The following is a 72,089-nucleotide window of genomic DNA, read 5'->3' as shown; positions in this document are numbered from 1 at the left end:
CTGTTTTATGAATATCTGTGTCATGCATTCTTACTTGATAAAAAGCAGATCCCAAATCAAGCTTTGTAAAATATTTAGCACCGTGTAATTCATCGAGCAATTCATCAATAATTGGAATGGGAAACTTATCTTTGATGGTGATGTTGTTAAGCTTCCGGTAATCCACTCACATTCGCCATGTACCATCAGATTTCCGAACTAGAAGGACCGGTGAGGAGAATGGACTAGTGCTTGGACGAATAAGGCCAGAACCACCAAGCTCATTGATAATTCACTCAATTTCTGATTTTTGAAATTGTGGATAATGATAAGGACGAATGTTAGGTGGTTCGCTGTTGGAAAGGAGAGGAATTCGATGGTCATGACTTCGAGGTGGAGGTAGATATGATGGTTCCTTGAAGATATCTGCATACTCCTCAAGGAGATGAGTAAGTGGAAGTGGAGAATTGTGAGCATACTGTTTTGGAGAATCATTGACATGGAATAAGATACCATGATCACCACTGTGAAGAATCTTCCGAATAGAGTTCAGGGAAACAACTGAAATGGGTTTTGTAGACATTCCTTGAAGTTCATAGTCTTGGCCTTGAACGTTAAACCGTAACCAAAGTTTCTCAAAGTCAAATGTTACAGGACCAAGAGTTCGCAACCATTGTGCGCCCAAAACTACATCACATCCTCCTAGTGGAAGAACAAAGAGATTAATGTCCGTCGGAAAACACCCTATCTTTATAAAGACATTGGGACATTTGCCATTACAAGAGCGCTGCCCACCATCCGCCACCATTACTTTGAATGATTCTTCATTCATTTGTAATCCTCCAACTTTATCCACAACACGAGGATCAATGAAATTATGTGTACTTCCGGAGTCTATAAGAATTGACACTGGTTGCTGTTTAAGGACTCCCCTAACCCGAATTGTCTGTGGTGTTGGTGTACCTCCTAAGGTGTGAAGAGATATCGCTGGATGAACTTCTGGTTCTAGAACCTCTGTTTCAACTTGAACAGTTGTGTGATCACCAGTTTTTGTCTCTTCTTCCTCTGGCCAGTCCCTTTCCATAAGAAATAATTGTTTGGACTTGCATAGATGGCCTGGACGAAATTGTTCATCACAATTAAAGCAGAGCCCTCGGCTTTTTCGATCAGCCATCTCTATCGGAGTAAGTCGCTTTATCGGAAGAGATGATGTCGGAACTCTACTGTTTGGGGAGGAACTGTTAAACGGAATAGAAGATGTCTGAACTCTACTATTTTGAGAGGAACTATTAAAACGTCCAGTGGTTGTTCTCCATTGTTTCCTTAAACCAAGAACCTTCTCTTCTGCTTTTTGCGCAATGTCAATAGCTTGCATCAAAGAGCATGGACTTAACATTTTTACCTCGGCTTTGATATCGTCACGCAACCCTCTAATAAAACAATCGATCATGAACGACTCAGGAAGTTTTACTGTGAGGTTCGAAAGTCGCTCAAATTCATCTAAATACTCATGGACAGAAGTTTTTTGTTCTAACCGAGCTAAAAGTTCTCCTGGTTTACTAAATTGCGCACCACAAAAATGAATGAAAAGTGCCGATCGAAACTCTTCCCATGACCAACTCTGGATTAAATCTTCTACCCAGTGAAACCATTGTATCGCCTTCCCTTCCAAATGAAAAGAAGCCATAGAAATTTTTCATGTTCTGGAGTATGATAATGCTTGAAAAACAGTTGAACGCGATATACCCAACTGAGGGCGTCTTCCCCATTGAAACGTGGGAAATCAACTTTTGTTAAACGGGTTTGTAATGAAGAAGTAGTGATTGATGATGGCAAAATTCCAGGGTTATTGCATATATATGTTAACAGGTGAAGGCAAAATTCCAGGTTGATTTGATGAGTTTCTAAATGGGGTTGTTTCAGTGGCTTTACCTGTATTCTGCCGGAGTAGTTGTTGCATTGAGTCTTTCAAATCCAGAAAATGCCCTTCTGCTTTGTTTCGAAAATCTTGGAATTGGAGGTGTTGTTCATGTAGATTAAGTAGGGATTGTCTTGTTTCTTTTTGTTGCTCAGACATTCCTTCCATGTGACCAACAACTGAAGCTAATTCAGACTCCAGTCTAACAACAGGGTCTTTTAGTGCAGCAGCCATGGATAAGGCTCTGATACCAAATGATAAGAACTTAGATATGAAAAACAGGAGATTGGAAGAGAAATGGAAAATACAGACAGAAAAGAGAGTAAAAGGGAAGAAACAAAGCAAGTAATATTATTTTTCTGCCCTAACTCATAGTTTAAGTCACACTTATATAGTGTGCACACATTACAACAGGCCTAGGCCCATAACTAATATACTGAAAGAAATACTAAGTTACTGATCCTATCAGAAATTAATAACCGAAGGGATTAGGTCAATTCCAGACTATGGTTACAACTTACAAGGAGAGAGATTTGGCTAAATTGTGACAATTCCTCAGTAATCCTCATCTTCATCAGAGCAACTTTCTCAATTTTAAATGAGCAAATCATAATCATTTTCTCAAGGACATAGGCATTCTGAAGTAGATGTTGGGCTTTACCCCTCACCATTAAGAGAGTGTGAGGAAGAAGATGAGGAGCTTGATTTTTTGTTGATATTTTGGCAAAATATAAATTTCGACTATGAAACTTTGTATACTATATAAACAACAATGTTTAAGGTTGAAAGAACAAGAGAGAGAAACACACAAGAGAGAAACCCTATTTTGAGAGGCAAGCCAAAATTGACAGTAAACCTTTACAAAGAGACATATCTTGTAAAGAGAAATAGAGATCTAGTAAGAGTGAGAGACTTGAGGAGTGATTATCTTCCTTCCTCATACTTATTAAAGGATTGATTCTTTGTGGATGTAGGCACAAATTAAGCCTAACCACGTATTTCTTGTGTTGTGGTTTGTTTTGTTAGTTTGCATTGTTTATTGCTTGATAATAGTGGTTGTTGTCTCCATAGACTTAGGTTGTGGTTGTTGTTATCCATAGACTAGTCTTGTGGTTTTGGTTGGTTGTAGAGTTGGGTTGGATTTGTGAATTGGAGTAGGAGAGGATTCGTCTACAATCTATTCTTGAGGGGATTCATTGGTATCATATCCCCAACAAGTGGTATCGGAACAAGGTTGTTATTCCAAGTCTCGCTCGAAAGGTGTTTGATAAAATTTCTAAGAGGAGATTTGAGGTTAAATAGTTGTTGTAGATGGATCATTCTATCAACACTCGCATGACGAGTCTAAACCGAGAAAACTACACCATTTGGAAAGCCAAAATGGAGGATTTGCTCTATTGCAAGGATTTGGCACTACCTATCGAGAATGGAGGAGCAAAGCCGGAAGCTATAGCTGTAGCCGAGTGGAACAAGCTTGACAAAAAAGCGATTGGGTATATTTGACAGTGGATTGACGATAATATATTCCATCATGTATCTAAAGAGACTATCGCTTTTAGGTTGTGGAAAAAACTCGAGGACCTCTATGAAAGGAAGTCGGCTAGAAACAAGGTACTGCTTATTAAGAAGTTTGCTAACATGAAGTACAAAGAAGGTTCTTCAATGTCTGAGCATCTTAATGAAGTACAAAATACCATCAATTAGCTTCATTTGATGAAGATTGATCTGGGTGACGAAGTCGAGGTTTTGTTACTATTGAATTATCTACTCGATAGTTGGGAGACTTTAGCAATTTCTCTTGGCGGAGCCGCTAAAGATGGAATCATTACCATGGGGATGGTTACCGGGACATTGTTGAATGAGGAGACAAGAAGCGGTTCATGGGGTAGCTCCTTTCACTCAGAGATCTATTTCACCGAGAGAGAGCTAAAGTTTTAGATAGTGGTAGTAACTTCAAAATAGTTTGTTTTTAGAAGTGAGGTTTATCCTAAATTGTTTAGAGTTTGAGTGAGGGAGATGTGAAGAAGAAAGGTAGATTCTTGTATGGATTAAAATGGTTCTAAGCTAATGAAAACTTGAAAGATTTAATTGTTTGTAGTGAAATGACTTGAAAACATTGAAAGGAAGATTGAAACAAACTTGAAATAAGAACAACAAGATGAAAGAAAGATTGAAATAAGAACAAGTAAATAACAAGTTTGATTGAAATAAGAATAAGTAAATAACAAGTTGATTGAAAGGAAATAAAACAACAAGAAAGTAAAAACATGAATTGAAAAACTAGACAAGAAATTAAACAAACTAAATGGTTTGGATCCTAAGATAATGGATGGTTTCTCTCTCCCTTGCTTTTAGCTTATATACCCCTACTTTTGCCTTTTACATATTTACCTTTCTCAATTACAAATTAGACACCTCACAATTTACTTTTGCTTTTGCTTTTGCTTTTTGGTTTCTTCTTGACTAAGGTAGGTTTAGGGAGAAAGTCGTCATATTTTGAGATAAGGGCCTTCATCTTTGGTCTTCTGATTTGAGGGCTTTGACTTTTTCAGCACTTTTCCATAGCAGCTCTTGGTCTTCATAATAAGTGCGATTAAGGCTTCTTTTGGTGCTAAGACGTAGCTTTTATGATAAGTGGTATGAAATACTCCTTAATCTGAAAAAGGCAATAAAAGCTATGAGTTGTCTTTTCGTTAAGCGTAAGAGGGATTGTAATGCAGCAATATATGGGTAATAAAATGCATATTTGGGAGCTGATCACCACCCCAAATAGCATCTTCCTTGTCCTCAAGCAAGGATGAGAGAAAAAAACTAAGATCACAAATGAGTGATTTATTATAAGTTATACTAATCTCGTTTCGCAAAGTGCGATTGCATTGATCATATACAACAAGGTCTTAAACCATTAGGAATTCCCTAGTGGACGAGCTTTAAGCCTCGTGCGAGTTTTCCAATGAAGGTACTCACAAACTTCTTCTATTTAGTACAAAGGGCCTTGTTTCCTTATTTATTCTCAGAAGTTCATACATCTCATTAGCGGTGAATAAGGACAAACTCCTTTGAACTTAGAATAACATATGTACAGTAATTAAATCATCTAAAGAGAAATGTACAAAATATGAGCAATGAAATGCAAAAGCAGAGTTGTTTCCTAGTCTTTTAGATACCTTTCTTAAGGTGGGTTCTCACAGGGGTGTGTTGCAATCACAACTCTCTGATAGATTCACTCAAGGTTCATTCTCTCAAGTGCAGTGGACACTTATATTCCTCACATACTCAAATGACGTCCAAAGAAAATGGGGTCGATTGATCATGCTTGTCACTTTCTATCATACCATCCTATTCCTAATCGAGCTAGAAGTCTTTTATTAGGAGTTATGGGGGCTAAGGTGATGGTTTAGAAAGAAAAAGGAAGGAAAAACAAAATATGATAAGTCAAGAAAATGGGTCTTCAAGATACTTGTAACCAGGGAAGAACCTCGTTTTGTTTTTTTGCTTCCAAATTGTGATACATTCTTTTAGTCCTTTGGCTTTGTGACTCCATATGATTTTGAATGTTTGGGAGTTTTAACTTTGCTTTTGTTTCTTTTTGTTTTTGATATTGTCTCCTTTTAATTTTGAACTTTTGGGAGATTCAATTTTTTTTTACTCCTTTGATTTTTTTGGAGTTTTGGTTTTTGATGGGTCTTTCTTTTCTTATCTTTTTGAAGCAAATAACTGTTCTGTTTTTGTACAAGGTCTTCTCTTCTCTTTTTCTGCTATCGATCTAGTTGTCAACTTGTTAGCTGGGTAAGCTATTTATTGTGTGTTGTAACGGGTTATGATTTTTTGGTGAATAATAAAAAGGGTTTTAGAAAGGGTGAAGGCTCAAGAGGGGTAACTAGAGAAAAACTATATTTTTTTTTAACATTTATTTGGCTATATCAATCCAAAAAAGGCTTAAGTTCTCTCTTAGGATATGGTGTGGTGATCAAGAAAGTGGACTTGTGGTCTTTCTATCTGGACATCCTTTGTGTCATCACTCAATAATCATTCAGATGAGGCTTTTGGCTAGATTCTCATAGGATATGGAACTAAATTGTTCTAATCTTGGTTTCGAAAACTCACTGCTATATATAAACAAATGCTGATGCATGCCATTCATGAAAAAAGGCAGAAACTATTGTACGTATATTAGTCTAAGTACGAAGAACAAGTCTTTACTCTATTTATAATGAGACTTCTAAACCTTTTATTCATCATAGAAAAAGGAAACAAGACTTTTTAATACTAAACAGAAAAATATTTTTGGTCTTTTTCAAAAAAAATTTAGAAAGGAAGAAATATACTATTATATCTAATATATAGAAAATGCTTAGTTTTTGCAAAATGTTACTATACCACCCCCAAATAGAACTATGCTTTGTCCTCAACGTATGAAGAGATAAGGAAAGATATTACCATAGAAACATGAGCAAAAAACGGCGATACACATGTATTCTATTCTGCATGATGAAAATACGCCACCCCCAAACAAGTTTGGGGCATGGGTTGTGATCAGCTCCCAAATGTGTGTTTTATTACCCGTATATTGCTACATTACAGTCCCTCTTACGCTTAACGAAAAAACAACTCATAGCTTTTACTGCCTTTTTCAGGTTAAGGAGTATTTCAGACCACTTATCATAAAAGCTCCGTCTTAACACCAAAGATGGAGTCCCTTATTTCAAATTATGAAGACTTATCCCTAAACCTATCTTGGTCAAGAAAGCACCAAAAAGCAAAAGCAAAAGCAAAAGTGAAAAGGGTGAGGTGTCTAGTTTATAATGGATGAGGGAAAATCTGTAAATGACAAAAGTAGGGGTTTATAAACAAAAAGCGAAGGAGAGAGAACTCATCCATTGTCTTAGGATCCAAACTATTTGGTTTGTTTATTTTATTGTCTTGTTTTTCAATTCATGTCTTTATTTCTTGTTGTTTTATTTTATTTCATTCAACTTGTTATTTCCTTTTATTTATTTATTTCAATCAAACTTGTTATTTATTCTTTGTTTTAATCATCAATCTTGTTTGTTGCTTTCATTTCAATGTTTTAATCAATATTCCTTTCATGTTTTCAAGTCATTTCAATCAAACAATTAAAGCTTTCAAGTTCATTAGCTTAGAACCATTATAATATTCAAGAGTCTACCTTTCTTCTTCATATCTCCCTCACTCAAACTATAAACAATTTAGGATGAAACTCAACTCTTAATCTAAACTCTTTTGAAGTATACTCACTACAATATTAAAGCTTCAGGTTGTTTGATATAGAACGAGAAATACATTATTTATTATACTAGGGATATTTATTCTACTATGAAATTTTTTTTGGGTTTTTATATTTTTTTGAAAACATGCATGAAAGAAAAATGGAAAATTTTGGCATGATGTATCTGTTTTACCTTCTACTCATATACCAAATTCCACAAGAAAAAACAAAAATAAAACAAGCAATTAATATTAAGCATAAAGTTAAATTTATACTATGTTATACACGTAAGAAAGAAACAGAAAAATAAATAAAACCAACTATACGCATTACTAGGAATCCTAGTCGAATCATGTATCATTGACTCGTCTCGACGTCTAGAAGATCCTTCTCCTTGCTGACGTCAGGACCTGGCATGTCTATCATTACGCGGGAGCGCGCCTCTGATGCTTTGCAGTGTTCTAGTGACACTGTTATGAAAACATTGCTGCTCCTGCTGGAAGTACCGCTGCTCCTCTCTAAGGGTATGTTGTTCTGCTCTGATAGTTTGCTATTCCGCTATGACATTCCCTTGAGTTTCCTTGAGCTGGTGGAGATACGAATGTAGAATCCTGTGGCCTCCATGGAGGAAGTGAATTCCGTCCATGGGTTGAGTGAACTGTCGATTGGCATCTTCAGTGAAGTAATCCACCTTCTTGGTTGGGCGTGTTTGCTCAGTGGCTCTGGCGGCAGGTGGAAGCCATAACTTCTAGATACAGTGGGCATAGATAGGACCTATGGTAGCATTTTTGACCTTCACTAGGGCGTCTGTGGCTTGGAACCCCTAGTGCTGCATGATTTTGGTGACCAGCACTAGGAGAGTGGTGGTTGACTTCTTCGGTTTATAGAGTTGCTCAAAGATAAAGGAGACGATGCAGAAGCTATTCTTCTGCTCTTGAAGAATCCATAAAAGATGAAGCATCTCCTTACCTATATCCGAAGGCTTGGCTGAGCTTAGCAGGTTGTAGGCTATCCACTGAGATACTGCTAGCTGGTTCCTTCATAGCGAACTCTGAAAAGCGTAGTGAGACTTGAGGTTTTTAACCCCCTTGAGAGGTGTCTCTACCATCATCACGTCGATGGTCTTTCCGTCTGGGGACTGTTCTGTCTGAACATAAGCCTTTAGAGGAATCCCCAGAACTCCACGCACCACCTCCTTGGTGAGCTCTAGTGAGCGACCATCCTTGACAACCGTGATGTGGTCATCTTCCCCTCTAAGCATGCAGTTATAAAATGAAAAAGTAAGAGAGGGAGAATAAGTCGCACCTTCTAACAAAACCAAAGGTTCCCATTCTCTTTTTCTAATCTTAGCTCTGAAGTGCACTTCAAATATATCAGAATAGAAGAGGTCTTGAAAGTTTTGCTCCGGTACGATTTTAAGAACTCAAGCAATTTGGAGTAGGAATTGATGGAATTGGGTTTCTTGTTGGAATGGGGGTTGAAAATGGAGCAGGCTGTAAAACAATTGGGTGGAGGTGTGTTGAGGTGGACGGGCGGTTGCGAGTTGGATGGGGGCAGGCACGAGTCGAATTGGGCGACTAGGGTTTGGGATTTTGCGAGGAGGAAGAAGGGAAGGTGGGCGGTTGCACTGGCTAAATAGGGTTGATGGCACGTGCCTCTTTAAAGAATTTGAAATTTTGGCCAAGCCCAAATGAAATCAGAAAATTTCAATCTTGTCCTCAGTGCCTTGCCAACTTCAAAAGCTGATCCGTGCTTTGTTACTTGTCTGATCTTGACAAAAGTACTAAAATGATCAGCATCGAAAATGTAACACAACGGTATAGGGTATACTCACATCCAACGGTGGATGAAAAATAGATGATAGAAAGAGTTGTACAGGAACTGTAGGGAAATATGTACAGATAACAGAAAGAATATTTTTGGGTTTTGAATAACTTTGACTGAAATTTTAAAAAGGTGGGCCGTTTTAAGTCAGATCCCCAAGACTTGGACGTTTTTGAAAACTCGAGTCAATCCCAACCAGATGGCTGGATTACTTTGTTAGACCGAGCGTAATATACTGGGGGATAATACATGTAGACTTTATAAATAGAATTATTATGAGGTTGAAGACCGGGGCAAGTTGGTGTTTCACAATTCAAACACTAACCTTCTCTCATAGCTCGTCTTTTATGTGTGTATGAACTCTTACCCAAACCAGGAATGATTTTTGGTATATGTGTCCACATCTTAAGTTGCAATTATCTAGGAAGTGCTTACACATGATCATTTAAACTGATCCATCTAGTCATGTTAGGTGGAGGGTTTTTGTTTGCTACAGAAGACATTTTTGAAAAGTTTTTCAGAAACGAGAGAGATTTAGAAGGGGAAAAGATTTAGAGGGGAAAGATTTTTAAGGAAGGAAAATTTTGAAATTTTGAAATTTTTTGAGTATTTTAATGTCAGATTCTCGAGACAAAATAGAGAGGTGGAGGCAAAATATATAATTAAACAGAGAAAAATATCACTTTGGGTTACTCTATTTGTTTAATTCTCATTTGGAGACGATTTATATATATATATATATTTTTTTTGAAATAGAAGTGTAAAATAAAGAAAAGAAAAATTGTATACTCGCTCCACAGGTTCATACTTACTCCAACGACGAGTAAAAATTGTTTTACAAAGAATATACGAGATATACTGTGGACTAAGGCTATGACACTTACAACTACACCCTCCAAGTGGAGAGGTCCGGTTACCTTATTGATGTATCCCCTTAAAGAAAAAGATGGAATGGGAAAGGAATACATCGGGAAAAGAGAAGTCAATCCTCGTAGATGGGATCTTGGAGAAGGATTTCTTCAACATTCGTAGACCGTAACTCATGAAAATGCTTGAGGCGTTAACTATTGACTTTAAAGGTATTGTTGTCTTTATGGTTCTTTAAAGTAATTGTCCCATAAGGGGCGACTTCAGTTATATTAAAAGGACCAGTCTATCGAGTGTTCAACTTTCCTACAAAAAGATGCAATCTAGAGTTATAAAGCAATACTTTTTGATCAACTTCGAAATGTTTTTGTAAAATATGCTTGTCATGAATCCTTTTCATGTTGGTTTTGTAATCTTTTGAAAGGTCATAAGCATTATTTCGAAACTCTTCGAGCTAGTTTATTTGTAGTTTATGATTTTCACCTGCCGCATCCAGATTATAATTAAGGGTTTTTATTGTCCATTGGGCATGATGCTCTAGTTCAACTGGCAAATGACAAGGTTTTCCAAAGACAAGCCTATAGGGGGACATCCCTATAGGTGTTTTAAAAGCGGTTATGTTTGCCCATAGTGCATCGTTCAGACAGAGAGACCAACCTTTCCTATTTGGATTAACTGTTTTCTCTAAGATACGTTTAATCTCTCGATTAGAGACTTCTACTTGACCACTTGTTTGAGGATGGTATGGAGTTGCAACCTTGTTGGTTACTCTATATTTTATATTCAAAAACTCGATTGCAAAAATGTGATCCACCATCACTGATGATAGCTTTTGGAACACCAAACCTTGGAAAAATATTTTCTTTAATGAAACCGATGACTGTTTTGTTATCATTGTTACGACATGGTATGACCTCAATCCATTTAGATACATAGTCTACGGCTACTAGGATGTAGATGAAACCATTAGAAGTTAGGAAAGTGTAGGAACTGTTATTTCAGAATGAATATTTCTACAAACCGTGAAAACCACGCGCAGCGGAATTAGTGGTTCTCACGATTTTGGATAGGAAATCATACCTGTAAATCCGGTTGAGATAACTCTGAGAATCCAATAGCTATGAATCCGAATCAACAAATCAACCCCTTGATCTTCTGCTGTATTCCTTTCAATAGATTGGACGTTGTGTGGGCAACGATCTACCAATCCCCTTTTCTCTCACAAAGCTAGATCCAATTTTGGATCTATCTTTCCTTGCCTCTCTTTTCAATCCAGAAAAATGAATAGAGAATTGTTAATTTTGGCCAGGAGAGAAGGGATCTATTTATAAGCTACAATAGGAACCATGAGGAGAAATTAGGGTTGGACCTCCCATGTTCGCCCAGAACACACAGCCTAAGTCCGTCAACAAATGGCTTATTCCACTAAAGGCCATTATTGTTGCACTACCGCCCTAATCCCAAATTACGTATCAGCGTTTATGGGCTCCATATTATATGCTCGTTGATCTCCCCGTGTTTAAGATATCGAATGCCCGTTGATTAAGTCAAGTTATTGACAACTACATCAATCAACTTCTTTATGTCCTTGAGTAGTACCACTCAACCTCATTGTCATGTCGGAATAAATCCACCTGCACGGTTTACATGATAATCTTTTTGAGCTCCTCAAGGGGGCATCATCAACTCGACTTCCTGCGGGTCACAGATTTCTTCTATAATCAATAGCACACCTTACATACAATGTCATTACCATATCCATCGAGTTTGTTGATTCACAAATGAATCTCACTCATTGATGATTTAAAGTAATATACAATGCACGTAAGTGCCCGTTATTATATCCGGATTAAGAGGACAAACATCCATAATAACATAGACGTTTGTTCTCTTATATAGTCAGTATAAAGAGAAACAACCTCACTTGGTCCTGTTCAATACACACAAAGTGTACTAGTGTAATCGTATAGTCAAGATAGACTAATACCAGATTATACTACAACCGTACCAATGGTATGTCCAAATCCATCTAGGTTGTGAACGATTACTTATACTTTATAAGGTACTGATGATATGATCTTCTGTGTGTCCACACCATATCATCTACAACATAAAGTATTAGATACATGCATATAACTAATAACTTATATAATATGCATAACATTTGCCCATATGATTCTCATTCAAAATATAAAGAATTAGAGTTATTACAAAAGTAATGTTTTTAGTGTATAACCCTATCAATCTCCCACTTATACTTAAAGCATTGCTTTTTAGTATACTACTAACAAATCTCCCACTTATATTTAAAGCTATGCTGCCAAGCATCTGATTCCCATCTCCTCAACATGCTTGTCAAAAGACTTAGCCGGTAAGCTCTTTGTAAAGGGGTCAGCCAGGTTATCTTCTGATGCTATCTTGGTAACAGTGACATCTCCTCTCTTTACGATTGATCGTATCAGGTCGTACTTGTGCTCAATGTGTTTACTTGCTTTATGGGCTTGTGGTTCCTTCGAGTTAGATACCGTACCAATGTTATTACAATAAAGTGTGATACTCTTAGGTAAACCAGGTACCACTGTCAAGTCCAATAAGAAGTTCCGGAGCCAAACTGCCTCTTTGGCTGCCTCAGTGGTTGCCACATATTCAGCTTCCATTGTGGAGTCATACATGTATATCTGCTTGACACTCCTCCATACTATGGCTCCACCTCCCAAGGTAAACACACAACCTGAGGTAGACTTACTCTTGTCCCTATCTGACTGAAAATCATAATCTGTATACCCTAATGGAACTGAACTATCTGCTCGGTATACTAACATATAATCCTTAGTCCTTTTCAGGTACTTCAGAATATGTTTTACCGCAGTCCAGTGCCCTTGTCCTGGGTTCTTTTGATATCTGCTAACCATGCCTATGGCAAAGCAGATGTCTGGCCTCGTGCATAGCATGGCGTACATTAAGCTTCCTACAGCCGAAGCATAAGGAACCGCTTTCATGTCCTCTATCTCTTTTGGTGTTTTGGGACACATATCCTTTGATAGAGGAACTCCATGCTTGAAAGGCAAGAAACCTTTCTTGGAGTTTTGCATGCTAAAACGAGTCAACACAGTATCAATATAGGTAGCCTGGGATAAGCACAACATCCTTTTCTTGCGATCTCTTATAATTTTGATCCCAAGGACGTGACCCGCTTCTCCCAAGTCTTTCATATCAAATTGCTTTGATAACCATACCCTTATGTCTACCAACACTTTCACATTATTTCCAATGAGTAAGATGTCATCTACATAAAGCACAAGAAATACAACTACGTTTCCATCAAATTTCTTGTACACACAAGATTTGTCTGGGATTTGATCGAATCCATAAGATTGGATTACCTCATCAAAATGAATGTTCCAAGATCTAGAAACTTCTTTAAGTCCATAAATGGATCTTTTAAGCTTACAAACAAGATGCTCTTGACCTTTTTCAATGAATCCTTTTGGTTGCTTCATATAGATGGTTTCCTCAAGACTTCCATTAAGGAAAGCTGTCTTGACATCCATTTGCCAAATTTCATAATCAAAATGAGCTTCGATAGATAAAAGAATCCGGATAGACTTAAGCATGGCTACAGGTGAAAATGTCTCCTTATAATCGATACCTTCTCTATAAGTAAAGCCATTTGCCACCAGCCTTGCTTTAAAGGTTTCAACCTTACCATCTTCCCATCTTTTTCTTTTATAGACCCACTTGCATCCAATGGTTTTAACACTATTGGGTGGCTCTACAAGCTCCCAGACCTGATTAGAATCCATAGATTCTATCTCAGAAATCATTGCCCTTTGCCAAGATTCTACATCTTTATCTTGGAGTGCTTCATTGTAGGTCCAGGGATCAGGATCTTGGTTATCAGTGGTTATGTCAGAAGACATTCCCAAAACAATCCACCTTTCAAGTTGTCTAACAACCCTCCCACTACGACGAAGCACCTCTTGTTCTTGTATGTCATTAGTGACACGTTGTGGCTCCATTTCTTGTACAATTAGTGCTGAAGTAGTTTGTGTCTCTCCTCTTAATTCTTCTAGAATAATACTACTTGGGTTTTTGTGGTTCATCACATAGTCTTCTTCTAAGAATCGAGCATTGGTGCTAACAATGATCTTCTGATCCTTAGGACTATAAAATAAACCACCCTTCGTTCCTCTAGGATAGCCTACAAACAAGCCTACTTCTGTACGAGATCCCAACTTATCAGCATCTCCCAACACATGTGTTGGGGTACCCCAAATCCGAATATGTTTCATACTAGGTTCACGCCCGGTCCACAATTTTGTTGGGGTCTTAGGTACCAATTTAGAAGGTACCAGGTTCAGAATGTAAGCTGTTGTTTCCAAGGCATATCCCCAAAACAAAATTGGTAAATCCGAATAACTCATCATTGATCGAACCATTTCCATAAGAGTCCTGTTTCTCCTCTCTGCTACACCATTCTGTTGGGGAGTCCTAGGTGCAGACATTTGGGATATAATCCCAACCTCTGATAAATAATCCCTAAACTCTCCTAAGAGGTATTCACCACCACAATCTGATCGTAGTGACTTGATACATTTTCCATGACGTTTCTCCGTCTCATTCCTGTACATTTTGAATTTTTCAAAACACTCAGACTTACGACGCATCAAATAAATGTACCCATATCTTGAATAATCGTCAATGAAAGTGACAAAGTATTCAAAACCACCTCTAGCCTGGACAGTTATGGGTCTACATAAATCAGAATGAACCAGTTCCAACACGTTTTTGGCTCTATACCCCTTGGCCGTGAAAGGCCTTTTCGTCATGTTACCTTCCAAGCAGGCTTCACAGATAAGAAAAGTTTCCACTTTCAATGAACCCAAAGGTCCATCGGCTACCAATCTCTGAATCCTCCTCAAACCGTAGATGCCAGAGATGTGTTTGGTTCATTTGAGAAGGTTCCTTTCTCTTATTTGAATTAGAAGATGTGTTATTAATTTCCATTTGATGCACTGTGGGTGGAATAGGATTAATGATGTATAAATTGCCTTCTAATGTACCAGAGCAGATAAAATGTTTACTTTTCTTAATGATTACTTTGTCATTAAAAGAAACATAATATCCATCCTTAATTGCCATAGAAATTGAAATTAAATTCTTTCTAAAATTAGGCACATAAAGGCAATTCTTTAACACCATAGTCTTATTTCTACCAAAAGATAAACAAACATCTCCCACTGCAACAACCACTACTTTCGTAGCATCCCCCAAAGATATGGTAATCTCCCCAGCACTTAGTTTTCTGGTTTCCTAGAACCCTTGCACCGAAATGCATACATGGTCAGTGGCTCCTGTATCTACACACCAGGTATTGGTAGATAACACCGCTAAACATGTTTTAACAACTAGTGCATGAGACATACCTCCATTATTCTCTGGTTTGAGAAGAGGACCATCTCCCTTCCAGTCTATGTTATAAGGGACAATAAGTTTGTTTTCTTTAAGAGTAGTTGCTAGTGGGTTGAAAGTAACCATTTTGAAAACTTGAGAATCACATAAAATAACTATTATGTCGGGCAAAAACTTCTTGAGTTAATAACAAAAATTAATTAATTAATCAACCCATCACTTGCACCCTCCACACCGAGAAGTAGTAAGCTACGATAGTGTGGACGTTTACCATTCTACATTTGTGGAAATATTTTTGGAGTTAACTTAAAAAATTAATTAATTAACCCTTCAGCACCCTACACACCGAGAAATAGTAAGCCACGATAGTGTGGACGTTGACCATATCTACATTCGTGTAGAGTTTCCTATTAGTTCTACTTCTCGTCAACTTAACAGCATACCACTCGTTAGAGTGGACGACACATGCCATCTAGACAAGTAAAACTAATTTGCTAACCTTCTTTGGTCCTAGAAATAATAGCAGTGACTCCGATGGGGAGGATACCATTACTTGCATCTAAGTGTATACCATTACTCAAGTTCTTAGTCCATTATTTGTAATGAATCCCTTCAGATGGAGAAGTAAATTCATACATTAATAACTTCATATAGTTGTCCTTTAGAAGTTTGTTCTGGTAATCCGTAATTAGAATCATCAGATATGGAGGAAGGCACTTAAACCGATGTGCAAGTATAATTACATTACCAACAAACTAGTAATGGAGACCGTGGGATTTATACGAAACTAAATTCCCGCTCCCACTTAATTATTTAGAATTGAGGATCTTTCTATTTACTGATAAGGTTTATGTTCATGTTATCAATTATTCATGTGGGCTTAGTTTTTAACAAACATCCACAAATAAAAACATGCATATAGAATAAGCAAATATGAACAATAAAATGGAAAATAAATTCCCAACTGTTATGGCCCATATTCATTGCTCCATCCTGTTCATCGAACTTTTTTAGTTGCCTTCGCAAAATTCGGCCCCGGTCAGGTCGCGGGGTTCGGGGCAACGTCTCGATTTTTTTTTTTTTAGAAATCGTGACCTGTTTCCTTCAGTGGAAACCTCACGAAATTACTTCATAGACCTTTGAACAGCAAACAAATTTCATCTCATTATAGAGATTTTTTTTTTCTGTCTACCGTGAAGGGCGCGACCTGCGCTCCACTTTTACCTGTATAAGGTGCGTGGCACGCTCTTTCCAGTGTTTTCAGCGTGACCCACGCCAACTCAAGCTCCCTCGCCTTTTGCGACTTCCAGCTTTGAGCTATGGCCGCACTCCACCCGCGCTCCATCCTAAAAACTCAGATCCAGATTTCAACCAATCCAAATCTTGATATTTTTGATCTTTTGATCTTTACATATGATTACATCATGGATAAAAACAATAACACGATTCATATCGTGATTTAAATTACATCCACCATTAATCAAAAGCTGTAAAGCCAATCAATTTTTCATAAAAACAAAAAATCAATCCATTTCTTTCTAGAAATCATTTTGACCATAACAGTTGGTCTAGATGCCTGCAAAACCAAGTTAGAACAGTTTTTCATCTACCAACAAATCTACATGCTCTGATACCAATTGTAGGAACCGTTATTTCAGAATGAATATTTCTACAAACCGTGAAAACCACACGCAGCGGAATTAATGGTTCTCACGAATTTGGATAGGAAATTATACCTGTAAATCCAGTTGAGATAACATTTTATTATTTCATTTGTCCATAAAATTAAATATGTGAAAATCTGGAAAAAGTCAACATTCCACTGTCAATGGTCAACGGTCAATGGTCAAAGTCAAAGTCAACACGTCATTTCCATGTTCAACAGGTTCATGGTCATAGCTATGGTTCATGGCTAAGGTCATAGTTTATGTCTTGGCTAAGGTAAAAGTGCATGGCTCATGGGCTCATGGCTAAGGTCATGGTTAAGGTCATGGTTCGGACCCAACTAGCCAAGCCTATGACTCAACCAAAGATTCAAATAATGTTAGCCGGATCCAACATAAAAGCCAAACCAGAAACCGGCCCAACAATAGATTTAGCCCAACTAGAAATATCTAAAAGAAACAGATCCACTTAAAACAACAATGGCCCAGCCCACAAAAGTAAAAGAAAACCGGCCCATGTAAACAAAATTAGAACTGGTCCCAACAAAAATAGAACCGGCCCAACTCAAAACTAAATACTTTGGCCCAAAGAAAGCTAATAGGTTTCGGCCCAAGCCAACTAAAAAATGAAACTTAAACTGGTCCAAAACTTTACTTGGTTCGGCCCAAAGAAATAAAGGAAAATTGGCCCAAAGACTAAAAATGAAAATGGCCCAAAACAACTAAAATAGAATCCGGCCCAACAACTAACTAATGTTAGGCCGAAGCCCAACCAAACAAACATTATCATCTCCCTCCCTCACCAGCGCTTCTCCTCCACCACTAGCTCGAGTTCTGTCCACCGCCATCTCTCGTCAGCCACCCTTATCCCAGCGGTTTTGCTCCTTGTGGAAAACCCCATCTTTCGATACCCACAAAACCGGATTCCCCTCACCTCCAAAACTCGACCCCAACTGCCATTAACACCTGTTCAAGCTCTTTCCAAGCTTCAACAGCACCCCCCCCCTCCAGCACTGGATCAACCCAGCATCTACCCTTAATCAACCAAACCTCATTCAACCATACCACAACCAAAAAAGAGTTCAAACAATAATATGAACGATTTCTTTCTTTTGGCTGGGCAATGCCATTAATGGCCTTTCAAGCTCCGACATCCCACTCATTCAAACCTCAATAGCCAAACATAAAACCCTTACTCCTCCTGACATCAATCCTCCTTTAAAAATCAACCAAAAACCACAACAATAACAGTTCACGTAACTTACTGGGCGATTTCTTTATCTCGGCTTGCGACACCATTAACGAGCCCATTAAGCTTCAACACTCTATTTTTCAGAGTTCCCCAGTTCACAGTTGCAAAACAATATGCTAACAACATTTACTACAATTCGGCAGGATGAAAAAAATATCGACAGTAAGCAGAACAATAAAAATGTATACTAAGCAAAAACAAAACTCTAACAGTAAAGCTTTTTTTCTGTAGATTCGGTAAAATAAATTTAAAATATAACTACTCACATTAATTAAAAGCTCCACGAATCTCTCCTAGTCCGAATTGTTGCGCTCCAACCCTTTAGCAAACGAGCCGCCTCCATTTTATTTTATTTTTTTTATCTAAAACCCTATTCTCTGGAAAAAAATATAAATATATACCTGGGTTTAAAACCTAAGGTGCCTCGGTGGAGGAACTAAATGCCTTTGTATTATGGTTGGGAAGCTAAGGTACCTCAATGGAGGAATTACATGCCTTATTTATTATGCGTATGGTTTGTTGTGTGGTTAGTGGGAAGTTAAGGCGCCTTAGTGGATGAACTACCTGCCTAAATTTTTGTAATTAAGAATGTTGTATTAGTCGTTGGAAGTTAAGGCGCCTTGGTGGAGGAACTAACTACCTTATGGAATAGGTATATATATGTATTAGTATGAAGTGTATTTTAGGGCTACTCCCACTAGTATTATTTATAATGCTGACCCGATTTGCATGTTTGCTTATCGGGTGTGTTCATTAAATGAACATAGTTGATAAGTCTTGACAGGTTTAGTGTTGAAGAAGGTTGGTTGCTGCTTGTGGTTTGCGTTAGCGTCGCATTTCAAGATATGTTTTGTTTTCCCTTGAGGTGAAATAGATTTTCAGCTGAGACAATATTTTTGTATTTTCTTTTGTAATTTTAATTAAAGAGTTATTGAAAGGAGATTTGTAACCTAATCATATTTGTGAATTTTTGTAATGAAGAGGACTTTTGGTTATTCGAAATTTTTATTGGTTTTTAATTATCCGCATATTTAAACTGATTTTGGGTTTTTGGAAGTTGAGAGTACATCACACCTCGAAAATCGAAGAATCGGGAATAAATATTGTTTTTTTTTGAATTCTGTCGAAATTATTGATAGGGTTATATACTAAAAGTATTACTTTTGTAATAACTCTAATTCTTTATATTTTGAATGAGAATCATATGGGCAAATGTTATGCATATTATATATGTTATTAGTTATATGCATGTGTCTAATACTTTATGTTGTAGATGATATGGTGTGGACACACAGAAGATCATATCATCAGTACCTTATAAAGTATAAGTAATCGTTCACAACCTAGATGGATTTGGAAAAACCATTGGTACGGTTGTAGTATAATCTGGTATTAGTCTATCTTGACTATAGGATTACACTAGTGTACTTTGTGTGTATTGAACAGGACCAAATGAGGTTGTTTCTCTTTATACTGACTATATAAGAGAACAAACACCTATGTTATTATGGATGCTTGTCCTCTTAATCCGGATATAATAACGGGCACTTATGTGCATTGTACATTACTTTAAATCATCAATGAGTGAGATTCATTTATGAATCAACAAACTCGATGGATTTGGTAATGACATTGTATGTATGGTGTGTGATAACTATAAAATGAGTAGTTTACCTATGAAATGAACGATGAATTCACAACGTAAGTAAACTAAAACTATCCTTTTACACTCAATTATCAAAGCTTCTACTCTCGATGCGAATTGCACTAAGTGGAGTAGGAAGTTCGTTCCACTCCTAGTTCCCTAGCACGGAATTGTTTTCTAATCTAATTAGTCGGTCTTAAGTCTATGAGAGTTTTACGAGGGGGGATTATACTACGATGCAATATGAAATTGATTAATTTAATTTAAGCTACGAATGCTATGGAAATACGATTGTTTGACTCTAGATAAAGAAATAGAGGGGAATTAAATCCACCTCGAATCCAACTTAATAACCTAGTATAGATTGTCGTATCTCGATTCTTACGTTTTCACGGCAAGAATTTCGAGTCTAATCCCTAGTGTTCATGGCATTCCTACCGGATACTAACTAGCATGTGAGGTCGTCCACCCATTCTCATGGCGAAACACGACCTTCTAGAGTGTAATAGATTCTACTACCAATTCTATACTAACCACTAAGTTTTCATCAAGGCTTCATCAACCCCTCTAATGGAGGTTTAGCCTTGAGTCATCAAACTAACAATTCCCATTGAATCTAAACTAAACATAATGTAAGAAATTGAGATTTACTTAATTAAACAATAATGAATCTAATTTAATGACTGGAATGGAATAAAAACAAGAATTTAAATGAGATCTAGAATGGAAATGACAAAATTCGAAATTGACAACTAACTATTTTATTTATCTAATCAATCAAGAACAATCATTCAAAGATTTAATCTAAAACATGAATTGAAATGGAACTAAAACTTAATTAATTAATAAAACTAGATCTAGAATTCTATATATTACTTTAGGTCTAACTAGCTACCATTAACAAAGAGCTAAGCTTTTGTTTTTATACATTCAGATCCAAAAATCGTGCATGGGCTTGGAGCCATGTTTTGGGCCAGAGAATCAGGCCCAAAACCTAATTCTTTCAGTCCAAAAAGGCCTCTTCAGCTGCAGTTGGCTTCCACAGACTTTTCGTCCACTTTTGCTCCTCTGATTGGGTCAAGGCTTGGACCATTGGAAAGCTCTTTCCGAGCCGGTCGTTTTGACATAAGGTAGGCCCAATTCCGAGGTCTGAGTCCAAAGATATGGCATTCGGAAGTTCTGCTGACTGTTGCTCCTTTATCTCGCTAAAGTGGCACATTTCTCGCACATAATGGACTTTGAAGCCCGAAATGCATAAAACACGTAATCAGTATTAACTCTTACTTATTATTCACATAATTGGTCTAACAAGATGATTATTAAGGGGTTAAAACTACAGTTTTGGGCTCTTATCAAACCACCCCCAAATAGCATTTTTGCTTGTCCTCAAGCAAAGATGAGAAATTAGAATAAGTGACCAAAAATGGAGTTCTAACTACTCCTCGCTTTGTTGAGTCGCGATTGCATTGACCATATGCAACAAGGCCTTAAACCACCACTAGGAATTCCCTAGTGGACGAAGTTATAGCCTCGAGAGAGTTTTCGATAGTGAAGGTACTCACAAAACTTCATCTATACTACAACGACTAAGAAATAAAACTATTGTTTTCTCATTCATGTCTCAACTATCTATACATCTCACTAGCAAATACATAAGAATAACCCAGTCAGAACCCTAAGCTAATATATGCATAATAATCAATCATTTAAAATAAACATATAACAATGAGTAATACTATAAAATGTTTAGCAGGTTTGTTTCTGAGAACTCGGAATAGCGTCCTTAAGTAGGTTCTCACAATAATAGTCAAGAAACAACACTCTGATTTTTCCACTCAAGTTTATTTACTCCGATTAATACAATTGGGCACACTTTACCTTACAATCTTAATGACACACAGGAAGCCGGAGTCAATCAAACACATCTGCCACTTACTATCACACTAACCTATTCCTAATTGAGCTAAAGGTCTTTATTAGGTGTTGCTGGGATTAGGAGATGGTTTAAGAAGGAAGGAAATGGATATTCTAAAGGACAAGTCTGAGATAATAGAGTCTTCATATTATGTAACTTAGAGAAAACCTTGTTATTTCCTTTTGCTTCTATACTTTGTTTCCATCCTTAGCCATATTTTACTTTTTTTTCTTTTCTTTGGCTTTTGACTTCCTTTTATTCTATTTTTGAAGTTTTTATTTATTTCTATTTTTTTCTTTTCCTTGGATGGAAACTTCTTTTCTTTTTTTAAGAAAGAACTAACTAATTTTTGTTTACACGTGTTTTCTCTTCTTCTTTCTTCACTCATTCTATTCTCGGACTTATTCTAGATTGGGTAAGTTGAATTATTTATTTTGTTTTGTTTTTGAAAACAGGGGTAAAGAATTGTGGTTTATGGAAGGCTAAAGAAAGGCTCGAGGGGGGACTAAATTAGAAAAATAATTCATAGGTTTGAATTTACGGCTATATCGATCCAAAGAGGGCCTAAATTCTCGCTTAGGATCCGCATAGTGATCAAGCAAGTGGGCGTGTGATTTCTCTATCCGATTTTACTTCTCCCTTGTGTCATTTCTCAAATGTTTCGCTCATATAAGGTTTTAGGCTATATTCTCACGAGATTTGTAGAATAAGTACTCTAGCCTAGATTTCAGAAACTTCTCGCTAACAATCATAGATACTCATGTAATATATTTATAGATAGATGCAAAGATTATTACCTACATATTAACCTAAGTTTCTAACAATTATTCTCGATGCAAAAGCTACGTTGAGACTTCTAGATTGTTAAGAGCATAGAAAAGAAAACAATACCAATATTCCTAAGTGTATAGCATAAACTTATTTATTTATATTTTTAAAATTTTTAGCTTGAAAACAATATGCATATTATACATATCTATATCCTAACAGATGCCTTAATTACACGTGTTTCTATGCCCCCAAACAAGAAGCATGCTTTGTCCTCAAAGCATTTAAATAAAGAGGGTAGGAAAAATACCATTGAAGCTGGCGGAAATTCGTGAACATCCGCAAAAACAAGGTTAAAACATACAAATATAGTAATATAAAACCGACGAACTCTATAAGAGTTCCACCCATTATGGGGTTAACAGAATGAAATTGCTTGGGACTTAAGCGCACACACTAACTTAACTAAAAACTTACCCCCGCCCCAAAAGATCTACTCGTCATCCTCCTCTTCTATATGAGGTTCTTTCGCATCCTGCCATGCCATAACAACTTGCCAGGCTTCACGCCATTTATCATCTATGGTTGCTAACCTATTAAGTGCCACTTGGTCTGATGGGGTGTAGGGTGAAACCTGGTGAGGTTGTATCCGCCACCCTTGCCAAGTCATTGCACGGAAAGATCGAATAATACTATTGGTGGGTCGCACCGTGTTTACCCTAATCCAATCCGTGAAACGTGTACAAAAAACAGGAAAGAAACATAGCATAATATCACGTGAAATTAGAACAGGCATAAGAAGGTATTTATGCCTCATGGTATGGGCTCGTGCTAAACTAGACATCAAAGTTCGGGAAGGTCATAGAACCGGCGTCCCCGTGGCTAAAGCAAGGAAAGCGGCGCAAGTGGCGTCATTCACGTAAGAAAACGCCATTCCCCAAAATGTTTAGCATAATCCAAAACATAACAGTTCCTATGTTCATGGACAAAGGCTACCAAGGGCAACGCGTTATAGTCCCCTTGGTCCTCAATCTGAAAATGCCTGCCCCATAAGCCTCGTGCAAAACTCATAAGTGTAGACATGCATATTATCGACCCAATAGCACCATGGGTCTTGTATCTCAAATGGCATAGCAAGTCCAAGAACAAATGCTAGCAAGAACCCGGTAATTTCCATTGGTTCATCGTCAATGTTGATGGAGAACACTTGTTCTCCATCCGGTCTCTCAAAGAAAATGTAGTTATTATAAAAATAAGATGCAAGTCTTTGGAGAATAAAGTTCAGCCGGTCTTACCATAAGAGGTTCCCACCAACGTATGTGATCACCTCACAAAACCAAGCCGTAGTAAGTAGTGCTTTGGAACAAATCTTCAAAGACTGTTCGGTATTATTATAGGAGATGTCATCTCAAAACTACGCTCTGGAACGACTACAAAACAACCGGGTACTACTGCGAAAAAACCGGAAAATTTCTGGTCCAAGGAAGTCGGCGCCGAAAGGCTTAACTAGGGCGCGAAGTCGGCTCTTTGTATTTTGGAATTCCAGTGTTTTAGCGCGTCATCGCTTTGCTTGGCTGGCGCTTTTGAGTAAAATTTTCGTCGGAAGTGTAGTAGAGCGAAAGGCCTCCTGCGGGCGCTGCGAAGTTCGAGTTGCAGATTTGCAAAAATAGAGACGAAAACGTGGGAATCGCGGGTGTGAAAGGTCGCGATGGAGTTTAGGTGTAGTGTGATTTGTGAGGATAGATTGTATCAAGTTTATATAGGTTTTAAGTTGCTAAAATGGGTCGGAAAGTTGCCAAAACTAATTCTGGCGGTTCCTGAGATCCTAAAATTTCCAAACCCGAAAACGGAAACAACTCATTTTCTTGATTCTAATTCAAACCCAGTATCTTTTAGGTTGATTATATGATTGAATGTACCTATTTAATCTAGATTTCATCCTACAATGATACTTAATCATATTTCTGCCTAAACAACCATATTTTCACCTTAACTCCGCAAATAAATTCTAACAAAGGGTTATATAAAAATAAAGCTTGAATTGATAAAACCACCCCCAAACAAGTTGGGAAGGTGGGATCAATATGAAACAACCACACATACTGAAAATAACCCCTTATATTAAAATTTTCATTCGGAGTACCTTTCACTACAAAATTCAAATTACGAAAATAAAAGTTACATTACAATAAAACAACAAAAATAAATAAAACAACAACCACTATCAAACCTCGGACTCTCTAAACACCTCGCCATCGTGGCGGAGGGCACACTCTCTAGTGGTGGCTCCCGGGCTCCCGGGTCCAAAGAGCAGTCGTCCTTCGTCGACGACGCTCATGCCTCGTAGCTGTGTCCTCAGAAGCAGAGTCTGTATGAGGTGGGAAGCGTGCAAGCATATCCATTCTAAACTGGCGCTGGGCTTCCATCTCAGCCCTCGCCTGTTCCCATCTCTCATCCTCTCTCTGGGTGTGGATCTCGAAGTTGTGATGAATAGTCGCCTGTCGAGTCCGGAGGTCTATACAGATAGTGTTTAGTGAACGCATGCCCCTATGAAGCATAGCCATGCGTTCTGCATCAGACCAACACCTCTGGAAGGCATCCGTATCAAAGCAAGTCACGTCCTCCTCATCCTCCTCCGAATCATCCTCATCCTCCTCCTCTACCTCATCCTGTTCCCTATCCGCGGGCAATATCCAGCGTTGTTGGACACACTCCCTATAGATACGCGGGTTACGGTGCAGGGTAATGTAAATCCTATCAGACGCCGGAGCTGCTTTCATCTTCAGCATGATCTTGGTAATTAACACAGGAAGAGGTGCCAAAGACTTTCCGACCCCCCTAATCATGCTCAGCAAAACTCCAAGATACAGAAATCGCATTCTCGCTCCCCGAGTACCCATAAGATATGGAGGCAGGCAGACCGATGTCACCGACCTTGTCCTTCCCTAGGACATTCCGAATCCATCCAGCGAAGCCGGTGGTTGGTCCCGGAGGATGCTGGCGAACACAATGGGAGTTTGTATTGTAGCTCCCATTGATGACAGATCACGCCCATCGAGGGCTCTACCCGTCAAACCGGGGGCTCCTGTAGAGTGGCATCGGATGGATTCTAGGCGAATGCCTAGAATCTCACCAACATCCAATGAGTCAACTCCTCCTCTTCTTTCCTACCATCACAAAAATCCTACTCCCCTCCAACTCCCTGGTGTTGTAGAACCGTCGGACCAAGTCTTCATGGTAGAAGGCTTCGGTCGAGTACCACAAACTACCCCAGTCTCTACTAGCCATTTCGTCACCGTAAAACGGTGCGAAGTGGTCGGCAGTGAAAACTTGCTCCGGTATAATTCGGCGTTGTTGAGCCATCTAGTGTTTGGAATGGAGTGAGGGTTTAAATATGATGTGGTGGTGGTGGTTTAAATTGACCGACTGAAAGAGCAGTGGTGGTGGTGGAGTGGTGGCGGCGCAGCACCAAAATTTGTAAATTTCGGTGGTTTTTAGTGATTAAAATCGGTGGGGGTTGTGGTGGTTTGGTTTTAGAGAAGATTTGGGGTTAGGATTTGATTTTGGGCGTGGGTTTATTGTATTTTCTTTTTAATTTTATTTTGTTTTAGGTTTTGGAGCTTTGTTAATGGCGGAATGGAAGATGAAAACGATGAACTGATGGTGAGAAGGTAAAAGGCGCTGAAAGCCGCCACCGCCGGCTGCTGGTTAGGTTAGAAGCCCAAAATCGAAATTTTGATTTTTTTTCGATTTTTTCGCGAATTTCAATTCAAAATTGCCGCCGTTACCGGTCCGATTTTTTGCGAATGAGATATGGAAATGATCAGGAGAGAATTTCCTATCCAATGATCCATAAAACACTCTATTCCGACTTCGGATGACATACGAGATAGTGGAAAACGTCTCGAAGTGCGTGCATGACGTAAGTTATGCGAACGAATGAACTCTAAATTAATAGATTATGTCAATCCGAATCGTAATACAATAAAACGGCCTAAGCAACTGTAATGGGACATAAACATTTTAGTATGCGAACATTTAACACCCCACCCCCAAAACAAATTTTTTACAACGAAGCTTAGAAAATTTGTTTTTAGCAGTGGGTCTTTTAAAGTCAGATTCCCGAGACTTCCTAGATTACTATGTGTATTTTTATATTTTATTTTTTATTTTTTATTATTTTTATTTATTTATTTTTTATTTTATTTTTAGAAGGAAAAACAATAAGCAATAAAGACATAATTCACACCATAGAGAAACATGACTCAAAAATCCGAGAAAAACATGCAAGAGTGGAAAACGTGAACTATGTGAACCGTGGACTTAGGATCCGGTACTTACAGCCACACACTCCATAGGGAGGGCCCGGTTACCTTAATGGTGCACTCACCAATATATTAAAGTGAAAGGAAGTGCACCAAACACAGAATTTGAGTCGTTTATAGTCAGATACTCGAGACTTTATCTAAAACATATGTATGAACATGCAGTTGATCATATATCAACAACCGAAATAGTTGTGGATCATTCCATAAATAAATATCACAGAAAACATATCCAAACACAATCAAGCACCAAGATTTCCTACGACGCAGCCTAGTGGAATGAAAACGAAGTCGGATAACCCTATTGTGTAACCTATCATGCACCTTCTTTTTAATTTTTGAATGAGTGGGTGTTTTAGTAAATAAGTGTGGAAAAGTGAATGGTTGTGGAGAATATGGTGGATATGGATAAGTTGTAGAAAGACAGCACTGCACCTAATGAGGATGTGGTTTTAGCAATCAACTCATTTCATTCATGTGTGTAAGGGTGCCTCAATTCTGAAAATGAAGGTGTCAAATAGTTTGTCCTTCTGAAGTATCTATTTGCTAGGAGGATTTAAAAAATTATGAAGCACAGGAGAAACAAAAGGATCGAGTGCAAACTCGAGATTCCTTTGAAAGGGTGGAAGGAGGGGAATCGAGGTGGATGTTGTGCAAGGTAGATCTTGATAGGGTGAATCGTCACCTACTCGAAGAAACTCATCGAATTCCTCATCTAGATTGGTCATATCCACATTACTATGGTAGTCCTCTACATCTTTGAGAAAATCATCTATCCCTTCCTCATCAATAATATGTGTATCGACTAGTGTAGGAATGAAAATGTTGGAGTCTGACTTTCCAAAGGAAAGAATTTTGGGCATATGACTATCAGGGAACGTGTTGTTGAAATAATCTCGAACAACGCTGATCATCATGCTAACCTCTCCATCCATAGACGAATCGGGTAACTGTGTCCTTGTTTTAAAAACATTGACTTCAACAGCAAGATGGCCAAAAGACATGGACATTGAACCATCACGGCAATTAATGAGCGCATTGGCAGTTGCCAGGAAAGGACGCCCTAAAATGATCGACAACAGTCGTCGTTAGCGACTTCTGTCAGATCGAGGATAACAAAATCAGCGGGATAGTAGAAATCCTGAACCTTAACAAGCACGTTTTCCACTACACCTTTAGGATACTTAATTGACTGTCCCGCTAATTGCAACGTTATTTTGTAGGTTGCATTTCCTGTAGACCTATTTTGTTTATACAAGTAATACGGGGAGTAAGTTAACACTTTCGCCCGTGCTAATAATAAAGCGGTTCAGTGGGGAATCTCCTAAGGTGCATTTTACAATGGGATCTACCGGGGGTCCTTGTACTTAACAATTCCATTATTTTCGAATAAAGTTGGGAACCGCTCGCTTAAAAAGGCGCCTTTAGGTATATTGGTCTTACGCCTAGTAGTGCACAACTCTTTAAGAAACTTAGCGTGGTTAGGTAGCTTTTTAATAGCTTCGAAAAAGGAAGGTTTATCATTAGATTCTTGAAAACGTTCCTAATTTCCTCAAAGTTTGTATCCCCGTTAGCATGGCTAATTTTTGAGGGAACGGTGGTTTAAATCTATATTTAGCGTATATGGCTCTACTACTTGTCGTGTAACCTTGGCTTTTCGGTTTCTTTGGTTGTGATTTAACCGGTACCTCTACCGTGGTAGGCTCCTCGCTTCTATTCGCGGTATCTAGTTCGATGTCCGGTGTAGGAGTAATGATGGGGTAACTATAGGCGTAGTTACTTTGTTATCAACCACTCTTCCGAACGGAGTGAGTGGTGATGGCATTTAGGTCACCTACGATTGTAGTTTCGCACTAGAATTACCATTTTACCTCAAAGGTCGTGTTTTGCTGTTTTAGGGTTTGGTATTGCTTGTCCCGAAACACGCCTTTTGGTTGGGCTTTTCGGCTTGGGCTAACTGTTGTATGCCCCGATTTATGGATTGTAAAATCTGTTGGTTTGATTGAGTCATTGTCCGGAAAAGTTGTTGGGTAACTTGTATAAAGGCGTCGATCACGATCCGGTTGTGTAGGTGTAGTAGTCACGGGTGGTGGATTTGAACTATCTCTCGTTGATTATTTATGGGTGGGTTGTGATAGTTATTATTATTAACCTAACGATATACCTCTATTGGTATTATAATTATTATAATTTTTCTGACCTTGTGCTTGACCTTGTCGTGGTTTAGCTTTGGTTGTTATAATTATTATAATTCCCTTGACCTTGTCCTTGTCCTTGTCTAGGTGGAGCTTGGTTATAATTGTTTGCTTGCCTAACGTTTTGATTATTGTACCACGGAGGTGTTACTTGTTGATTATTTCTCCAAACCGGTTGGGATGTTGTCTCCAAGGGCGCAGAATAGGATAGTTATTAATAGAGTAAACATTATCTTGTTCGGTGGTTGTTGTTCATAAGCTAGAGGACAATAATCGTCGAGGTGCTCGGACTCAAACAGAAATTACATGGGTTGGAGTTTACATTCATGACGGGATAGGCTTTTGTTGAGCGAAAATAGCCTCTACTTTTTAGTTAGAGATTCGAGTAAATTTTTAAGTTCTCGGATCGGTTTTCTTCTCAAACATACCGCGTGACCCTTCTTGTTGAAGAAGAACTAGGCTGGCGGGGGATATCATCACTACCCCCATTATTATTCCGTTTAGTTTGGTCATCTAAAAATTTGTAAGCTTCAGGGCTCCTTTACTTAGGAAACTACCCCCATTCATTATGTCAAGGACTTTTATGGTGGTGTAGAAGACCTTTGAAAAAGGCACGAACTAACGTGTCTTTCGCTAAGTTATGATGTGGACACTCTATAAGGAGATCGGTGAAACGATTCCATGCCTCAGAAAATGATTCATGAGGATTCTGTCGAAAGAAATGAATCTTGGAAAGCATCTCATCCGTCTTTAGGGGTGGGTAAAAATGTTCCATAAACAGCTGAACAAGTTTAGCCCACGAGTCCACAGAATTAGGCGCTTGGGCAGTTAACCAAGACGCCGCCTTATCGGCTAATGTGAAAGGGAATACCCTCAGTTTAATTTGTTCCGCACCTACCGTAGGATGATGGAATGTTGTAAGGACTTGTTCAATCCTACGCATGTGCTGATAAGGTTTTTCATGGTCTAACCCATGAAAAACGGGTAACAAATTAAATATGTTTGGGGGGATTCGAAAATCCCCCACTGGGTCTGCTAGAACGATGCAAGATTTAGGGCTATCGCTCAAGGCTTTGTAAAAGTCGGAGAGAGGAGTCTCTCTTTCTTCAGCCATTATGTCAGGTATGGTGTGTGTGATAGTAGTTAGAGGTGTCGTGGGTGGTGTACTAGATAGACTTGTTTGTTGTCGTGTAATTACGTTTGTTGTTTTTGTTCGACCAGACCTTAATCTCATGCAAGACTAAGTTGAGCTTAACTAAACATGCAACACTCCAAACAATTCTGATATACTAGTAGAAAACCTCTAACTGGAATTGTGAGGTATGGAAGGAAGGAATACCTGATAGCTCCTTGCTTCGCTTATGAATAGCTTCTTGTATGCAGCGTGTTCGAGTGTATATAAGAGATTAGAACACTGAAAAACTTGACAACTCGAAGTTCGAATCAAACCCGGAAAATCCGAAATTTCTAAAGGCGTGGCGCTTTCGTATAGAGCGCCGAGTCGCTCGATTAAAAGTCAAGTTCCATTACTTAGCTGGTCGCCTTGGTATGGTATGCTAGCCGCTCGTAGTAGATCAAATTCCAGTAACTTAGCGCGGGTCGCGCTCACCTTGGGGGCGGTCGCGCTCAATGTAAATTTTCGCGGAATTTTTCAAATCTGAAACGGAGAATCCACAGTATGAATCAAACAAGGGTGGGTGGGTTTAATGGGACTTAAAAATGACTAATTTACTATGAAAACAATGCTAAAGCTAACTAAGATGGCAGCGGCGCCATTTGATAATTGTAAAATGTATAGTTTACCTACGAAATGAACGATGAATTCAATCCGTAAGTAAACTAAAACTGTGCTTTTGGTCTCAATTATCAAAGCTTCTACTCTCGATGCGAATTGCACTAAGTGGAGTAGGAAGTTCGTTCCACTCCTAGTTCCCTAGCACGGAATTGTTTTCTAATCTAATTAGTCGGTCTTAAGTCTATGAGAGTTTTATGAGGGGGGGGATTATACTACGATGCAATATGAAATTGATTAATTTAATTTAAGCTACGAATGCTATGGAAATACGATTGTTTGACTCTAGATAAAGAAATAGAGGGGAATTAAATCCACCTCGAATCCAACTTAATAACCTAGTATAGATTGTCGTATCTCGATTCTTACGTTTTCACGGCAAGAATTTCGAGTCTAATCCCTAGTGTTCATGGCATTCCTACCGGATACTAACTAGCATGTGAGGTCGTCCACCCATTCTCATGGCGAAACACGACCTTCTAGAGTGGAATAGATTCTACTACCAATTCTATACTAACCACTAAGTTTTCATCAAGGCTTCATCAACCCCTCTAATGGAGGTTTAGCCTTGAGTCATCAAACTAACAATTCCCATTGAATCTAAACTAAACATAATGTAAGAAATTGAGATTTACTTAATTAAACAATAATGAATCTAATTTAATGACTGGAATGGAATAAGAACAAGAATTTAAATGAGATCTAGAATGGAAATGACAAAATTCGAAATTGACAACTAACTATTTTATTTATCTAATCAATCAAGAACAATCATTCAAAGATTTAATCTAAAACAGGAGAATTGAAATGGAACTAAAACTTAATTAATTAATAAAACTAGATCTAGAATTCTATATATTACTTTAGGTCTAACTAGCTACCATTAACAAAGAGCTAAGCTTTTGTTTTTATACATTCAGATCCAAAAATCGTGCATGGGCTTGGAGTCATGTTTTGGGCCAGAGAATCAGGCCCAAAACCCACTTCTTTTCGAATCAAAAAAGGCCTCTTCAGCTGCAGTTGGCTTCCACAGACTTTTCGTCCACTTCTGCTCCTCTGATTGGGTCAAGGCTTGGACCATTGGAAAGCTCTTTCCCGATCCGGTCGTTTTGACATAAGGTAGGCCCAATTCGAGGTCTGAGTCCAAAGATATGGCATTCGAAGTTCTGGCTGACTGTTGCTCCTTTATCTCGCTAAAGTGGCACATTTACGCATATAATGGACTTTGAAGCCCGAAATGCATAAAACACGTAATCAGTATTAACTCTTACTTATTATTCACATAATTGGTCTAACAAGATGATTATTAAGGGGTTAAAACTACAGTTTTGGGCTCTTATCAAACCACCCCTAAAAGACATTTTGCTTGTCCTCAAGCAAAAGATGAGAAATTAGAATAAGTGACCAAAAATGGAGTTCTAACTACTCTCGTTTGGCTGAGTGAGTTGCATTGACCATATGCAACAAGGCCTTAAACCACTAGGAATTCCCTAGTGGACGAGTTATAGCCTCGTGAGAGAGTTTTCCAAAGTGAAGGTACTCACAAACTTCATCTATACTACAACGACTAAGAAATAAAACTATTGTTTTCTCATTCATGTCTCAACTATCTATACATCTCACTAGCAAATACATAAGAATAACCCAAATTAACCCTAAGCTAATATATGCATAATAATCAATCATCTAAAATAAACATATAACAATGAGTAATACTATGAAATGTAATAGCGTGTCCGTTTACAAAACTTCGGAATAAGCCCCTTAAGTAGGTCCTCACATAAATGTCAAGACAAAAACCACTCTGATTTTTCCACTCAAGTTTATTTTGCTCCAAAGTCGCGGTGGGCACACTTTACCTTACAATCTCAATGACAACAAGGAAGCCGGTCGATCAAACACATCCGCCACTTACTATCACACTAACCTATTCCTAATTGAGCTAGAGGTCTTTATTAGGTATTGCGGGGGTTTAGGAGATGGGTTAAGAAGGAAGGAAATGGATATTCAAAAGGACAAGTCCGAGATAATAGAGTCTTCATATTATGTAACTTAGAGAAAACCTTGTTATTTCCTTTTTTCTATACTTTGTTTCCATCCTTAGCCATATTTTTCTTTTTTCTTTTTTCTTTGGCTTTTTGACTTCCTTTTATTCTATTTTTGGAGTTTTATTTATTTCTATTTTTTTCTTTTCCTTGGATGGAAACTTCTTTTCTTTTCTTTTAAGCAACTAACTAATTTTTTTCTTACCACGGGTTTTCTCTTCTTCTTTCTTCACTCATTCTATTCTCGGACTTATTCTAGATTGGGTAAGTTGAATTATTTATTTTGTTTTGTTTTTGTAACGGGGTAAAAGGAATTGTGGTTTATGGAAGGCTAAAGAAAGGCTCGGAGGGCTTACTAAGCGGAAAATAATTCATAGGTTTGAATTTACGGCTATATCGATCCAAAGAGGGCCTAAATTCTCGCTTAGGATCCGCATAGTGATCAAGCAAGTGGACGGTGATTTCTCTATCCGGATTTTACTTCTCCCTTTGTGTCATTTCTCAAATGTTTCGCCATATAAGGTTTTAGGCTATATTCTCACGCGATTTGTAGAATAAGTACTCTAGCCTAGATTTCAGAAACTTACTGCTAACAATCATAGATACTCATGTAATATATTTATAGATAGATGCAAAGATTATTACCTACATATTAACCTAAGTTTCTAACAATTATTCTGATGCAAAAGCTACGTGAGACTTCTAGATTGTTAAGAGCATAGAGAAAGAAAACAATACCAATATTCCTAAGTGTATAGCATAAACTTATTTATTTATATTTTTAAAATTTTTAGCTTGAAAACAATATGCATATTATACATATCTATATCCTAACAGATGCCTTAATTACACGTGTTTCTATGCCCCCCCCCCAAACAAGAAGCATGCTTTGTACTCAAAGCAGTTAAATAAAGAGGGTAGGAAAAATACCATTGAAACGCGGGAAATTCAGGAACATCTGCAAAACAAGGTTAAAACATACAAATATAGTAATATAAAAAACTGACGCAACTCTATAAGAGTTCCACCCATTATGGGGTTAACAGAATGAAATTGCTTGGGACTTAAGCAGACACTAACTTAACTAAAAACTTACCGCACCCCAAAAGATCTACTTTCGTCATCCTCCTCTTCTATATGAGGTTCTTTTCGATCCCGCCATGCCATAACAACTTGCCACCTTCCGTGCCGTATATCATCAACTAGTGCTAACCTCTCTAGTGTTATTTGGTCTCGATGGGGTGTAAGGGGCAACCAAATGTGGTTGCACCTGCCATCCCTACCAAGTCATGGCTCGGAATGATCTTTACCATTATCGATTGGTGGGTCTCATGATTTCGACCCTTTCCCAATCGTTAATGCGTACGAGAATATGGGTAGGCAAGCGTAATAATGGCAAACCAAGGCAGGGCATAAGAAGGTACTTATGCCTCAAGGTATGGCCCTCGCTTGGGTAGCAACTAAAACTTCGGGGAATGTCATACCGACGACGTCCCCGGCTAAAGCAAGGAAAACGTCACCACGGTGGTATTATTGGCGAAACCGCCGTTCCCCCTGAATGTTCATCATGAAATGCATAAAAACACGTGTCGGTATTAACTCTTACTTATTATTCACATAATTGGTCTAATTATATGATTATTAAGGGGTTAAAACTACGGTTTTGGGCTCTTATCAAACCTCCCGGCCCGGCCATTTGATAATCAAAATGAGTAGTTTACCTCTGAAATGAGCGATGAATTCCATAACGTAAGTAAACTAAAACTATCCTTTTACACTCAATTATCAAAACTTCTACTCTCGATGCGAATTGCACTAAGTGGAGTAGGAAGTTCGTTCCACTCCTAGTTCCCTAGCACGAATTGTTTTCTAATATAATTAGTCGGTCTTAAGTCTATGAGAGTTTTACGAGGGGGATTATACTACGATGCAATATGAAATTGATTAATTTAATTTAAGCTACGAATGCTATGGAAATACGATTGTTTGACTCTAGATAAAGAAATAGAGGGAATTAAATCCACCTCGAATCCAACTTAATAACCTAGTATAGATTGTCGTATCTCGATTCTTACGTTTTCACGGCAAGAATTTCGAGTCTAATCCCTAGTGTTCATGGCATTCCTACCGGATACTAACTAGCATGTGAGGTCGTCCACCCATTCTCATGGCGAAACACGACCTTCTAGAGTGGAATAGATTCTACTACCAATTCTATACTAACCACTAAGTTTTCATCAAGGCTTCATCAACCCCTCTAATGGAGGTTTAGCCTTGAGTCATCAAACTAACAATTCCCATTGAATCTAAACTAAACATAATGTAAGAAATTGAGATTTACTTAATTAAACAATAATGAATCTAATTTAATGACTGGAATGGAATAAGAACAAGAATTTAAATGAGATCTAGAATGGAAATGACAAAATTTGAAATTGACAACTAACTATTTTATTTATCTAATCAATCAAGAACAATCATTCAAAGATTTAATCTAAAAGCGAGAATTGAAATGGAACTAAAACTTAATTAATTAATAAAACTAGATCTAGAATTCTATATATTACTTTAGGTCTAACTAGCTACCATTAACAAAGAGCTAAGCTTTTGTTTTATACATTCAGATCCAAAAATCGTGCATGGGCTTGGAGCCATGTTTTGGGCGAAGAATCGGGCCCAAAACCCAATTCTTCGATCCAAAAGGCCTCTTCAGCTGCAGTTGGCTTCCACAGACTTTTCTTCCACATCTGCTCCTCTGATTGGGTCAAGGCTTGGACCATTGGAAAGCTCTTTCCGAGCGGTCGTTTTGACATAAGGTAGGCCCAATTCAGGTGGTCTGAGTCCAAAGATATGGCATTCGAAGTTCTTCTGCTAACTGCTTCCTTTATCTCGCTAAAGTGGCACATTTCTCGCACATAATGGACTTTGAACTGAAATGCATAAAAACACGTAATCAGTATTAACTCTTACTTATTATTCACATAATTGGTCTAACAAAGATGATTATTAAGGGGTTAAAACTACAGTTTGGGCTCTCTTATCGATGTCTTTATTGATTATAGAAGGAATCCGTGGCCCGCAGGAAGTCGGGTTGATGATGTCCCGTTGAGGAGCTCAAAAAGATTGTCATGTAAACCCTGCAGGTAGATTTATTCCGACATGACAATGAGGTTGAGTGGTACTACTCAAGGACATAAAGAAGTTGATTGATGTAGTTGTCAGTAACTTGACTTAATCAACGGGCATTCGATATCTTAAACACGGGGAGATCAACGAGCATATAATATGGAGCCCATAAACGCTGACACATAATTTGGGATTATGGCGGTAGTGCAACAATGACCTTTAGTGGAATAAGCCATTTGTTGACGAACTTAGGCTGTGTGTTCTGGGCGAACATGGGAGGCCCAACCCTAATTTCTCCTCATGGTCCCTATTGTAGCCTATAAATAGATCCCTTCTCTCCTGGTTGAAATTAACAATTCTCTATTCATTTTTCTGGATTGAAAATAGAGGCAAGGAAAGATAGATCCAAAATTGGATCTAGCTTTGTGAGAGAAAAGGGGGTTGGTAGATCATTGCCCACACAACGTCCAATCTATTGAAAGGAATACAACAGAAGATCAAGGGGTTGATTTGTTGATTCAGATTCATAGCTATTGGATTCTCAGAGTTATCTTAACCGGATTTACAGGTATGATTTCCTATCCAAAATCGTGAGAACCACTAATTTTGTTGCGCGTGGTTTTCACTGTTTGTAGAAATATTCATTATGAAATAACGGTTATTACAAAGTATTCATTGTGAGAACCATTAATTTGTGACATTATGTGGAATATTTTCCACATAATACAAAGTATTTTCCACTAATTTGTGACATTTGTGAGAACTACAAAGTATTCATTGTGAAACAATGTTAAACTTGGCTCTGATACCAATTGTAGGAACTGTTATTTCAGAATGAATATTTCTAGAAACCGTGAAAACCACACGTAGCGGAATTAATAGTTCTCACGATTTTGGATAGGAAAACATACCTGTAAATCCGGTTGAGATAACTCTGAGAATTCAATAGCTATGAATCCGAATCAACAATCAACCCCTTGATCTTCTGTTGTATTCTTTTCAATAGATTGGACGTTGTGTGGGCAACGATCTACCAATCCCTTTTCTCTCACAAAGCTAGATCCAATTTTGGATCTATCTTTCCTTGCCTCTCTTTTCAATCCAGAAAAATGAATAGAGAATTGTTAATTTTGGCCAGGAGAGAAGGGATCTATTTACCCTTGCCTCTCTTTTCAATCCAGAAAAATGAATAATGAATAGTTGATTTCAGCCAGGAGAGAAGGGATCTATTTATAGGCTACAACAGGGACCATGAGGAGAAATTAGGGTTGGGCCTCCTGACGGGCTTGGGCTTCCCATGGTCGCCCAAAACACACGACCCAAGTCCGTCAACAAATGGCTTATTCCATTAAAGGCCATTGTTGCACTACCGCCCTAATCCCAAATTACATGTCAGCATTTATGGGCTCTATATTATATGCTCGTTGATTTCCCCGTGTTTAAGATATCGAATGCCCGTTGATTAAGTCAAGTTACTGACAACTACATCAATCAACTTCTTATGTCTTTGAGTAGTACCACTCAACCTCATTGTCATGTCGGAATAAATCCACCTGCAGGGTTTACATGACAATCTTTTTGAGCTCCTCAAGGGGACATCATCAACCCGACTTCCTGCGGGCCACAGATTCCTTCTATAATCAACAACACACCTTATGTACAATGTCATTATCCAATCCATCGAGTTTGTTGATTCACAAATGAATCTCACTCATTGATGATTTAAAGTAATGTACAATGCACGTAAGTGCCCGTTATTATATCCGGATTAAGAGGACAAACATCTATAATAACAGAGGTGTTTGTTCTCTTATATAGTCAGTATAAAGAGAAACAACCTCACTTGGTCCTGTTCAATACACACAAAGTGTACTAGTGTAATCCTATAGTCAAGATAGACTAATACCAGATTATACTACAACCGTACCAATGGTATGTCCAAATCCATCTAGGTTGTGAACGATTACTTATACTTTATAAGGTACTGATGATATGATCTTCTGTGTGTTCATACCATATCATTTACAACATAACATATTAGACACATGCATATAACTAATAACATATATAATATGCATAACATTTGCCCATATGATTCTCATTCAAAATATAAAGAATTAGAGTTAATACAAAAGTAATGCTTTTAGTATATAACCCTATCAAACTCCCACTTATACTCAAAGCATTCCTTTTTAGTATACTACTACCAAGTCTCCCACTTATACTTAAAGTTATGCTGCCAAGCATCTGATTCCCATCCCCTCAACATGCCTGTCAAGGGGTCAGCTAGGTTATCTTCTGATGCTATCTTGGTAACATAAATATCTCCTCTTTTCTCGGTGGTACTTGCGCTCAATGTGTTTGCTTGCTTACAAGAAGTTCCAGACCCAAAACTGATTCTTTGGCTGCCTCAGTGGCTGCCACATATTCAGCTTCCATGGTGGAGTCAGACAAGCATTTCTGCTTGACACTCCTCCATACTATGGCCCCACCTCACAAGGTAAACACACAACCTGAGGTAGACTTACTCTTGTCCTTATCTAACCCTTCAGCACCCTCCATACCGAGAAGTAGTAAGCTACGATAGTGTGGACGTTTACCATTCTACATTCGTGGAAATACTTTTGGAGTTCACGATAGTGTGGACTGTATACCCTAAGGGAACCAAACTATCTACATGGTATACAAACGTATGATCCTTAGTCCTTTTTAGGTACTTTAGAATATGTTTTACAGCCGTCCAGTGCCCTTGTCATGGGTTCTTATGATATCTGCTAACCATGCCAACGGCAAAGCAGATGTCTGGCCTCGTGCATAACATGGCGTACATTAAGCTTCCTATAGCCGAAGCATAAGGAACCGCTTTCATGTCCTCTATCTCTTTCGGTGTCTTGGGACACATAAGGAACCACTTTGATAGAGGAACTCCATGCCTGAAAAGCAAGAAACCTTTCTTGGAGTTTTGCATGTTAGAACGAGTCAACACAGTATCAATATAGGTAGCCTGAGATAAGCACAACATCCTTTTCTTGCGATCTCTTATAATTTTGATCCCAAGGATGTGACCTGCTTCTCCCAAGTCCTTCATATCAAATTGCTTTGATAGCCATACCCTTATGTCTGACAATACTTTCACATTATGTCCAATGAGTAAGATGTCATCCACATAAAGCACAAGAATTACCACTACGTTTCCATAAATTTCTTGTACAAAACAAGATGCTCTTGACCTTTTTCAATGAATCCTTCTGGTTGCTCCATATAGATGGTTTCCTCAAGACTTCCATTAAGGAAAACTGTCTTGACATCCATTTTATAGACCCACTTGCATCCAATGGGTTTTACACCATTAGGTGGCTCTACAAGGTCCCAGATCTGATTAGAATCCATAGATTCCATCTCAGTATTTATGGCCTTTTTCCAAGATATTACATCTCTATCTTGGAGTGCTTCATTGTAGGTCCAGGGATCAGGATCTTGGTTATCAGTGGTTATATCTATAGACATTCCCAAACCAATCCACCTGTCAGGTTGTCTAACAACCCTCCCACTATGACGAAGCACCTCTTGTTCTTGTACGTCATTGGTGACACGTCGTGGTTCCTATTCTTGTACAATTGGTACTGAAGTAGTTTAATTTCTCTCCTCTCAATACTTCTAGAATAATATTACTTGGGGTAAAATTTAATGCACTGTGGGTGGAATAAGATTAATGATGTATAAATTGCCTTCTAATGCACCAGAACAGATAAAAGGTTTATTTTTCTTAATGACGATCTTGTCATTTAAAAGAAACAGAATATCCATCCTTAATTAACATAGAAACTGAAATAAAATTCTTTCTAAAATTAGGCACATAAAGACAATTCTTTAACACCATAGTCTTATTTCTACCAAAAGATAAACAAACATCTCCCACTGCAACAGCTACTACTCTGGTAGCATCCCCAAAGATAAGGCAATCTCTCCAGCACTAAGTTTTCTGGTTTCCTGGAACCTCTACAATGAAATGCAAACATGGTTAGTGGCTTCCGTATCTACACACCAGGTACTGGTAGATAACACCGCTAAACATGTTAAACGACTAGTGCATGAGACATACCTCCATTATTCTCTTTGTTGAGAAGAGGACAATCGGCTTCTAGTGTCCCCGACCGCTTGCACTTGTAGCACTTGCCCTTAGGCTTTTTCACGCGCTCCTTGAGGTCCCATGCCCTTCTTTTGCAATGTTTCTATGCTTCAACATTATTCTTCTTCTTACCGCCATTAGCGTAGAAGTATAAACCTTCTCGATGAGCATAAACCCAACATAACTATGCTTAAAAGACTCTCCGGTGACCGTTCTCATCATAAGCTCCGCCAAAGAATACAACCTTTTGTTCATGTTGTAGTTAAGGCAGAACGGTTCAAACCTCTCAGGCAGCGTCATGAGAATGATATCGACCTGTGTTTCCGCATCGATATCAGCTCCAATGATCTTTAACTCATTTAGATAAGCCATCATCCTGAGTATATGATCCCTTACAGGAGTCCATTCAGTCATAGTTGTGGTCATCAAGTTTTTCATGGCAGTTTGCTTAGCAGCCCTATTCTGGTGTCCGAAGAGTTCCATGAGATTGGCCATCATATCATAAGCCGTGGTCATGGCCTGATGCTGATGTTGCAGCACACCTGACATAGATGCCAGAATGTAACACCGCGACATCTCATCTGCCTTGATCCACTTCTTATATGTTCCTTTCTCCTCTCTTCTCCAGCAATATCATCAGGCTTAGGTAGGCATTCCTCATTGAGTACATATTTGTACTCTTCAATAGTCAACATGATATCCAAGTTGCGTTTCCAGTCTATGTAATTAGGGCCAAGAAGTTTGTTTTCCTTAAGAATAGTTTCTAGTGGGTTGAAAGCAACCATTTTGAAAACCTGAGAATCACATAAAATAACTATTATATAGGGCAAAAACTTCTTGAGTTAATAACAAAAATTAATTAATCAGCCCATCACTTGCACCCTCCACACCGAGAAGTAGTAAGCCACGATAGTGTGGACGTTTACCATTCTACATTCGTGGAAATACTTTTAGAGTTAACTTAAAAAATTAATTAATTAACCCGTCAGCACCCTACACACCGAGAAGTAGTAAGCCACGATAGTGTGGACGTTTACCATATCTACATTCGTGTAGAGAGGTTTTTCCTATTAGTTCTACTTCTTGTCAACTTAACAGCACACCACTCGTTAGAGTGGACACATGCCATCTAGACAAGTCAAACTAATTTGCTGACCTTCTTTGGTCCTACAAATAATAGCAGTGACTCCGATGGGGAGGATACCATTACTTGCATCTAAGTGTATACCATTACTCAAGTTCTTAGTCCATTATTTGTAATGAATCCCTTCAGATGGAGAAGTGAATCCATACTTTAATAACTTCATATAGTTATCCTTTAGAAGTTTGTTCTGGTAATCCGTAATTAGACTCATCCGATATGGAGGAAGGCACTTAAACCGACGCGCAAGTATAATTACATTACTAACAAACCAGTAATGGAGACCGTGGGATTTATACGAAACTAAATTCCCGCTCCCACTTAGTTATTTAGAACTGAGGATCTTTCTGTTTACTGGTCAGGTCTATGCCCATGTTATCTATTATTAATGTGGTCTATGCCCATGTTATCTATGTCCACAAATAAAAACATGCATATAGAATAAGCAAATATGAACAATAAAATAGAAAATAAATTCCCAACTGTTATGGTCCATATTCATTGCTCCATCCTATTCGCTGTTTTTTTTTTAAGAAATCGTGACCTGTTTCCTTCACTGGAAACCTCACAAAATCACTTCATAGACCCTTGAACAGCAAACAAATTTCATCTCATTATAGAGAAACAAAATTTCTCTTTCTGCCGTGAAGGGCGTGACTTGCGCTCCACTTTTGCCTGTATAAGGTGTGTGGCGCACTCCTTCCAGTGTTTTTAGCGTGACCCGCGTGTGACACACGCTCAACCTGCGCTCCTGCCTTTTGCGACTTCCAGGCACTTGAGCGCGACCTGCGCTCCACCCGCGCTCCAGCATAAAAACTCAGGTCCGGATTTCGACCAATCCAAATCTTGATCTTTTTGATCTTTTGATCTTTACATATGATTACATCATAGATAAAAACAATAACACGATACATACCGTGATTTAAATTACATCCACCAATAATCAAAAGCTGTAAAGCCAATCAATTTTTCATAAAAACAAAAAATCGATCCATTTCTTTTAAGAAATCATTCTAACCATAATAGTTGGTCTAGATGCCTGCAAAACCATGTTAGAATAGTTCTACATCTACCAAAAAATCTACATGCTCTGGTACCAATTGTAACACTACCCATAAACCACCATCACTGATGATAGCTTTTGGAACACCAAACCTTGAAAAAATATTTTCTTTAATGAAACCGATGATTGTTTTGTTATCATTGTTATGACATGGTATGCCCTCAATCTATTTAGATACATAGTCTATGGCTACTAGGATGTAGATGAAACCATTAGAAGTTAGGAAAGGTCCCATGCAATTGATGCCCCAGACGTTGAAAATCTCCACTATAAGAATGGGATTTAAGGGCATCATGTTACGTGCAGAAATACGACCGAGATGTTGGCAACGAGCACATGCCTTGCAATGAAGAAATGCATCACGAAAGAGTGTTAACTAATAGAATCCACATTGTAAGACCTTAGCAGCAATTTTATTGGCACTAAAATGCCCTCCACAAGCCTGCTCGTGGCAAAAGGAAAGAACAACAAATTGTTCCCATTCTGGAATGCAACGTCGGATGATCTGATCTGGGGTAGTACTTGAAAAGATATGGGTCATCCCAATGATAGTACTTTACTTGAGCCAGGAACTTCTTCCTCTGATTTCTATTCCATAATGGCGAAGTCTCTTCATTCACCAGATAATTCACAATATCATCATACCAGGATGAAGAGAGGATTGCGTAAAGGTGCTCGTCATCAGGAAAAGAATCTAAAATGAGCTCGGAATCACTATCACTATAATTAGTTAACCTAGACAGGTGGTCAGCCACTACGTTTTCAACTCTTTTTTGATCTTTTATCTCCAAGGTGAATTCTTGCAGGAGAAGAATCTATCGGATCAACCTCTGCTTAGCATCCTTCTTCGCGAGAAGGTACCTAAGTGCCGCATGATCAATGTAGATTAAGATTTTTGAATCTATTAAATAGGGACAAAATTTGTCTAAAGCATAGACAATGGCTAAGAATTCTTTTTCAGTGGTCATATAATTCTGTTGAGCCTCATTTAGTGTTTTACTTGCATAGTAAATAACTGTAGGTCCCTTATCATGTTTTTAACCTAGAATAATGCCAACAGCGTAGTCGCTGGCATCACACATGAGCTCATTCAGTTTTGACCAATCAGGAGGTTGAATTATAGGTACAGTTATTAAAGCGGCTTTCAACTTTTCAAAAGCCTACATGCATTCTGAGTTAAACTCAAAGGATGCATCTTTTAGAAGAAGATTAGTTAAAGGTTTAGCAATTTTTGAGAAATCTTGGATGAATCTTCGATAAAATCCAGGATGACCTAGAAAGGCTCGTATGTCACGGATATTCTGTGGAATAGGTAGAGTAGAAATTTTGTCTATTTTAGCTTTATCTACTTCTATGCCATTTTTAGATGCAATGTGACCTAACATTATTCCATTTTTTACCATAAATTGACACTTTTCCCAATTAAGGACTAGATTCTTTTCCTGACAACACGCCAATACTTTGGATAGGTTGGATAAGCAATCGTCGAAAGAATCTCCATAGAGGGAAAAATCATCCATAAACACTTCCATGAATCTCTCCACCATATTACTGAAAATGTGTAGCATGCAGCGTTGAAATGTGGAAGGTGCATTGCAGAGACCGAAGGGCATACGTGCATAAGCATATCTTCCAAGAGGGCAATTGAAGGTAGTCTTTTCTTGATCTGCTTCATCAATTAAAATATGAAAGTACCCTAAATACCCATCCAAGAAATAGTAATAAGCATGTCCTGCTAAACGTTCAAGCATATGATCTTTTCTTGTGATAGCATTCAGCTTTCGATAATCTATACAAATCCTCCACATGATGGGAACACGTGTTGGTATTAACTCTCCTTCCTCATTACGGACCATTGTAATCCCAGATTTCTTTGGCACCACATGAATAGGGCTGACCCATTTGCTGTCAGATATGGGGTAAATGATTCTAGCATCCAGTAATCTCAGGATCTCCACCCTTACTACCTCTTTCATAGCTGGATTTAACCGGCGCTGTGGCTCTCTAAAGGTCTTGGCATTCTCTTCTAGGTGAATCCGATGGGTGCAAATCTTTGGATCAATACATTTATATCATCAAGAGACCAACCAATAGCAGAACGGTGTTCTTGAATCACTTTAATTAAGTGCTCCTCTTCCTCTTTTGATAATTCGGATGAAATGATGATTGGATGTATACCATCGGTATCAAGATAGATATATTTTAAGTAAGGAGGGAGATGCTTAAGAGCAGGAGTAGGTGTTGTGGGTAACAATGTCTCTACAGAATTCTGTTCTTCCATTGAAAACACCTAGGCTAGTGATGTCTCTTATGTTCTAGTAACTCATCATCTAAAATGCGTAAGGGAATTGATTCCAAAGTTACCGAGGTATCTTCTTTATACTGATCCATATCGAACTCTGAATCTCTGAAGGATAAAAACTAATGCACCTTATTTTCTAGAAAAGTCCGGTCACAGTACTCTTGCACTACACTGTCTATCATACTGACTTCGTCATCCAACTCTTCTTCCATCTGCTGTTGCATCATCTTAAAAACATTGAATTCTACTGAGAGGTTTTTGAAAGACATGGTCATAGATCCATTACGGTAATTTATGAGGGCATTAGCAGTTGCCAAGAATGGGTGCCCTAGAATGATGGGTATGGCATCAGGAACAATTTCGGTGTCGAGGATGACAAAATCAACAGGGTAGTAAAAATCCTTTACCTTGACAAGAAAATTTTCGATCACTCTTTTTGGGTGTTTGATGGATCGGTAGGCTAATTGCAATATAATGGTGGTAGGTGTAAGCTCGTGGAAATCAAGTTGTTTAAATAGGTAGTATGGAAAGAGGTTAACACTTGCTCCAAGATCGAGCAAGGAAGTTGCAGTGTACTTGTCTCCTATAGTGCAAGGGATGGTAGAATGACCAGGATCTTTATATTTAACGATTCCGTTGGTCTCTGTGAGGGATGGAAATTATTCTGTAAGGAAGGCATCTTTTGAAATGTTAGTTTTCCTTTTGTTGGTGCACATATCCTTAAGAAACTTGGCATGCTTGGGTAAATGCTTGATGGCATCGAGAAATGGTAGGTTTATGGTTAGACTTTTGAATGTTTCTTTGATTTCATCAAAATTTTCATCATCCTTGAGTGTCATTAGGCGAGCTAGAAAAGGTGCCTTTGGTTTGTATTGTCTAACTTGGTTAGGTGGAGGAACTGTTGGTTTAGAGACTGGAACATTGCTAGGGATATGTGGAGGTATTGATGATTCTTCTGGTTCTGGTACTGGAATGGTTATTTCTATAGGTGTAGGGTCTTTGATCTAGTAAGACTACTTTGTTGTCAATAGTTTTGCCAGATCGCAACGTTGTGACTGCCTTAATCTCTTAGGTTTGAAGATTTTGAACTTTTTGGCTTGGCAATAAGCCTTTATGGGTTTTATCTTGGGATAACAAGTCCAGAGATTGTTGCATGGATGCTAGGATTTAGGTTTGCTGTTGCATGATAGATAACATTATTTCGGTAGGCTTATCTGTTTGGACAGTAGTTGATGGTGTAATGGGAACTAGGTCTCTTTGGTTGTTGATAGGTGGGTTTTGATAGTTCTGGTTAAACTGGGATGAAACTAATGCTCTGTCCTGATTGTTATAGGTACCTTGCCCTTGTCCTTGTTAGAATGTATTTGTTGGTTTGTTGAAACCTGGTGGTGGTTGGTTTTATGGAATGTTGGTCCATGAAAAGTTTGGATGTTGTCTCCACGGTGCATTTGGTACATTGAAAACACATACTTTTTCTGGTTGAAGTGATGATAGGTTTGTGATCAAGGGACAGGTGGCATCTATATGATTTAAGCTTAGACATAAATTGCAGGGTGAGGTATTTATGTTCATGACAGGATGATGGGTTTGGTCTTTTTATTTTGTTGTGAGGGCATCTATCTTTCTTGTGAAGGTTTCGATTAAGGTTTTGATTTTGGATCTGATTTCACCTCAAAAATACCACTAGCCTTAGATGTACTGGGTTGGGCTGTTTTGGAATTGTTTATGTCGCCCTAATGGGTACTCTTTTCAGCTTGGTTTTCAAGAAAGGTTAATGATTCAGTTGCACCTCTATCCAAAAAGTTACCATTACTCATGATGTTGAGGGTTACTTTGTGTTATGGGAGAAGAATTTTGAAGAAATACTGGACAAGAGTGAATTTTTCTAGTTTATGGTGAGAACATGAATGGATTAGGTCAGAGAATCTATCCCATGCTTCGAAAAATGTCTCACTCGGACTCTGTCTAAAGAACTATATCTTGCTTCTTATCTCTTCTATTTTCTTTGGCGGAAAGTACTTCTTCAGGAAGGAGAACACAACATTTTCCCATGTATCAAAAGAGTCAGCCTTCTGTGAGAGAAGCCAAGCGTGACTCTTACCGGCTAGAGTGAAAGGGAACACTCGTAGCTTAATTTGATCGTCAGTAATGCCCGAATGACGAAAGGTATTACATACTTCATGTATCTGGCATAGATGCTCGTACGGTAACCTGTGGAAGATGGGTAAAAGATTGAACACGTTCGGTGGAATCCTAAAATCGCTCGTAAGCGGTGTGAGTCATATACAAGATGGAGGCCCATCTTGCAACGGTGTGTAGAAGTTGGAGAGAAGCTCTTCAGCTTGCACTGCTTTGTCAACCATCTTATGAGATGGAGGACTAGAAACAGGAGATTGTCTAGGGCGACGAGCTCTCCTACGTTAGTAAGTTTTATTCTTGCTAATATTTGAAGTGCCTGAACGCAGTATCATACCCCAAAACTATCCTAACATGCGCAAATGGTGCAATGTATGAAATTAAAAATTCGTTTTTGCAAGTATGGAGTTTTGAAAACTTTGCTTTTGTTATATATTTTACTATGCCCTATTCAGAGGAACAATTGAGCGCGAGACTAGGATGACTTTACTACAAGTCTCAGAAGAGTAGGCAATCACTTCACCAAGTGGTGTACTACTAAGAATCTCACTCACGATGAATCTGGGGGAGGGGAGTGAGGAAGGTAGTTGGTCCACCGAAATCTGGTAACTGATTACTCTAAATTCTCATGGCTATATTTTTGTCATTTTCTGGAGAAGTGTAAGACCCCAATTATTTTTACATTATTATTTTACAATATTTAGTTTTTTTGGATTTGATATTTATTTCATGGTCAACGTACTAGTAAATGTGGGTTTGACTTTTTGATAGAAAGAGAAAGGAGGGAAAACAAGATAGTATTTTCGAAATTGGTATTAAAGGAAATTAGTATTTTGAATTTTGAATGTTGTGTAGAGATTTTTAATATTTGGAAAGTTTTCAAATAAAGATGAAACAAGATATTTATAAAAGGTATATAATAAATATAGTACTTATAATATAGAATAATATTCTATAGTTAGGAATAGAGATATTTGGTAAAATAGGAAGTTTCTAAAAGGTTAAGCATAATATATAGTAGGTAGATTCTTTAGAATGGTCTCCGGAAAAATAAGGTTTTTCTTAAAAAAAAAACTACACACACGAGCTAAAACAAAGAAGAACGGAGAGAGACAGGGCGGATTGTGTAAGCTAGCTTGGGATTGGTTTTCTTGCATAATTTTTCTATATACTCTTTTTTGCGATACGAGAGGTGAGTAGTTAGTTTTTCTATTTCACGTGTATACAGAAATAGCTTTATTGTCCAAGGTTTCCGCTCATTTTTACTGCTCATTCTTCTGTCATTATTCTTCGTCCTGTCGTTCTTGTTAAAACTTGTTAAATTTTAGTACTATTGAAACTCTGAAATTTTGAGATTGAACTGTTAAAACTCTGAAGTGATTGCTAATGGCGGCGTGAGCCCAAAGATCGTCCTGTATATTATTTTGAACTGTTATACTATTGTTGTGTTGGTTGATTGATGATTGGTTGTAGTGGGGGTGTTTGAGTGCTGTTTAAGCTTGAATGAGGCGTTAATGGCTGCACAAGCCCATAGAAATCGGTCTTGTATATTATTTAAACCTTGATAATGTTTATAATGTTGTTATTTTGGGTTGGGTTATGTTTGGTGGTAGTGCGGGAGATTGAGTGCTGGAGAGTGGGGTTTTTCAAAGCTTGAAGGAGGCGCAATCCAGTTTGGAGGGAGTGTGATCGAGGTAACGAATCGAGTGTGTGCTTTTGTTAAAGTGTTAGGGGTTTTCACCAAGACTCAAACCGCGGGGATGAGAGTGGGGGAGGAGAAGAGTTGATGGTGGCTGATCGGTGGAGGTGGTGAGCTGTTGAGGAAGAAGAAGGAGGGGTGGCGATCCTGTTTCTAATTTGGTTGGGATTGGGCCGAAACCAAATTAGTTGTTTTTTTTAGGCCAGTTTCTTTTTTTGTTTTTGGACCGAAACTCATTATAGCTGTTTTGGGTCAAAACCTATTAGTTGTTCTTGGGCCGGTTTTAAGTTTTTATGTGGGCTGGTCCTTATGTTCCCAATTGGGCCAGGTTGAATAAATAGGTTGGTTTTAGACTTTTGGTTTTGGGCTTTGTTTTATTTAGTTGGATTAGGACAATGGGTTGAAGTGTTTTACATACGGGTTTGTGTCAGGACCCGTTTGGATGAACACCGGTTTGGGACTAGTGATTGTTGGGTTTGGCCCTTTGATTGTTGACCGTTGACCGTGGACTGTTGACCGTTGACTGTTGATTGTTTATTGTGTTACATTTTTTTATATATTAAATTTTATGGACTAGTCTAATGGTAGAATGTTGTGAAAGCCTGTATAAACCGGTTGGTCATTATCTAAGAGAGATTTGACGTTGATATTGTGCAGTTATGGACACGTGACGAGAGTGAAATTTTAAGAGACATGACATTCCTAAAACACTATAAAAATGTTATGCAGTAGCAATTGTGACATTGTGTCGTATGTTGTAATTGTTGTTCTGTTAAATGATATGATATGTCAGGATATATATTAAATGCAATATTTTTGAGAAATAAATGTAAATGCTCTATCATTATATCTGTGAGATGCTACTATGAGGTATTATAGTATTTGTAGATATTTCCAAAGGGATTGTGGTTTAGTGCAATAATTTTATTTGGCATGTGAAAGAATAAAATGGTTATGAGATGGATGGGGATTTTTTCCAAACGTTATGTTTTTAGTGCAATATATTTTATTGGCACATGATAAAGTGTGGAATGATTATGAGATATAAATGAATGATACCTGAATAAATTACGTAACGAAAATCCTAGAACCTAGCTACCACAACTCATGTGATTGGCCCTTGTGTAGAGCATATGTGATATGATTGGCCCTTGTCTAGGGTGTATGAGATGTTGATTGACCCATGTGTAGGGCAATCGTAGCCGAATAGTGGCTTGATTATCTCGTTCACAAAATTTAGAATGAGACGCGCGATATTTTATACCGAATATAGTGGTAGTACCCACATAATGGCGTTCGTGTGAGGGTTACTTGGTATGCGATATCCTGCTTAGGGTAACTACGCACGGAGTGGTTCATTACATGAGGGGAGGCATGTGGATGTACATGTTCGGCATTGAGAAGCGATTGTGGTAGCCAGGGAAACTTGGTAAAACATAGAGACAATGTGATTCTAGAGACACTTGAAGAAACTCTAAACAAAAATTGTGATGATATATCAAAATGTACGTTAAATTTATAATAAATGATTGATTGTGGTGGTGAAATTGGTTCAATGAGATGATTGGAATTATGTATATGATATGTTTGTTTTATTGTAATTTATTTTGCATTCACAATGGTTTTGCATACACCAGTTTAAGTATATAGTAAGTTTTAGTTTTGTTATTTTATTATTAGATGCAGTTGATCTAGTACGGTTTGAAGCTAAGGCACTTCGGTGGAGGAACTAAATGCCTTATTATTATTGAATTGGAAGCTAAGGCACCTCAGTGGAGGAACTACCTGCCTTGATTATTGTAATTAAGAATGTTGTATTAGTCGTTGGAAGTTAATGCGCCTCGGTGGAGGAACTAACTGCCTTATTAATTGTGTATATATATTTATAAGTATATTTTGTATTTTATGGCTACTCATACCAGCCTTGTTTATAATGCTGACCTGATTTGTATGTTTGCTTATCGGGTGTGTTCATAAAATGAACATAGTCGATAAGTCTTGACAGGATTAGTGTTGAAGAAGGTTGATTGCTGCTTGTGGTTTGCGTTAGCATCTCATTACAAAATATGTTTTGTTTTCCCTTGAGGTGCAATAGATTTTTAGTTGAGAGAATGTTTTTGTATTTTCAGTTGTAATTATAATTAAAGAGTTGTTGAAAGGAAACTTGTTACTTAATCATATTTGTGAATTTTTGTAATGAAGATGACTTTTGTTTATTTAAATTTTTTTGTTTGGTTTCAAATTATTGGAATAATTAAGCGGATAATGGGTTTTTGGAAGTTGAGAGTGCATCACACCTCGAAAATCGAATAGTCGGGAACAAATATTATTTTTCCGATTTTGTCGAAATTCGGGGTGTGACAAGGAGCGTGACTATTTTGGGCTCTAGTTGATTGTTTTTAATTCATTTTTTTGGTCTAGGGCTTCAAGAATCAAGCAACGTCCAATTTACCTACATTGGATAATGACTTCCCAATAGTTGTTATGTGGCTCGGGTTAAGCCTTATCACTACTGCAGAAAAGTGCATAGATAACATAGGAAAAATGCTATGAATTTTATTTTATAGCATTTACAAAACCTTATCTATGGCCATGCTATGCTTTTTATGATAGCGTTTTCAAATAAAACACTATTAATTTGATTGCATTTTATACACAAACGCTATGAAAATAATAGCGTTTTTTATAGCATTTGTTAAGAATGCAATAGATTCCATAGCGTTTTTGCCTCAAAACGATAGCATTTCTTTGATGCTATTAAACTTCTATAGCGTTTCGAAAAATGCTATTGTTTTTGTTCATATAAAATTAGAAAATTCAAATGCATATTAAAATTATTAAATTAGTGAATGAAAAAGAAATTGGATTCAGATGGATTCGAACCATCAACCTCTCAATTATTTGAGTGCTCTTTCATTTCGAGCTTATGGATCCATTGTATTTCAGCCCCCTAATTTTCCATTTTACATAGTTTACCTATAATGATAGGGAAGTACTTAATTACAATATCTCTAGACTATACACATAATACATAGATACAAACACGGTTAATCCATGAAAACTACTTATACAACATGCAAGTTAGTGTGAACCCTTTCACAACTTCCACATAAAGACATAGGAAGTTCATTACTTTTGTAAGGTCAAGTAGGCAGCACATGTACCCATATAGAACCTTATTTGTCAGGACCTATGAAAAAGCAACAAAAAGCAAAGTATTAAAATAATTTGCATAAAAAAATTCCATACCTTAAAACTTGTGAGCTTTGTCATGGCTTCATAAATTTTTGAACGAGACAAAATAAGAGAATGCATAGTTGACACCATCCACACGTACTGCCCCATCTTCCTCCTGCTATCGAAAGCCATTTTTCTAGTAATGATTATCTTTGAAGTTTCACAGTAAGTTGAGCATTTAATTGTTTGAAATTAGTTGGTAAGAAACTTATTTACTTGAGCATTTCATTATTCACTTATTCACTGCATGTCCTGAATCCCACCATGCGGTTTTAAAGTATGAACATGTGTTGGCTCTTTTTCAGAAAACTATACTTAGAGCCTAAAAGTATTGTTTTGTGCTCATTAAAGATGTCTTGAGAGAGAGGTCTTACTAGTAATTTAAGAATCAACTACGGACAAGAAAGAGAGATTAGCTAGCCTATGACAGTACACCATTTATAGCAGCAACTAGCAACTAGCAAGTACAAAGTATATAAAGATTTTTTTTTTGACAAAATCTAGGGTGGGCTGTAGCGACCCCCTCCCCCTATATCCGCCCCTAGATTTGGGAAAAAGGTATTACGTATATGTTTGTCATGCAAGAACCATGAGACACTTTTTAGAAGTAAAAGAGGAGTCAGCTAGGTTTATTTGTTATTTATAGTACACAGATCACATTGAAAAGTCTTTTTTAAAATTTTGAATGTCTTTTTCTTTCTTTTTTGGCTTTGTATTAAAAAATGGAATGAAGTAGAGGATCACTACAAATAGAAAATTGTCACAATGTATGGTCAAGGTCTTCACTCTTGAGCGTCAACCATGGTAAGAATATGAATTCAGGTTATTTTTGTATGTTGAAGTGAAGTACAACAACAAATACCAAATTTACTTTTACAGAACATGTAATCAAACCAGATTAGTTCGTGAAACTACGAGGTACTTGCCTTTAGCTTTGCAAAACCAACTCTCCACCATACAGGTTCAATGAAGTGAACCACACCAGATAAGTCCAACAATTCTGGAACAAGAGCACCAAGGGATGCTAGCATAGCCCAACAAGCATGTAATATTTCAAAGCTGCATAGGTGAATACAAAATGAAAACAAACACATTGGACTTGAATGTTAAAGGAAAAAGAAAATACCTCAAATTTATAATAATAAAAAATGCATCTGTATTCTCTTGCTTTGTAGGCGGAAGCGTTGAAATTGGAAGAATTGAGGACAGCAGAGGCTTTGGTCTCCATCAATCTCTTCTGAAGCGTGGCACCAAGGGAACTGTTGGCTATGGCTTTGACGGCAGTGAAAGGAATTGCTGAGAATACTAGTACTCTAGCCAGCTGCAAAATAACAAAATTGCTGAAGTCGAATATGACGTACTAGTAGTATTTGGTGGTGGGCTTCTTTGGGATGGTTTCGAGAGTAGATGATAGCCAAAAAGACAAGAATGAGATGAAGATGACGACACTGACGATAGCCAAAGGGCAGCCATTCCCGATTCCCTGTCCACACTCTACAGTCTACACTATCTCACTACTAGTAGTGATGCCCCAGTAACTTAATGGCCACACTTTTTATATGGTACTCTGAAGTTGACACTATCCACACGTACACCATACACATACCTACAAGTTTAGCAGGGTCAAAACACTTTGTATCTTTAATCGATCTCAAAGTCAGATCACTTTGTATCTATTGATTATCGACCTTAAAAGTCAGATCACTTGGTGGGGAAAAAGAGAACATCTTAAGCTAAGAAACCAAGCTCATAATATACATGCTTAAAAGTTGTACCAAAGAAAAAAAAAATCCAATATCCGAACAACCAATAAAGAAATAGTAGCAAAGTAGTGAACAACCACATTATTTAGGGACAACTCATACTAACAAAGACGTACCTTATTTCAGGTTAGAAGCAGTTAGAGACCTTACCACTAAGGACTGGATTCCAAACTGGTACCAACCAGGGTACCACTAGATAACTAGCCTGCAGATTCCAAAACTTATGAATATTTCTTTCACTAACAATGACAATATTTTTGAAACCAAGAAAGCAATGATAGATAATAGATAATAGATTACCAAAAAAAACTTATACTCAAGTAGCTAATTAAAAGCAACAATGCATATAAGAAAGAGAGAACGTTTATGAACGTTATAACACATTATACAAGTAATGGTGTTGCAAAGTAATATTTTTCCACAGGAGCTTATGTGCACATTATAGAAACACAAGTAACATTGAGTCTCCCACACACAAGTATCATTCTTTTCTATAACGGCAAACCCCCACGAAAGTCATGAAACACACAAGCTTACCCTAACTTACTGCCGAGATTTTTATGTCCTTGGGATAAAATTTTTAATAATACCAATAGATCAACACAACAAAACCAACAACAAGAAAGTTTGTAACACCTTAAACCTAGATCTCAAACACTAAATAATTGCAATCCCAACGAAAACAAAGCATTGTAAAGGAAATAAATACAGTAGAATCCGGGAAAACTATTCGCCATGAATTTTATTTTATGAAAAGGGGTAAAAGTTACTTGTTAAATTATTGAATGAAAAGAGAGAGACATGAATAAATCTCCAAAATGCAGACAATTAGCTGAGAGAAGAAACAAAATTGATACCAAACAAATAAAAAATTTAACTTTGGAAAATAAAAAAATTGTTTTTTAATTAAAGGATCAAACTTTTTTTGTTTTCGTTAATGTATGGTAAATATCAAACTCTCACCTTTAAAGAGATGGAAGAAAGAGAGAGGGTGTAAGCTAATTCGTGTAGCAGATCGAAAATGACCTTGGTGATAGGGTTATATACTAAAAGCATTACTTTTGTATTAATTCTAATTATTTATTTTTTGAATGAGAATCATATGGGCAAATGTTATGCATATTATATATGTTATTAGTTATATGCATGCATCTAATACTTTATGTTGTAGATGATATGGTGTGTGGTGACACACAGAAGATCATATCATCAGTACCTTATAAAGTATAAGTAAACGTTCACAACCTAGATGGATTTGGACAAACCATTGGTACGGTTGTAGTATAATCTGGTATTAGTCTATCTTGACTACATGATTACACTAGTACACTTTGTGTGTATTGAACATGACCAAGTGAGGCTGTTTCTCCTTATACTGACTATATAAGAGAACAAACACCTCTGTTATTATGGATGCTTGCCCTCTTAATCAGGATATAATAACGGCCACTTACGTGCATTGTACATTGCTTTAAATTATCAATGAGTAAGATTCATTTGTGAATCAACAAACTCGATGGATTGGGTAATGACATTGTATGTAAGGTGTGTTGTTGATTATAGAAGGAATCCATGACCCGCAGAAAGTCGGGTTGATGATGTCTCCTTGAGGAGCTCATAAGGATTGTCATGTAAACCCTGCAGGTGGATTTAATCAGACATGACTATGAGGTTGAGTGGTACTACTCAAGGACATAAGAAGTTGACTAATGTAGTTGTCAGTAACTTGACTTAATCAATGGGCATTCGATATCTTAAACACGGGGAGATCAACAAGCATATAATATGGAGCCCATAAACGTAACACATAATTTGGGATTAGGGCGGTAGTGCAACAATGACCTTTAGTGGAATAAGACATTTGTTGACGGACTTGGGCCGTGTGTTCTGGGCGAACATGGGAAGCCCAAGCCCGTCAGGAGGCCCAACCCTAATTTCTCCTCATGGTTCTTGTTGTAGTCTATAAATAGAAACCCTCTTTCTATGGCCGAATTTACTAATTCACTTGATTGGAAAAAGAGAGGCAAAGAGATAGAGAAAGGGTTGGTAGATCGTTGCCCACACAACGTCCACTCTAAGGATAGGAATACAACAGAAGATCAAGAGATTGCTGATTCATAGATCTTGTATTTTCAGAGTTATCTTAGCTGATCTAAAGGTATGAATTTCTAATCAAATCGTGAACACCCTTTATTCCGTTGCGCATGGTGTTTCTCGGTTCGTAAATCATTTAGTGAAACCATAACGGTTCCTACACTTGGTAGCTAGGTCTACAAAGCTCCTCCTTTGTGTCTGTTTCGTCGAGAGATTTACTTTCTTTTTTGAGCTATTATTATATATACCTTCGTTGGTTGTGTTATACGTATTCCAACTTAACGTCTTGGTCTTCCCACGTGTAAAAAAAAGGATTGTGTTGGTAGGATTTATTGATAGCGCATACGAAAGAAACACAATTGAGCTGGGAACCATTCAATAAAAATGATAGCGAAACACTTACAAACGCAATCATATTTTTTTTTTAGCATTTTTTTACATAAGCTATTAAACAAAAGCTATCTATGTGCATTTTTCTAGCAGTGTATGCGCGAATGTAAATTATAGTGTGGAAAGTAAATTTCAAACAATCACGTAAGCATGCTTGAACACACAAGGTATTCTTTTACTTGGGGTTCGAGGAGGTTTAGAATTTACCTCTCAAGCCGTGCTTACACGCTGCTTGAGGAGAAGGCGATGTCGGTTGGCACATGATATGAGAATTAGGCCCAACCTTTTGAGCTTTATCCTGTTTTAAGTTACAATAAAGTCCCACTTAGAAAGCCTACAAGTTGGGTTTTTGATAATTTATATAACTTTGCCTTCAAAGGCCCAAACTTAAAACTAAACTAATATTATACTAATCTATTAAATTAACTAGTTTTAGATTCATAACCTAGATTAACTAGAGTCAAATGGACTTAGAGTGTTGACTACCAAGTTGATCCATAGTGTGTGAGCTATGATCCACAACTTGCCTCACACACTTGAACTTCCCAAGGCAATTAAAACTCTAATCCCTTGGTAAATATATAACTTAAACCAAGTTTAACTCATGTTCATCATAAGTAATCAATCAAAAACTAATTTTTCATAATTTTTTTCATTTTTCTTTTTATCTCTAACTATTACAAACGAGTTCCAATATGGTATTTTTTTCAGTGCAATATATTTTTGGAGTAAGTTTTCGACCCAAGGGTATTTTTAAGAGTTCATGAACCTTCCTAATGGATTAATTAACAATTTTTGTGAAGAAGAGCTTGCCTAATTTTGACCCGGTCAAAGGAAATTTGCAGCATTGAAAATATGGTCAAAATGGGCGTTTTTGTAGATTTTGGACCCGTGCTTGTGGGCTGTGGATCTAGCTCGAGTTGGACCTTTTCATTAGGGTTTCTAGCCCATTTTTCAAGCCTATAAAAACCTAGAGAACCTTCCTTATTTGTTTGATTTGATTTGATAAAAAAAATCAAGAATATTCTAGAGAATATGCTATTTCGGAGCCATGTTTGGAAACTCTGGATTATGGGCTCATTGAGGATGTGAAGGGCTTAATTTTTTTCCCTAATCCATCTAAAAAATCCAAAAACCAAGGGCCAAGATCTCACCTTTTATCCCACCTCTTGAATCAAGGGATATATTTAGGAGGTGCATCTAGAAAGATATCAAGCCATTGGATTTTTCTTAATCAATACCCAGCCATTGGATCAAACTCATTACTATATTGAAATCCATCCCAAAAAGCTATAAATATGGGTCTCATTCACCCACAAAAAAAATTTGGAGCTAGTATTTCAGAGTTAATAATCTAGAACTAGTTATTCAGAGCTAATAACCTAGTAGTTTTGTTTTCTTGGTTGTTCTTCTTTTTTTTCTTTTCTAGTTCATCATTCTAGAGTAGAATTTCTTTAGTTTAATCTGGAGTTGAAGGTAAAATTTCAACTTCGAGGTTTTTCTAATGAAGTTCTTCGTGTTCTTCGTCTTTAGTCTCTTTTTCCCCTCTTTCGATCTTGAGTAGAAGCTTCTTTTCACCAAAAGTTGTTTTTTCTCAAATCACCTGTTTCAATCCAAAAATCACAGTTGTCAATTCAAGATCAAGTTCATCATCATCATTCATCAACAATCAATCAATATCAACAATCAATCAATCAATCTAGAATAAAGTATGAGGCAACATTCCAAACAAGGTGATATCTTTATTTTCCCTTTTGTTTCATTTAGCATTGCATATTAGGTTATTTTTTTTTAGTTTTATTATAGCATATAGTTATTAGTTTTTAAATAATTTAGTGAAGATCATCCAACTTGGTAGATTAATTTTTCAAGCTTTCTTCGTTCGCCTATCTCAAAACATTACACCTCAATAGAAGTAAGGCTGGTTTTACCAGGCGAGTGTGGGTGCCTAACACCTTCCCACATCGTACCTTGACTCCCGAACCCAATAATCATCTAGTTTCGAGGGCTAGTCTTTCACATAGGTTTTACTCAACTTTTCCTTAATAAAGTTAGTGACGACTCTAAAATCAATTGTATAGACCTAGGTACACATTTTTGTGCGTACAATTGGGCAAGGGTTTTTTGGTATTCAAAGGTGAAAACTGTCAATTTCTCCTCATAGTGACTTGCATTGGGAATGCTCTAAAGCAGAGAGACAGTGTTACTATTGTGCCACCAAGGGCCACTTCAGATATGAGTGTAGAGCACTTAAGAGGGATGAGAAGAATAATTATGTACATGAAGACATGGTAAAGAGGAATGAGAGCACAAGCTGAGATACTACCGCAGTAGCTTAAGATGATGATCTATTGGGAATTCTATCAGATTATGGAAAGTGTTATGCTAGTACCTCATGTCAGGATACAGAGTGGGTGGTAGATACCAGAGCGTCCTATCACGTCACACCGCACAGGAGATTTTTCACTACCTACATCTGTTGTGATTTGGGTGAGGTAAAGATGGGTAATAGTGGAGTCTTGAGGATTTCAGGGATCGGTGATGTTCATGTGGAAACTAGTGTCGGCTACACCTTGACACTCAAGGATGTAAGACATGCCCCCGATCTTCGACTTAGCCTAATAATTTATGTGGGGAAGTTAGATGATGATGGTTTCCAAAGCTCGTTTGGTAACGGGGTATAGAAACTAAGCAAAGGTTCCTTTGTGGTAGCCAAAGGGAAGAAGAGTTGTTTGCTTTACAAGACACAAGCTAGTGTGTGTAAAGCAGAGTTAAATGCGGTACAAGAAGAAGCTTCCACCAAACTATGACATAATAGATTGTGTCATATGGGAGAGAAAGGCATAGAAGTTCTTGCCAAGCAAAAGGTGTTGTCAAACATCAAAGGTATACATTTAAATAGATGTACTCATTGTCTGGTTGGAAAAAAACATAGAGTATCTTTCCAAAGATCCCCCTCTCACCGTAAGGAGAATGTTCTTGAGCTAGTGCAAACGAATTTATATGGTCCCATGAAAATGAAGTCCCATGAGGGAGCTTTGTACTTCTTGACTTTCATTAATGATGCGTCAAGTCAAGAAAAGTATGGGCATATGGTTTGAAAACCAAGGATGAAGTTCTCGGTGTGTTCAAGACTTTCCATAGTATGGTGGAAAGAGAGACCAAAAAACCTTTGAGGTGTATCTACTCAGATAATGGGGGAGAGTACATTGGGCCATTTTAAAAATATTGCAAGAGTCATGGGATTCGTCATGAGCAGACAATGCCCAAGACACCATAGCACAATGGTATAGCCGAGAGGATGAATTGTATAATTATAGAGAGGATGAGATGCATGTTGTCTCATTCCAAGTTACCAAAGAGTTATTGGGTGAAAGCAATGCGCACAGCTGTACATGTGATCAACTTATCGCCTTTGAAGCCTCTAAATAGTGATTATCTAGAGAGAGTATAGTTAGGCAGAGATGTTGATTATGGATACTTGAGGGTATTTGGGTGTAGAGCATTTGTTCATATTCCCAAGGATGAGAGGTCTAAGCTTGATGACAAAGCCAAACAATTACTTTTTTTTTGGTTATGGGGATGAGAAGTTTGGTTACAAGCTTTATGATCTGATTAACAAGAAGGTAATCCTAAGTTGAGATGTTGTGTTCTTGGAAGATCAGACAATAGAGGACTTTGAGAAAGGTGAAAAGCTAGAAGCTTTTGTTTATGATCTCGTTGACTTAGAACCAGAAGTTCCGGCAGTGGAACAAGCGGAAGATGGCATTGAGAATGCAGAGAACCATGGGTTTGATGCTCATGATGATGATCTTATTGTACATGATGTGATTGAACCTATTCATATAGAAGATGTAGATGAAGAGTATGAACCACCACCTGAGCAAGAAAAAGTGCATCTTCCTGAGCCATAAGAAGATGGGGTAAGGAGATCCAAGAGAGAAAGACAAGCTTCAACTAGGTACGCACCACATACGTTTGTTTTACTATCTGATGGTGGAGAACCTATGTACTATCAAGAGACTCTTGAAGGTACAGACATGGAGAAATGGTTGAAGGCCATGCAAGATGAGATGGGTTCTTTGCATAAAAATCATACTTATGACTTAGTTGAGAAACCAAAAGGAAGAAAAGTTCTCAAGAATAAGTGGATCTTCAAAGTCAAGCATAAGAAAAATAATCCACATCTAAGGCACAAAGCTCGCCTTGTTATGAACGGATTCAGTCAGAAGAAAGGTATTGACTTTGATAAAATTTTCTCTTTGATTGTTAAGATGACTTCTATCAGGGTGGTATTGGGTTTGGCCACAAGAATGAACCTAGAAGTTGAGCAACTAGATGTCAAAACAGCTTTTCTTCATGGTGATCTTGAGGAAGTTGTCTATATTGGACCAGCCAGAGGGTTTTGAGGTCAAAGACAAGGAACACCTGGTATGCAAGCTAAGAAAGAGTTTGTATGGGTTGAAGCAGGCACCGAGATAGTGGTATATGAAGTTTGAGTCCTTCATGATGAAGCATGGATACAACAAGTCTACTTCTGATCATTGTGTGTTTGTTCATAAATTTTCAGATGGGGATTTCATAGTGCTTTTGTTGTATGTGGATGATATGTTGATAGTTGGCCAGAACATCAACAAGATATCCAAGCTGAAGAAAGACTTGAGTAAGTCCTTTGAGATTAAGGATTTGGGTCAAGAAAAGAAGATTCTTGGGATGCGGATCACTCATGACAGAAAAATTTGGAAGTTGTGGCTTTCTCAAGAAAGCTACATTGAGAAGGTGTTGAAGAGATTCAACATGGATTAAGTGAAGACAGACAGTTGTCCGCTTGGTGGCTAATTCTGCATGGCCAAAGATATGTGTGCAAAGGGTGAGCATGAGCAGAGTTAAATGGAAAAGATTCCTTATGCATCTGTAGTGGGCAGATTAATGTATGTAACGGTGTGTATAAGACCGGATATTACTTTCGCCGTTGGTGTTGTAAGTCATTTTCTGTCAAATCTGGGTAAAGAGAATTGGGAAGGTGCTAAGTGAATATTGAGATATCTCAAGGGCACTTCCAAGGCGTGTTTGTGTTTTGGTGGAAATAAGACCTTACTTGAAGGCTACACAGATGCAGACATGGCAGGTGATGTCGACTCGATGAAGTCCACTTCATGTTATCTGTTTACATTTGTAGGGGGAGCAGTTTCTTGGCAATCTAAATTGCAAAATGTGTTGCCCTCTCTACTACGTACAGAAGCCGAGTATATTGCAGCCACTAAGTGTTGCAAAGAGATGCTATGGATGAAGATGTTCTTCAATGAACTAGGGCTAAAGCAGAAATAATTTGTGGTTCTGTGTGACAGTTAGAGCACCATCCACTTGCGTAAGAATCCGAGCTTTCATTCTAGATCCAAGCACATACATGTGCGTTATCATTGGATTAGAGAAGTTCTCGATAAGAAGCAATTGTGTATAGAGAAGATCCATATCGATAAGAATGGATCAGAAATGATGACCAAGGTGTTACCGAAGGGTAAGTTTGATGCTTGTTGTGCCACCACCGGATTGGTGGCACACTCCTCCTGTTGATTCAGGAGTTGAGGTATCCCCCCTCATGGCTCAGGAGGGGGAGATTGTTGGGCTTTATGTTGGGCTTTATCCCTTACCATGAGAGTGTGAGGAAGAAGATGAGGAACTTGATTTTTTGTTGATATTTAGGCAAAATAGAAATTTCAACCATGAAACTTTGTATACTATATAAACAACATTGTTTAGGGTTGAAAGAACAAGAGAGAGAAACACACAAGAGAGAAACCCAATTTTGAGAGGCAAACCAAAATTGAGAGTAAACCTTTACAAAAAGACATATCTTGTAAAGAGAAAGAGAGATCTAGTAAGAGTGAGAGACTTGATGAGTGATTGTAATCTTCCTTCCTCATACTTATTAAATGATTGATTCTTTGTGGATGTAGGCACAAATTAAGCCTAACCACGTATATCTTGTGTTGTGGTTTGTTTTTCTAGTTTGCTTTGTTTATTGCTAGATAGTAGTGGTTGTTGTCTTAATAGACTTAGGTTGTGATTGTTGTTATCCATATACTAGGTTTGTGGTCTTGGTTGGTTGTCGAGTTGGGTTGAATTTGTGAATTAGAACAGGAGAGGATTCGTCTACAAGCTATTCTTAAGGGGATTGATTGGTATCATATCCCCAACAGTAGATATCTTACAAGATCAAGCTCGTCCTGACTACCTGTAAAAAATGTTAGAATAAAGACAGCAGAGAACTAAAAGTGTTTCTTATTTTCTGAGAACTAAAAGACTCGATATTACATTGTACTATCTCTGACTTATTTATAACATAATCATAGCCTATGTGGGCTAAACTTGTGCAACAATCTAAGACTCCATAAGACTAGCACAACTCCTGAAGTATAGCTAACAGACTTTTAAACCACTCAAACACTACGGCCAATTACATAGACCACTTGGACTACTAACTTGCAAACACTAACCCACTTGGTTTACATCAATTCTTATCACTCACCCTTGATGCAAAAAGGTAAAACATTCAGTGAGGATCGAAACTTCCAGAATTTCAGATATGAGAGTGCCTTGGTAAACCCATCGGCAGTTTGATCATTTGTCAAACAGAATTGCCACAATCTTGCCTTTTGTGACGACATCTCTTATGAAGTGATGACAAAGCTCAATATGCTTCGTTCGGCCATGTAAAATCGGATTCTTCGTTATTGCTATAGTTGCTTTGTTGTCGCAGAAAATTTCTGTTGGTGCTGCTTGAACTAGGTGCAAGTTTGCCAAAATTCTCTGCATTCAAATAGCTTGACATGTTGCTGATGTTACTGCCATATATTTAGCTTCACATGAGGACAATGCGACTGTTGCCTGCTTCTTTGAGAGCCATGATATAGCCCCAGACCCAAGACTGAAAATGAAGCCACTTGTGCTTTTTTGATCATCTACAGAGCTTGCCCAGTCACTATCAGTAAAACCAAATAAATTAAATTTTGAAGCTGGTCCATACCAAATACCATAGCTGGTAGTCGCCCATATATAGCGAAGAATTCTCTTGGTTGCTCCAAGATGATGAACAAAAGGTTTGTGCATAAATCTTGAAACCAAACTGACTACAAACATTATATCCGGACGAGAATGGGTAAGATACATCATCCCGCCAACCATGATAATCTCTAATCTCGTCGACCCTTTGGTGTTCCATCAGTCAACGTTAACTTCTCATCCGTGTTCATAGGAGTAGAAAAAGTAACACAATTCAGCATGTGAAACTTCTTAAGCAAGTCCACCGCATATTTCTCTTGGCAAATGAAAATCCCTTCATCTGTTTGCTGTACTTGGATACCGAGAAAAAAATGCAGCAGTCCCAAGTCAGACATTTCAAACTCTTGCATCATACACTTCTTGAATTCCTGAACAAGTGTGTTAGAAGAAGATGTATATGTAATAGGGTTAGTTAGACTTACCTCTCCATTAATAGTTGCAATTAGTGTTACCCCCCCATTTTCAAAAATATTAGTGATACCCCCCCAATTGCAAGATCCAACGGCTATGAGATGAATTTTTTTTTTCAGATGAAGAAATCTGACCGTTGGATCTTACAAATGGGGGTAAGTCTATCTAACCCTATATAATATCATCCACATAAACACATATAATGAGAGTATCACCAGCACATGACACCTTCACATACATTGTCGGCTCATTCTTACTTCTATGGAAACCATTCTGACGAAGATAGGTATCAAGCATACTGTACCAAGCTCTTGGAGATTGCTTAAGTCCGTATCAGCTTACTTTACAAGCCTATTGTATCAGCTTGTAAACTTTCTCCTCTTGCCCTTTAACAATGAATCCCTGTGGCTGTTCCACATACACTTCTTCTTCCAAAAAACCATTTAGAAATGCGGACTTTACATCAAACTAAAATACATGCCATTGGTTTTGAGCAACTACTACCAAAATCATCCGGATAGTTTCGAGTCTGGCAACCGGAGAGAAAGTGTCAAAGAAATCAGTACCTTGCTGATGCATATACCCCTTGGCAACAAGCCTTGCTTTAAACTTTTGCACAGTTCCATCCACATTACATTTTAGCTTGTAGACCCATTTAACACCAATAACTTTCTTCTCAAGTGGCAAGTCTAATAGCTACCATGTATCATTCTTCTCAATTGCATTCACCTCGTCTTGTATAGAAAGCTTCCATTTTGTTTTGCTTTGTGCCTCCTCATAACTTGTTAGTTCTCCTGGTTCTGCAACCATAAGAGCATAATCACAAGTTTCATAAAGCTCTCTTAATGACCAAAACTTAAGAGGAGAAGTGTCGGAATCAAGAGTAGGATCACTGTCTTCACTGCCCCCACTACTCGAATTCCTTGAAGAGGATTGCCGAGATGAACTTGAAGATGAGGACGAAGAACTTGATTTTGACGATGAAGAACGCTGAGGTGACACTATATTTTAAGTTGTTTGTGTCGGCTCTACCACATCTTCAACAAATGGTGCATGCTAATTATATTCTTCTTCCCAATTCCAGAAACTATTTTCGTCAAGTATAACATCACTACGAATAAATAGCTTCCCATTTTTTGGATTATATAATCGATAACCCTTGGTTTCATCGCTATACCCAATGAAAATGCATTTCTCGCTCTTTTTATCAAGCTTAGAACGATTACTCAAATCAATCAATCAATAAGCAATGCTACCAAAAACCTTTAAATGACTTACATTGGGTATTCGGTTCCACCAAGCCTCATAGGGTGTCATGTTCCTTACGGCTTTCGTTGGGGATATGTTCAGAAGAAAAACTGATGTCGTCACTGCTTCAGCCCAGAATTATTCAGAAGCATTTTCTCATTCAACATGCTTCTTGCCATTTCCACCACTATCCGGTTATTTCTTTCGGCAACCCCATTCTGTTATGGGGTTCTCCTCAATGTTAACTGCCTATGTATCCCATGTTGCTTGCAATATGAGATTAATTATTCGGATAAGAATTCTCCCCCTCTATCTGTACGAAGAGTTTTCAGAATATACCCGCTGTCCTTTTCTGCGAAGACTTTGAACTACTTAAACTTATCAAAAGCTTCAGATTTGTAAGAAAGGAAGTAAACCCAAGTCATACGAGTATAATCATCAATAAAGAGTAAAAAATATCTATTCTTACTGAAGGATAATGTCTTTGTTGGACCACAAATATCAGCATGGACAATTTCAAGGGGTTTCGTCGCTCGCCAAGACTTTCCAACTGGAAATGGTAACCTGTGTTGTTTCCCACAGATGCAACCTTCACAAACATCATCACTACAGTGAACTGAAAGCAAACCCAACACTATATTCTTCTAATTTAATAGCTTCAAGCCATTAAAATGCAAATGACCATATCGTAGATGCCAAAGTATAGAATCATCTTTGACATTAGTAACTAGTGCACACTCTTCCAAGAACGAAAGATCAAGAGGAAACATCCTATTCTTAGTCATAGGAATCTGAATAAGAGGTTTATCAGATACCTATTTTCTTATAATTTCACACTTATTATCCTAAAACAAAATTGAATTCCTTTTTCGACTAACTGGCCAACACTTAACAAATTATGAGCTAAATCAGGTGAATAATAGATTTCACATAGAGATTTTTTGATACCTGATTTGCCTTTGGCCTTGACAGTCCCTTTGCCTTCAATATGGATCTTCTTGTCATTACCCAACCAAATTTCTAACTTTGCGGACTCATCTATGCTGCGGAAAAGAGTTCTCTCCCCTGTCATATGGTGGCTACAACCGCTGTCCAAGAGCCATACATCACCCATCTTCTCTTGCGACTCTAAACAGGTGAGGAATAGATTTTCTTCTTCGTGTTTTTCTACGGCAAAATTTGCATGCTGCTTATCTTTTTGTGGGCAATGTGGTGAGATATGCCCAACCTGATTGCAAGTATAACATCTTCTATCCTCATTATTCGGCCTTTGGTAACCGCCATTTTGATTGCTTTTACCCATACTGTATCTGTTGTGTCCTCTTCCTCGACCATGAAAGTTGCCTCTGCCTCGACCTCTTCCTCCTTGGTTAGACATCTCCACCTTGGAGTGAAATGCCTGCTCCACATTCTTTTCTGATGACCTATTCATCCTAGCTTCATGCGCTAAAAGAGAGCCCATTAATTCATTCACCGAATAAGTTTTCATATCTTTTGATTCTTCTATTGCAATAACAACATTATCCCACTTAGCCGGAAGACTCCTCAGAATTTTTTCTATAACCTTTTGATCAGATAGTTGTTCACCAAAAAATTTCATTTGATTCACTATTACGGAAACTCTAGAAATGAAATCTTGGACAGATTCATTTCCTTTCATAAGGAGAGTTTCGAACTCCCTACGAAACGTTTGAAGCTTTACGGTTGTCACCTTATTGTCGCCATGGAACTCTTTCTTCAAAACATTCCATGCATCCTTCGATTTTGTGGCGTCTGCAAGACGGGGAAAGATCGGCTATGTAACGGCTTGCTATAAGACAAGTAGAGCCTTCGCATCCTTCTTGCGAAAATCCCTCACATCGGTTGCAGTCTCTACATATCCATTCTCAACAAGCTCCCAAAGGTCTTGTGAGATAAAGAATGTTCTCATCTTAATGCTCCAAAACTCGTAGCTGTTGCCATTGAAGATTGGAACTAAGGACTGGGACTGTGAGACATTTAGAAAAGTCATGATGCACTTCTCTTTGAAACTTTTAGACGAACACTTCCACTCCACAAAGGTGTCCTGCTTGTCTGCTATAGCAGCACTAAACCTCTTGGGCAATGCACAATGCTCAACTGGAACAAACCTTGCTCCAATACCAAATCTGTAGGAATAAAGACAGCAGAGAACTGAAAGTGTTTCTTATTTTCTGAGAACTAAAAGACTCGATATTACATTGTACTATCTCTGACTTATTTATAACATAATTATATCCTACTTGGGCTATACTTATGCAACAATCTAAGACTCCATAAGACTAGCACAACTCCTAAAGTATAGCTAACAGACTCCTAAACCACTCAAACACTACCGCCAATTACATAGACCACTTGGACTACTAACTTGCAAACACTAACCCACTTGGTTTACATCAATTCTTATCAAAAAATATGATGGATATTCTTTTAAGGTCCCCAGTACACAACTCTAGTGACTGCCGATAGCTTTCCATGTTGAGCATTTCTGCGGCTGGCCACCCCCCTTAATAAAAAATAATGATGTCAGTTCAACAACCAATGAACTTATAAGTTATAACCCATATATTATATTGATCATTTGAACAACATTTTGCAAATATTACCACAAAATTTATGTCCAAGTACTTCAGGTTGGGATAACTCCTCAGTAACAAAGTTAAAACTTGGACGTGCCGTTTGTTAGAGCGTACATCTAGTTGTAAGTGTTTCATGCTAGGACATGAAGTAAGAGATTGTAATACATCGGGAGCCCTGCCAAAAAAACTGGAGCATACATCTCAAGTTAAATTGTAAAGATAAAAATGAAAAAAATAAAAAGTTTTTATTTTTTATTTTCATAAACAAACATATATACCTCCAGATAGAATCCCACGAGTAAAGTTAAGGAGGCAATACAACGGAGCCCCATGCAAATCCCACATGCATGGTCATCTAAATCATCTCTTACTCTTAGCATACTATCTGCTCTTTGATAATGTAAATTAAATATGGCTTTGGTTAGGGAGGCAAGAGTCTCCGAAGTTATATTTGGTGGCACTAAAGAGTAGTAAATTATATTGTTGAGACTAGGGGCATGAATGGTGATGTCGTCTTTGAAAGGGCAATCTATAAAAAGCACCAAGGACTTGAGATTAGCAGCAAAAATTGTCAACTTGTTTAGATTCATCAGGAAACAAGATTTGATGGTCAAATCTTAACCTTCTAGCAAAGATTTTCTGTTAAGGACCTCAAAAGGTATTAATTCTTTGAGCTTAGGAAATCCAATCAATGACTGAGGGGAGCTTAAGATGAATGGATTTCAAACTCAACACAGTGAAGGTTTTGAAAGTAAACAAAGAACAAGGGATATGCTACTTTTTAGTGTTTCTCTTTCACAAGATAGTTTGAATTCCTGCACATTGCGATCCAAGCATTTAAGCGAACGATGATATCTTCTTTGTCAAAACAAAAAGAGATTTCGAACGTTGTTATACTTGAGGAATCATGGAAATGAAGGAAATGGTCGATGACTTTCATAAAATCTTGTGTCTTGTGATTCTTCCGTTCCAAAGCTAATTGATCAAACTCTATGTTTGAAAGAGAAAAGCATACGTGTCTCCATTCACGAGAAAGAGTGCTGGTTTTGACTGCATCTTCCATGGGTATTGTAAAGGTGCGTTTTTCCTTTACATACAAGGGAAGAAGAGGACTGGGATTGGATTTAGGAAAGACCGAGTTTGCTAAGGAGCAAGCTGCCTACATATCTTCTCTTGATTCTGGGGGGAGAAAAGAATCAGGTCTCACGTAGTTCATGTAGGTGGTATTTATAGGCACAAGAGAGTGTTGATCCTCGAGACATGTGTACTCACATGTACATATATAGGGTGGAGATTATGAATATGTGTTAGATTAGTTTTGGTAGGAATTGTGTGATGATTGTGAGTGGGTGCAGTAGTTCATATTTCACGGTGATTGGAAGTACAGATAAGACTCTGATGATGATTACATCTGGATTAGGAATGGTGTTTTTAATTGAAGCGTTCTACCTTAGATCGTTCATTCGTCTTGAGGTATTCTTGAGCGAGCTGAAGTGTACCACCTACATGAAGCGAGTTGCTCAGGACTCGATCTTGGAGGTCGATGACATGAGTTCGTTACAATCTCTGCTTATGCTTAGCGCGTGCTAAATATTCTTTAATGAAAATATTACTCCCTTACACAGCCCCCTCTCAATAGATTGTGTTGTACATTGAAGCGATCTGCTGAGAGAAAACGGCAGTGCGTGTTGAGCATGAGTGAAAGAGCGGGCTGGTGTGAACGGACCCGACTGGCATGCCGTAGAGTTCGAGTCGTGCTGTATGACGTCTTGACGGGAAGTGAAAATTGGCACGTGTTTGCACGTGATAGAATCATAGCAGTTGGTAAGGAAACGTGTTGCCACATTTTCCGGAATCTTGAAAAGACAGGTGCTTGAGACACATGTGTGGGCTAGGGCGTAGGCTGTAATCATAACTCTTTGGTAACTGAACGGGCGGTTTCACAAAATCACATTTGGGACAACTGAAAAGTTATTTCCTATTTTCTTCTTTAGCAAAACCGCAAGTTAGTGTTTCTGCTGTCGCTGCCTTTCCATTTTCAGATTTCTTTCTTCTTGTTCAAGTGCATTGTGTTTATTAGGTAGGTCGGTGTTAGGTTTTATTGTTTAAGCTTGGGTATGTGATAAGAAGAAAACATAAAAATCTCTGACTCTGATGATACTCGATCTGAAGAGGTTCGAGAGGTGTCTTTAAGTTGTGGTGAGTATGAGGAAGATAAGGAAGAGTCGCTGAGTCTTGGCAATCGGTCTGAGCATGGTGAGGTTGAAGTTAGGGAAGATGAAGGTAGTATACGATCTGGCTCTGTTGGTGCTGTGGCTAGCACGTCAGGTCGTGATGAGGGGTCGTCTTCAAGTGGGTTGTCCCCTAAGACGGTGAATCGACTCGCGGCGAGTGCGTTCCCCGAATTGAGGGCAGCTTATGGGATAGATGTACCCGACCTGGAGATATACGAACTAGAGCTGCGTGAAAACGTGCGGAGTGAGGAATATAACCCTCCAAACGGTGGGATTATAATTTGTGAGGGTCAGCTGAGAGCGCATATGCAAATACCGTTCTCAAAGCTGGTTTGTGATTTTTTAGTTGAATGTTAGAAATCCCCTTGTCAGTTTGTTGGTAACACTTGGCAGCTGTTCAAGGTGTTCGACCTACTGAATGCAAGTGGTGAATACCACATAGGGGTATCTGACATTACTGAGCACTTCATTGTATGGAGATCTGGTAATTTCAATTTCAGCTTGCAAACTATGACAAAGCGTTCCAGTGTGATGGACGGTGTAAGCAACGAGGCTTGGAAAAAGAGGCCGTTGCTGCTAGTTGGCAATTACTGTGCTAGCAGATGTAGGTTGCAAACTAGGATTTGTAATATCTCCGGTGGGTGGGAGTGTCTTTCTCATGTTGCTTAAATGGGTGGGCTATTGTTATTTTAGCTGACCCGTGCTTTTATTCTATTTGCAGATTTCTCAGTAAAGACACGAACTAATCGGCAAGAGATAGAGAGGTTCGCGCGGTTGACTCGAGCGTAGAAACGAGCGAAGCTGCCTGAAGTAGCTCATTTCTTTGTAGAAAAGGGGGGTGCATCAATCAGAGAGAAAAGAAGAGTTCAAAAGGACCGGGCTCGAGGTCAAGCTAGGGGAGGAGTGATGGATAAACAGACAAGCGACTTGGTAACCCGGGAGGATAGGAACCGAGGTAGTGGTAGTTCTAGACAACCCGCCGGAGGTGCTGGTGCCTCGGGGGCTGGTGGTTTGGGCTGGCGACCTGAAGGAGGGTCGATTGACGCGCCTGTAGAGCTAGAGAGGGTGGTCTTCAACCCTCGCACGCAAAGCAGTTCAGTGAAGAGGAAAGCAGACGTGTTCGAGCAAGACACTACAAAAGCTGCTAAAGCTGTGAAGCATGCGCTTGGGGACAGTTCCAGCACGGGGGGTGGTTCTGGTGGTGGTTGAGTTGGCGGTATAGCCACTCGCAGTACTTGGTCAAGACCGAAACAGGTTATGGACTTGGCAACGTTTGGAGGTAGACCGAGCTCGTCCATTGTGCTGCGAGAGCCTACCTCGCTGGTGAAGGCGAAGGTCCAAGTAAGGCTAGTGGGAAGTCGGCTATGGCTGTTGATGACTTGGAGTTGCAAATGGTGTACTTGGATGACCAGGGGGTACAACGTACTGTTAGGCGGACCGATTGCAGCTTCAGGTTGAGTAAGGTATCGGCTTGTTTGCTTGAACATATAGCTCTGGATGGCAACCGTAAGGAGCTGGATGCCAAAGGGCTGGCTGATAACCTGAGGCGAATGGAGGTCGCGCAATGTTTGGTATGTGAAATTGTCCCGCTTTGGTTTATTTGTTCGCTTATGAAAATTGCTGCGAACCGATTGTCAATATATGTGTGTGATTGTAGCTTGTGAGTGGATTTCAGAAGCTGAAGGAGATTGCCCAGTTTGCTGAGTCAGATAGAGAGACTGTGGTGAAGTTGACAGACGAACTGAAGAATGTTCAGGACGCTGCTTGTATAGAACGCGAGGAGCTTGAGGAGCTGAAGAAAATGCATCAAGCTCTTAGTTTGGCGAAGATGCTGAAGGGTACTGAGGCGGATGAACTAAAGCTGAAACTACAGGCTGCTGAAGAGAACATTAATGCAGTGACTGTGGAAATTGGTAGGCTGAATGAGTACACCCTGCACTGTAAGGGAGTTGCTCAGGATGCTACGAAAGCTTATGACGTTTTGGATGCTGAGTTTGTTGATATGGAAGTCGCTTACAATGCCTTGAAAGAGGAGCATGAATGCGGGACTCCTTGTACCTCAATGGTACAGGTACAGGGAGGTGTGAGCGAGGCTCCTACTTCTGCGGTCGTTGCCTAAGAGGTTGGTGCACCTCGAACTGAAGCTGCTTTGTCTGATGTACTTATGAGTCTAGATGTGGATGGTGTGTCAATTGTGGTCGAGGGGAGGGATGTTGAAGTTGAAGATTAGCTGGTGGCTGGAGATTTGGTTGTCCTACCCGAAGCTGGCAATCTGTGAGATTGATTTGTTGATTTTAATGTTTGTAAGTTGTGATACAATAGAGCTGGTTTCATGGGGTAACCTGGGCAGTTCATTTTTCTTGTTTCTGTTTGCTAAGATGTTGAACGACTTGGTGCCCCGTATTGGTCTGGGGTGCCAATATGATGATGAATGGTGGTTAGTCGAGCTGGATTTCCTGAGTAGACTCAGCAGCTCGGCTAAAATGCGAACTGTGGTCTGGGTTTGTCCGACCAGTTCATCTTTTGCTTATATGTTATGTTTGCTGCTTGCTTCTCTGCTTTGTGTAACTCTTGCATGGTTGAATGTATGAGTTGTGATGTTGCTATATCTGTGTGGTTACGTAAA

The 72,089-nt window shown here is 38.3% G+C and overlaps 1 protein-coding gene and 1 pseudogene across 1 annotated transcript; one reads left to right on the top strand and one right to left on the bottom strand.

The window, feature by feature from the left end:
* Positions 1-29,629: 29,629 nt before the first annotated feature.
* LOC147510950 (small nucleolar RNA R71) lies at positions 29,630-29,723 on the top strand (annotated as a pseudogene).
* A 10,423-nt stretch (positions 29,724-40,146) lies between these two features.
* On the bottom strand, positions 40,147-40,662 carry LOC147510949 (uncharacterized). The gene has a single exon (XM_086598307.1). The coding sequence runs from the start codon at positions 40,660-40,662 to the stop codon at positions 40,147-40,149; it is 516 nt and encodes a 171-aa protein (XP_086454433.1).
* Between the last annotated feature and the right edge of the window lie 31,427 nt (positions 40,663-72,089).

The sequence above is a fragment of the Coptis chinensis genome, chromosome 3 (genome assembly GCF_015680905.1).
Source record: "Coptis chinensis isolate HL-2020 chromosome 3, ASM1568090v1, whole genome shotgun sequence".
NCBI classification, from domain to species: Eukaryota; Viridiplantae; Streptophyta; class Magnoliopsida; order Ranunculales; family Ranunculaceae; genus Coptis; species Coptis chinensis.
This window is presented reverse-complemented; position numbering and strand designations above follow the sequence as displayed.

Excerpts from the sequence above, each read along its gene's own strand:
- LOC147510949 (XM_086598307.1), bottom strand. The coding sequence starts at position 40,662 with ATGTCGCGGTGTTACATTCTGGCATCTATGTCAGGTGTGCTGCAACAT.